Raw genomic sequence first — 72089 nt, 5'->3', positions numbered from 1 at the left:
CATGGTTGGTAATCCCTGTGTGCGTGCGTGAGTGTGTACACATTTCCATGGTTGGTAGTCACTGTGTGCGTGCGTGTGTACACATTTCCATGGTTGGTAATCCCTGTGTGCGTGCGTACACATTTCCATGATTGGTAATCCCAGTGTGCGTGCGTGTGTACACATTTCCATGGTTGGTAATCCCTGTGTGCGTGCGTGTGTACACATTTCCATGGTTGGTAATCCCTGTGTGCGTGCGTGCGTACACATTTCCATGGTTGGTAATCCCTGTGTGCGTGCGTGTCTACACATTTCCATGGTTGGTAGTCACTATGTATGGATATATAGATATAGATATATATATATATATATATATATATATATATATATATATATATACACACACACACACACACACGCGTATTCTGTATGCTGCATCTGGTAACTCCCCCCACTAGGGCTGCATAGTATATGCCTTCTGTAGCAGGAACACCGATATGTCAGGGAGATGATTGATGGTATAAAATTGGAGCTGTTGAGTAGGGAATCCAGTGAGTGGAGGGCAGCTGTCGGCCCCTCTCCAGGCTCCCGCAGAACGCTGTTAATTACCAGATAACAGGCAGAGCTTGAGCTCCTGTTGCCTTTAATTCAAGCCTCTTAATCCTTTCACTGCCACAGGGGCCAACGTGGCATTGCACACACTGCTGGCAGCGATAGGGTTAATGCAGAGGCAATGCAGGAGGTGGGATAACCCACCGAGTACCTTAATGCAGGGGTGCGCCCCCCTGGGGCGGGGCGCAGAGGTTATAGAGGTACCGAGCTCTAAATTAAATGCCGGGGGACAGCGCGAGGCCTCTATAACACACTTACCTTCCAGCGACGCATCGTCATGGTAACCCGGCGTCAAATGACGCGGGGTCACGTGACATCACATGACCTCGCGCATCACGACGCTGGGGACTACAGGGGGGGGCAGAAGCGTCGAGGAGAGCAGGCAGGGGTGCGCACGGGGAAATTTGCGCACCCCTGCCTTAATGTGTGATGCTGTGTAACATTCCTAGGTGCTGCGTACCACGCGCGCTATACTGTAATTGTGACGCGTTTTGAGTCCCCTTGGGAAAAAGCGCTATATGAAATAAAGGTATTAATATTATTATTATTATTATTATTATCAGACCCTAACACTGACTGCAAGATCAGGACTGGACAGCAGTGGAGAGTGGGGGAATGGGACGAGGGGAGGGGGTCAAAAAAGTGATTCAAGGTTTGAGAGAAAGTAAAATGAGAAAGAAAGAGCATGTGAGAGAGCAGAATCAAGGGGTGAGAGAGATACAAGGGGTGAGAGAGGAGAATCAAGGGGTGAGAGAGATACAAGGGGTGAGAGGAGACACAAGGGGTGAGAGAGGGGACACAAGGGGTGAGAGAGCAGAATCAAGGGGTGAGAGAGCAGAATCAAGGGGTGAGAGAGCAGACACAAGGGGTGAGAGAGAAGACACAAGGGGTGAGAAGACAAGGGGCGAGAGGGACAAGGGGGGAGAGGAGACGCAAGGGGTGACAGGAGTCACAAGGGGTGAGGAGTCACAAGGGGTGAGAGAGGAGTCACAAGGGGTGAGGAGTCACAAGGGGTGAGAAGACAAGGGGCGAGAGGGACAAGGGGTGAGAGAGGAGGGACAAGGGGTGAGAGAGGAGACACAAGGGGTGAGAGAGGAGACAAGGGGTGAGAGGCGACACGAGGGGTGAGAGAGGAGACACAAGGGGTGAGAGGAGACACGAGGGGTGAGAGAGGGGACACAAGGGGTGAGAGAGGAGACACGAGGGGTGAGAGAGGAGACACGAGGGGTGAGAGAGGGGACACAAGGGGTGAGAGAGGAGACACAATGGGTGAGAGAGGAGACACAAGTTGTGACAGAGACAAAAAAAAGAGGTGTCGTAATTGATGTGCCCGTTTATTGTATTTTGCCAAAACATAATTGAAATTGACATTAATTGCTCATGAGACGGCTATCAAATGATGTATGAACAATGCAGAAAGAGAAGGAGAAAGGGGATGAGAGAGAGGAGACAGATGGTGTGATAATGAGGATGAAGGAGACAGGTGGTGAGAGGAGAGGCGCTGGTGAAGGTGATGTGAGAGAGGTGAGGAGAGGCGCTGGTGAAGGTGATGTGAGAGAGGAGTGAGGAGAGGCGCTGGTGAAGGTGATGTGAGAGAGGAGTGAGGAGAGGCGCTAGTGAAGGTGATGTGAGAGAGGTGAGGAAAGGCGCTGGTGAAGGTGATGTGAGAGAGGTGAGGAGAGGCGCTGGTGAAGGTGATGTGAGAGAGGGGAGGAGCTGGTGAAGGTGATGTGAGAAAGGAGTGAGGAGAGGTGCTGGTGAAGGTGATGTGAGAGGAGTGAGGAGAGGCGCTGGTGAAGGTGATGTGAGAGAGGAGTGAGGAGAGGCGCTGGTGAAGGTGATGTGAGAGGAGTGAGGAGAGGCGCTGGTGCAGGTGATGTGAGAGAGGAGTGAGGAGAGGCGCTGGTGAAGGTGATGTGAGAGAGGAGTGAGGAGAGGCGCTGGTGAAGGTGATGTGAGAGAGGAGTGAGGAGAGGCGCTGGTGAAGGTGATGTGAGAGAGGAGTGAGGAGAGGCACTGGTGAAGGTGATGTGAGAGAGGTGAGGAGAGGCGCTGGTGAAGGTGATGTGAGAGAGGTGAGGAAAGACGCTGGTGAAGGTGATGTGAGAGAGGAGTGAGGAGAGGCACTGGTGCAGGTGATGTGAGAGAGGAGTGAGGAGAGGCGCTGGTGAAGGTGATGTGAGAGAGGGGAGGAGCTGGTGAAGGTGATGTGAGAGAGGTGAGGAGAGGAGCTGGTGAAGGTGATGTGAGAGAGGAGTGAGGAGAGGCGCTGGTGCAGGTGATGTGAGAGAGGGGAGGAGCTGGTGAAGGTGATGTGAGAGAGGTGAGGAGAGGCGCTGGTGAAGGTGATGTGAGAGAGGAGTGAGGAGAGGCGCTGGTGAAGGTGATGTGAGAGAGGGGAGGAGCTGGTGAAGGTGATGTGAGAGAGGAGTGAGGAGAGGCGCTGGTGAAGGTGATGTGAGAGAGGAGAGGCGCTGGTGAAGGTGATGTGAGAGAGGGGAGGAGCTGGTGAAGGTGATGTGAGAAAGGAGTGAGGAGAGGCGCAGGTGAAGGTGATGTGAGAGAGGAGTGAGGAGAGGCGCAGGTGAAGGTGATGAGAGAGAGGAGTGAGGAGAGGCGCTGGTGAAGGTGATGTGAGAGAGCAGTGAGGAGAGGCGCTGGTGAAGGTGATGTGAGAGAGGTGAGGAGAGGCGCTGGTGAAGGTGATGTGAGAGAGGTGAGGAGAGGCGCTGGTGAAGGTGATGTGAGAGAGGAGTGAGGAGAGGCGCTGGTGAAGGTGATGTGAGAAAGGAGTGAGGAGAGGCGCTGGTGAAGGTGATGTGAGAGAGGAGTGAGGAGAGGCGCTGGTGAAGGTGATGTGAGAGAGGTGAGGAGAGGTGCTGGTGAAGGTGATGTGAGAGAGGTGAGGAGAGGTGCTGGTGAAGGTGATGTGAGAGAGGTGAGGAGAGGCGCTGGTGAAGGTGATGTGAGAGAGGAGTGAGGAGAGGCGCTGGTGAAGGTGATGTGAGAGAGGAGTGAGGAGAGGCGCTGGTGAAGGTGATGTGAGAGAGGTGAGGAGAGGTGCTGGTGAAGGTGATGTGAGAGAGGTGAGGAGAGGTGCTGGTGAAGGTGATGTGAGAGAGGTGAGGAGAGGCGCTGGTGAAGGTGATGTGAGAGAGGAGTGAGGAGAGGCGCTGGTGATATAGATGTGAGAGGAGTGAGGAAAGGCGCTGGTGAAGGTCATGGAGATGAGAGAGATGAGGAGAGGTGCTAGTGAAGGTGATGGAGAAGTGAGGAGAGGCGCTGGTGATATAGATGTGTGAGAGGTGAGGAGAGGCGCTGGTGTAGGTGATGTGAGAGAGAGGTGAGGTGCTGGTGAAGGTTATGGAGCTGTGAGAGGTGCTGGTGATATAGATGTGAGAGAGGTGAGAAGTGGCGCTGGTGAAGGTGATGGAGCTGTGAGAGGTGAGGAGAGGCGCTGGTGAAGGTGATGGAGCTGTAATAGGTGAGAAGAGGCGCTGGTGAAGGTGATGGAGCTGTAACAGGTGAGTAGAGGCGCTGGTGAAGGTGATGGAGCTGTAATAGGTGAGAAAAGGCGATGGAGCTGTGAGAGGTGAGGAGAGGCGCTGGTGAAGGTGCTGGAGCTGTAATAGGTGAGAAGAGGCGCTGGTGAAGGCGATAGAGCTGTGAGAGGTGAGAAGAGGCGCTGGTGAAGGTGCTGGAGCTGTGAGAGGTGTGGAGAGGCGCTGGTGAAGGTGATGGAGCTGTGAGAGGTGTGGAGAGGCGCTGGTGAAGGTGATGGAGCTGTGAGAGGTGAGGTGCTGGTGAAGGTGCTGGAGCTGTAATAGGTGAGAAGAGTCGCTGGTGAAGGTGATGGAGCTGTAATAGGTGAGAAGAGGCGCTGGTGAAGGTGATGGAGCTGTAATAGGTGAGAAGAGGCGCTGGTGAAGGCGATGGAGCTGTGAGAGGTGAGGAGAGGCGCTGGTGAAGGTGCTGGAGCTGTAATAGGTGAGAAGAGGCGCTGGTGAAGGCGATGGAGCTGTGAGAGGTGAGAAGAGGCGCTGGTGAAGGTGCTGGAGCTGTGAGAGGTGTGGAGAGGTGCTGGTGAAGGTGATGGAGCTGTGAGAGGTGTGGAGAGGCGCTGGTGAAGGTGATGGAGCTGTGAGAGGTGAGGAGAGGCGCTGGTGAAGGTTATGGAGCTGTGAGGTGAGGTGCTGGTGAAGGTTATGGAGCTGTGAGAGGTGAGGTGCTGGTGAAGGTAATGGAGCTGTGAGAGGTGAGGTGCTGGTGAAGGTTATGGAGCTGTGAGAGGTGAGGTGCTGGAGAAGGTTATGGAGCTGTGAAAGGTGAGGCGCTGGTGAAGGTTATGGAGCTGTGAGAGGTGAGGTGCTGGTGAAGGTTATGGAGCTGTGAGAGGTGAGGCGCTGGTGAAGGTTATGGTGCTGTGAGAGGTGAGGTGCTGGTGAAGGTTATGGAGCTGTGAGAGGTGAGGTGCTGGTGAAGGTTATGGAGCTGTGAGAGGTGAGGTGCTGGTGAAGGTTATGGAGCTGTGAGAGGTGAGGTGCTGGTGAAGGTTATGGAGCTGTGAGAGGTGAGGAGAGGCGCTGGTGAAGGTTATGGAGCTGTGAGAGGTGAGGTGCTGGTGAAGGTTATGGAGCTGTGAGAGGTGAGGTGCTGGTGAAGGTTATGGAGCTGTGAGAGGTGTGGTGCTGGTGAAGGTTATGGAGCTGTGAGAGGTGAGGTGCTGGTGAAGGTTATGGAGCTGTGAGAGGTGAGGTGCTGGTGAAGGTTATGGAGCTGTGAGAGGTGGGGTGCTGGTGAAGGTTATGGAGCTGTGAGAGGAGAGGCACTGGTGAAGGTTATGGAGCTGTGAGAGGAGAGGCGCTAGTGAAGGTTATGGAGCTGTGAGAGGTGAGGTGCTGGTGAAGGTTATGGAGCTGTGAGAGGTGAGGAGAGGCGCTGGTGAAGGTTATGGAGCTGTGAGAGGTGAGGTGCTGGTGAAGGTTATGGAGCTGTGAGAGGAGAGGTGCTGGTGAAGGTTATGGAGCTGTGAGAGGTGAGGTGCTGGTGAAGGTTATGGAGCTGTGAGAGGTGTGGTGCTGGTGAATGTTATGGAGCTGTGAGAAGTGAGGTGCTGGTGAAGGTTATGGAGCTGTGAGAGGTGAGGTGCTGGTGAAGGTTATGGAGCTGTGAGAGGAGAGGTGCTGGTGAAGGTTATGGAGCTGTGAGAGGTGTGGAGAGGCGCTGGTGAAGGTGATGGAGCTGTGAGAGGTGAGGAGAGGCGCTGGTGAAGGTTATGGAGCTGTGAGGTGAGGTGCTGGTGAAGGTTATGGAGCTGTGAGAGGTGAGGTGCTGGTGAAGGTTATGGAGCTGTGAGAGGTGAGGTGCTGGTGAAGGTTATGGAGCTGTGAGAGGTGAGGTGCTGGAGAAGGTTATGGAGCTGTGAAAGGTGAGGCGCTGGTGAAGGTTATGGAGCTGTGAGAGGTGAGGTGCTGGTGAAGGTTATGGAGCTGTGAGAGGTGAGGCGCTGGTGAAGGTTATGGTGCTGTGAGAGGTGAGGTGCTGGTGAAGGTTATGCAGCTGTGAGAGGTGAGGTGCTGGTGAAGGTTATGGAGCTGTGAGAGGAGAGGTGCTGGTGAAGGTTATGGAGCTCGTGAGAGGTGAGGTGCTGGTGAAGGTTATGGAGCTGTGAGAGGAGAGGTGCTGGTGAAGGTTATGGAGCTGTGAGAGGAGAGGTGCTGGTGAAGGTTATGGAGCTGTGAGAGGTGTGGAGAGGCGCTGGTGAAGGTGATGGAGCTGTGAGAGGTGAGGAGAGGCGCTGGTGAAGGTTATGGAGCTGTGAGGTGAGGTGCTGGTGAAGGTTATGGAGCTGTGAGAGGTGAGGTGCTGGTGAAGGTTATGGAGCTGTGAGAGGTGAGGTGCTGGTGAAGGTTATGGAGCTGTGAGAGGTGAGGTGCTGGAGAAGGTTATGGAGCTGTGAAAGGTGAGGCGCTGGTGAAGGTTATGGAGCTGTGAGAGGTGAGGTGCTGGTGAAGGTTATGGAGCTGTGAGAGGTGAGGCGCTGGTGAAGGTTATGGTGCTGTGAGAGGTGAGGTGCTGGTGAAGGTTATGGAGCTGTGAGAGGTGAGGTGCTGGTAAAGGTTATGGAGCTGTGAGAGGTGAGGTGCTGGTGAAGGTTATGGAGCTGTGAGAGGTGAGGTGCTGGTGAAGGTTATGGAGCTGTGAGAGGTGAGGAGAGGCGCTGGTGAAGGTTATGGAGCTGTGAGAGGTGAGGTGCTGGTGAAGGTTATGGAGCTGTGAGAGGTGAGGTGCTGGTGAAGGTTATGGAGCTGTGAGAGGTGTGGTGCTGGTGAAGGTTATGGAGCTGTGAGAGGTGAGGTGCTGGTGAAGGTTATGGAGCTGTGAGAGGTGAGGTGCTGGAGAAGGTTATGGAGCTGTGAAAGGTGAGGCGCTGGTGAAGGTTATGGAGCTGTGAGAGGTGAGGTGCTGGTGAAGGTTATGGAGCTGTGAGAGGTGAGGCGCTGGTGAAGGTTATGGTGCTGTGAGAGGTGAGGTGCTGGTGAAGGTTATGCAGCTGTGAGAGGTGAGGTGCTGGTGAAGGTTATGGAGCTGTGAGAGGTGAGGTGCTGGTGAAGGTTATGGAGCTCGTGAGAGGTGAGGTGCTGGTGAAGGTTATGGAGCTGTGAGAGGAGAGGTGCTGGTGAAGGTTATGGAGCTGTGAGAGGAGAGGTGCTGGTGAAGGTTATGGAGCTGTGAGAGGTGTGGAGAGGCGCTGGTGAAGGTGATGGAGCTGTGAGAGGTGAGGAGAGGCGCTGGTGAAGGTTATGGAGCTGTGAGGTGAGGTGCTGGTGAAGGTTATGGAGCTGTGAGAGGTGAGGTGCTGGTGAAGGTTATGGAGCTGTGAGAGGTGAGGTGCTGGTGAAGGTTATGGAGCTGTGAGAGGTGAGGTGCTGGAGAAGGTTATGGAGCTGTGAAAGGTGAGGCGCTGGTGAAGGTTATGGAGCTGTGAGAGGTGAGGTGCTGGTGAAGGTTATGGAGCTGTGAGAGGTGAGGCGCTGGTGAAGGTTATGGTGCTGTGAGAGGTGAGGTGCTGGTGAAGGTTATGGAGCTGTGAGAGGTGAGGTGCTGGTAAAGGTTATGGAGCTGTGAGAGGTGAGGTGCTGGTGAAGGTTATGGAGCTGTGAGAGGTGAGGTGCTGGTGAAGGTTATGGAGCTGTGAGAGGTGAGGAGAGGCGCTGGTGAAGGTTATGGAGCTGTGAGAGGTGAGGTGCTGGTGAAGGTTATGGAGCTGTGAGAGGTGAGGTGCTGGTGAAGGTTATGGAGCTGTGAGAGGTGTGATGCTGGTGAAGGTTATGGAGCTGTGAGATGTGAGGTGCTGGTGAAGGTTATGGAGCTGTGAGAGGTGAGGCGCTGGTGAAGGTTATGGAGCTGTGAGAGGTGGGGTGCTGGTGAAGGTTATGGAGCTGTGAGAGGTGAGGTGCTGGTGAAGGTTATGGAGCTGTGAGTGGTGAGGAGAGGCGCTGGTGAAGGTTATGGAGCTGTGAGAGGTGAGGAGAGGCGCTGGTGAAGGTTATGGAGCTGTGAGAGGTGAGGTGCTGGTGAAGGTTATGGAGCTGTGAGAGGTGAGGCGCTGGTGAAGGTTATGGAGCTGTGAGAGGTGAGGTGCTGGTGAAGGTTATGGAGCTGTGAGAGGAGAGGCGCTGGTGAAGGTTATGGAGCTGTGAGAGGAGAGGCGCTGGTGAAGGTTATGGAGCTGTGAGAGGAGAGGCGCTGGTGAAGGTTATGGAGCTGTGAGAGGCGAGGTGCTGGTGAAGGTTATGGAGCTGTGAGAGGTGAGGTGCTGGTGAAGGTTATGGAGCTGTGAGAGGAGAGGTGCTGGTGAAGGTTATGGAGCTGTGAGAGGAGAGGTGCTGGTGAAGGTTATGGAGCTGTGAGTGGTGAGGTGCTGGTGAAGGTTATGGAGCTGTGAGAGGTGAGGCACTGGTGAAGGTTATGGAGCTGTGAGAGGTGAGGTGCTGGTGAAGGTTATGGAGCTGTGAGAGGTGAGGTGCTGGTGAAGGTTATGGAGCTGTGAGAGGTGAGGTGCTGGTGAAGGTTATGGAGCTGTGAGAGGTGAGGAGAGGCGCTGGTGAAGGTTATGGAGCTGTGAGAGGTGAGGTGCTGGTGAAGGTTATGGAGCTGTGAGAAGTGAGGTGCTGGTGAAGGTTATGGAGCTGTGAGAGGTGAGGTGCTGGTGAAGGTTATGGAGCTGTGAGTGGTGAGGTGCTGGTGAAGGTTATGGAGCTGTGAGAGGTGAGGTGCTGGTGAAGGTTATGGAGCTGTGAGAGGTGAGGCGCTGGTGAAGGTTATGGAGCTGGAGAGGTGAGGCGCTGGTGAAGGTTATGGAGCTGTGAGAGGAGAGGCGCTGGTGAAGGTGATGGAGCTGTGAGAGGTGAGGCGCTGGTGAAGGTTATGGAGCTGTGAGAGGTGAGGCGCTGGTGAAGGTTATGGAGCTGTGAGAGGAGAGGCGCTGGTGAAGGTTATGGAGCTGTGAGAGGTGAGGCGCTGGTGAAGGTTATGGTGCTGTGAGAGGTGAGGTGCTGGTGAAGGTTATGCAGCTGTGAGAGGTGAGGTGCTGGTGAAGGTGATGTGAGAGAGCAGTGAGGAGAGGCGCTGGTGAAGGTGATGTGAGAGAGGTGAGGAGAGGCGCTGGTGAAGGTGATGTGAGAGAGGTGAGGAGAGGCGCTGGTGAAGGTGATGTGAGAGAGGAGTGAGGAGAGGCGCTGGTGAAGGTGATGTGAGAAAGGAGTGAGGAGAGGCGCTGGTGAAGGTGATGTGAGAGAGGAGTGAGGAGAGGCGCTGGTGAAGGTGATGTGAGAGAGGTGAGGAGAGGTGCTGGTGAAGGTGATGTGAGAGAGGTGAGGAGAGGTGCTGGTGAAGGTGATGTGAGAGAGGTGAGGAGAGGCGCTGGTGAAGGTGATGTGAGAGAGGAGTGAGGAGAGGCGCTGGTGAAGGTGATGTGAGAGAGGAGTGAGGAGAGGCGCTGGTGAAGGTGATGTGAGAGAGGTGAGGAGAGGTGCTGGTGAAGGTGATGTGAGAGAGGTGAGGAGAGGTGCTGGTGAAGGTGATGTGAGAGAGGTGAGGAGAGGCGCTGGTGAAGGTGATGTGAGAGAGGAGTGAGGAGAGGCGCTGGTGATATAGATGTGAGAGGAGTGAGGAAAGGCGCTGGTGAAGGTCATGGAGATGAGAGAGATGAGGAGAGGTGCTAGTGAAGGTGATGGAGAAGTGAGGAGAGGCGCTGGTGATATAGATGTGTGAGAGGTGAGGAGAGGCGCTGGTGTAGGTGATGTGAGAGAGAGGTGAGGTGCTGGTGAAGGTTATGGAGCTGTGAGAGGTGCTGGTGATATAGATGTGAGAGAGGTGAGAAGTGGCGCTGGTGAAGGTGATGGAGCTGTGAGAGGTGAGGAGAGGCGCTGGTGAAGGTGATGGAGCTGTAATAGGTGAGAAGAGGCGCTGGTGAAGGTGATGGAGCTGTAACAGGTGAGTAGAGGCGCTGGTGAAGGTGATGGAGCTGTAATAGGTGAGAAAAGGCGATGGAGCTGTGAGAGGTGAGGAGAGGCGCTGGTGAAGGTGCTGGAGCTGTAATAGGTGAGAAGAGGCGCTGGTGAAGGCGATAGAGCTGTGAGAGGTGAGAAGAGGCGCTGGTGAAGGTGCTGGAGCTGTGAGAGGTGTGGAGAGGCGCTGGTGAAGGTGATGGAGCTGTGAGAGGTGTGGAGAGGCGCTGGTGAAGGTGATGGAGCTGTGAGAGGTGAGGTGCTGGTGAAGGTGCTGGAGCTGTAATAGGTGAGAAGAGTCGCTGGTGAAGGTGATGGAGCTGTAATAGGTGAGAAGAGGCGCTGGTGAAGGTGATGGAGCTGTAATAGGTGAGAAGAGGCGCTGGTGAAGGCGATGGAGCTGTGAGAGGTGAGGAGAGGCGCTGGTGAAGGTGCTGGAGCTGTAATAGGTGAGAAGAGGCGCTGGTGAAGGCGATGGAGCTGTGAGAGGTGAGAAGAGGCGCTGGTGAAGGTGCTGGAGCTGTGAGAGGTGTGGAGAGGTGCTGGTGAAGGTGATGGAGCTGTGAGAGGTGTGGAGAGGCGCTGGTGAAGGTGATGGAGCTGTGAGAGGTGAGGAGAGGCGCTGGTGAAGGTTATGGAGCTGTGAGGTGAGGTGCTGGTGAAGGTTATGGAGCTGTGAGAGGTGAGGTGCTGGTGAAGGTAATGGAGCTGTGAGAGGTGAGGTGCTGGTGAAGGTTATGGAGCTGTGAGAGGTGAGGTGCTGGAGAAGGTTATGGAGCTGTGAAAGGTGAGGCGCTGGTGAAGGTTATGGAGCTGTGAGAGGTGAGGTGCTGGTGAAGGTTATGGAGCTGTGAGAGGTGAGGCGCTGGTGAAGGTTATGGTGCTGTGAGAGGTGAGGTGCTGGTGAAGGTTATGGAGCTGTGAGAGGTGAGGTGCTGGTGAAGGTTATGGAGCTGTGAGAGGTGAGGTGCTGGTGAAGGTTATGGAGCTGTGAGAGGTGAGGTGCTGGTGAAGGTTATGGAGCTGTGAGAGGTGAGGAGAGGCGCTGGTGAAGGTTATGGAGCTGTGAGAGGTGAGGTGCTGGTGAAGGTTATGGAGCTGTGAGAGGTGAGGTGCTGGTGAAGGTTATGGAGCTGTGAGAGGTGTGGTGCTGGTGAAGGTTATGGAGCTGTGAGAGGTGAGGTGCTGGTGAAGGTTATGGAGCTGTGAGAGGTGAGGTGCTGGTGAAGGTTATGGAGCTGTGAGAGGTGGGGTGCTGGTGAAGGTTATGGAGCTGTGAGAGGAGAGGCACTGGTGAAGGTTATGGAGCTGTGAGAGGAGAGGCGCTAGTGAAGGTTATGGAGCTGTGAGAGGTGAGGTGCTGGTGAAGGTTATGGAGCTGTGAGAGGTGAGGAGAGGCGCTGGTGAAGGTTATGGAGCTGTGAGAGGTGAGGTGCTGGTGAAGGTTATGGAGCTGTGAGAGGAGAGGTGCTGGTGAAGGTTATGGAGCTGTGAGAGGTGAGGTGCTGGTGAAGGTTATGGAGCTGTGAGAGGTGTGGTGCTGGTGAATGTTATGGAGCTGTGAGAAGTGAGGTGCTGGTGAAGGTTATGGAGCTGTGAGAGGTGAGGTGCTGGTGAAGGTTATGGAGCTGTGAGAGGAGAGGTGCTGGTGAAGGTTATGGAGCTGTGAGAGGTGTGGAGAGGCGCTGGTGAAGGTGATGGAGCTGTGAGAGGTGAGGAGAGGCGCTGGTGAAGGTTATGGAGCTGTGAGGTGAGGTGCTGGTGAAGGTTATGGAGCTGTGAGAGGTGAGGTGCTGGTGAAGGTTATGGAGCTGTGAGAGGTGAGGTGCTGGTGAAGGTTATGGAGCTGTGAGAGGTGAGGTGCTGGAGAAGGTTATGGAGCTGTGAAAGGTGAGGCGCTGGTGAAGGTTATGGAGCTGTGAGAGGTGAGGTGCTGGTGAAGGTTATGGAGCTGTGAGAGGTGAGGCGCTGGTGAAGGTTATGGTGCTGTGAGAGGTGAGGTGCTGGTGAAGGTTATGCAGCTGTGAGAGGTGAGGTGCTGGTGAAGGTTATGGAGCTGTGAGAGGAGAGGTGCTGGTGAAGGTTATGGAGCTCGTGAGAGGTGAGGTGCTGGTGAAGGTTATGGAGCTGTGAGAGGAGAGGTGCTGGTGAAGGTTATGGAGCTGTGAGAGGAGAGGTGCTGGTGAAGGTTATGGAGCTGTGAGAGGTGTGGAGAGGCGCTGGTGAAGGTGATGGAGCTGTGAGAGGTGAGGAGAGGCGCTGGTGAAGGTTATGGAGCTGTGAGGTGAGGTGCTGGTGAAGGTTATGGAGCTGTGAGAGGTGAGGTGCTGGTGAAGGTTATGGAGCTGTGAGAGGTGAGGTGCTGGTGAAGGTTATGGAGCTGTGAGAGGTGAGGTGCTGGAGAAGGTTATGGAGCTGTGAAAGGTGAGGCGCTGGTGAAGGTTATGGAGCTGTGAGAGGTGAGGTGCTGGTGAAGGTTATGGAGCTGTGAGAGGTGAGGCGCTGGTGAAGGTTATGGTGCTGTGAGAGGTGAGGTGCTGGTGAAGGTTATGGAGCTGTGAGAGGTGAGGTGCTGGTAAAGGTTATGGAGCTGTGAGAGGTGAGGTGCTGGTGAAGGTTATGGAGCTGTGAGAGGTGAGGTGCTGGTGAAGGTTATGGAGCTGTGAGAGGTGAGGAGAGGCGCTGGTGAAGGTTATGGAGCTGTGAGAGGTGAGGTGCTGGTGAAGGTTATGGAGCTGTGAGAGGTGAGGTGCTGGTGAAGGTTATGGAGCTGTGAGAGGTGTGGTGCTGGTGAAGGTTATGGAGCTGTGAGAGGTGAGGTGCTGGTGAAGGTTATGGAGCTGTGAGAGGTGAGGTGCTGGAGAAGGTTATGGAGCTGTGAAAGGTGAGGCGCTGGTGAAGGTTATGGAGCTGTGAGAGGTGAGGTGCTGGTGAAGGTTATGGAGCTGTGAGAGGTGAGGCGCTGGTGAAGGTTATGGTGCTGTGAGAGGTGAGGTGCTGGTGAAGGTTATGCAGCTGTGAGAGGTGAGGTGCTGGTGAAGGTTATGGAGCTGTGAGAGGTGAGGTGCTGGTGAAGGTTATGGAGCTCGTGAGAGGTGAGGTGCTGGTGAAGGTTATGGAGCTGTGAGAGGAGAGGTGCTGGTGAAGGTTATGGAGCTGTGAGAGGAGAGGTGCTGGTGAAGGTTATGGAGCTGTGAGAGGTGTGGAGAGGCGCTGGTGAAGGTGATGGAGCTGTGAGAGGTGAGGAGAGGCGCTGGTGAAGGTTATGGAGCTGTGAGGTGAGGTGCTGGTGAAGGTTATGGAGCTGTGAGAGGTGAGGTGCTGGTGAAGGTTATGGAGCTGTGAGAGGTGAGGTGCTGGTGAAGGTTATGGAGCTGTGAGAGGTGAGGTGCTGGAGAAGGTTATGGAGCTGTGAAAGGTGAGGCGCTGGTGAAGGTTATGGAGCTGTGAGAGGTGAGGTGCTGGTGAAGGTTATGGAGCTGTGAGAGGTGAGGCGCTGGTGAAGGTTATGGTGCTGTGAGAGGTGAGGTGCTGGTGAAGGTTATGGAGCTGTGAGAGGTGAGGTGCTGGTAAAGGTTATGGAGCTGTGAGAGGTGAGGTGCTGGTGAAGGTTATGGAGCTGTGAGAGGTGAGGTGCTGGTGAAGGTTATGGAGCTGTGAGAGGTGAGGAGAGGCGCTGGTGAAGGTTATGGAGCTGTGAGAGGTGAGGTGCTGGTGAAGGTTATGGAGCTGTGAGAGGTGAGGTGCTGGTGAAGGTTATGGAGCTGTGAGAGGTGTGATGCTGGTGAAGGTTATGGAGCTGTGAGATGTGAGGTGCTGGTGAAGGTTATGGAGCTGTGAGAGGTGAGGCGCTGGTGAAGGTTATGGAGCTGTGAGAGGTGGGGTGCTGGTGAAGGTTATGGAGCTGTGAGAGGTGAGGTGCTGGTGAAGGTTATGGAGCTGTGAGTGGTGAGGAGAGGCGCTGGTGAAGGTTATGGAGCTGTGAGAGGTGAGGAGAGGCGCTGGTGAAGGTTATGGAGCTGTGAGAGGTGAGGTGCTGGTGAAGGTTATGGAGCTGTGAGAGGTGAGGCGCTGGTGAAGGTTATGGAGCTGTGAGAGGTGAGGTGCTGGTGAAGGTTATGGAGCTGTGAGAGGAGAGGCGCTGGTGAAGGTTATGGAGCTGTGAGAGGAGAGGCGCTGGTGAAGGTTATGGAGCTGTGAGAGGAGAGGCGCTGGTGAAGGTTATGGAGCTGTGAGAGGCGAGGTGCTGGTGAAGGTTATGGAGCTGTGAGAGGTGAGGTGCTGGTGAAGGTTATGGAGCTGTGAGAGGAGAGGTGCTGGTGAAGGTTATGGAGCTGTGAGAGGAGAGGTGCTGGTGAAGGTTATGGAGCTGTGAGTGGTGAGGTGCTGGTGAAGGTTATGGAGCTGTGAGAGGTGAGGCACTGGTGAAGGTTATGGAGCTGTGAGAGGTGAGGTGCTGGTGAAGGTTATGGAGCTGTGAGAGGTGAGGTGCTGGTGAAGGTTATGGAGCTGTGAGAGGTGAGGTGCTGGTGAAGGTTATGGAGCTGTGAGAGGTGAGGAGAGGCGCTGGTGAAGGTTATGGAGCTGTGAGAGGTGAGGTGCTGGTGAAGGTTATGGAGCTGTGAGAAGTGAGGTGCTGGTGAAGGTTATGGAGCTGTGAGAGGTGAGGTGCTGGTGAAGGTTATGGAGCTGTGAGTGGTGAGGTGCTGGTGAAGGTTATGGAGCTGTGAGAGGTGAGGTGCTGGTGAAGGTTATGGAGCTGTGAGAGGTGAGGCGCTGGTGAAGGTTATGGAGCTGGAGAGGTGAGGCGCTGGTGAAGGTTATGGAGCTGTGAGAGGAGAGGCGCTGGTGAAGGTGATGGAGCTGTGAGAGGTGAGGCGCTGGTGAAGGTTATGGAGCTGTGAGAGGTGAGGCGCTGGTGAAGGTTATGGAGCTGTGAGAGGAGAGGCGCTGGTGAAGGTTATGGAGCTGTGAGAGGTGAGGCGCTGGTGAAGGTTATGGAGCTGTGAGAGGAGAGGCGCTGGTGAAGGTTATGGAGCTGTGAGAGGAGAGGAGAGGCGCTGGTGAAGGTTATGGAGCTGTGAGAGGTGAGGTGCTGGTGAAGGTTATGGAGCTGAGAGGTGAGGTGCTGGTGAAGGTTATGGAGCTGTGAGAGGTGAGGCGCTGGAGCTGTGGGAGGAGGGGAGAAGGGGAGGGAGGAGGCTGCATTAGCTGATTATCCCATCTCTCAGTCTGATGATATAATAACTTCACTGGACTGTGAGGAAGAGACCGTGAAGGGAGCAAATTCCTGTTATGTGCTGAGAATTATAATCTGCCAACATTGCCAGTGAGCCCTGAATCATGTAACCCCTGCGGTGCCAGGTAGTCCTGGATCATATAACCCCTGCGGTGCCAGGTAGTCCTGGATCATATAACCCCTGCGGTGCCAGCGAGTCCTGGATCATATAACCCCTGTGGTGCCGGAGAGGCCTGGATCATATAACCCCTGCTGTGCCGGAGAGGCCTGGATCATATAACCCCTGCGGTGCCAGCGAGTCCTGGATCATATAACCCCTGCGGTGCCGGAGAGGCCTGGATCATATAACCCCTGCGGTGCCAGTGAGTCCTGGATCATGTAACCCCTGCGGTGCCAGGTAGTCCTGGATCATATAACCCCTGCGGTGCCAGAGAGGCCTGGATCATGTAACCCCTGCGGTGCCAGGTAGTCCTGGATCATATAACCCCTGCGGTGCCAGAGAGGCCTGGATCATATAACCCCTGCGGTGCCAGAGAGGCCTGGATCATGTAACCCCTGTGGTGCCGGAGAGGCCTGGATCATGTAACCCCTGCGGTGCCAGAGAGGCCTGGATCATTTAACCCCTGCTGTGCCACAGGGTCATGGATCACGTACCCCCTACGCTGTCACAAACTTCCACGTAACCCTTGCAGTGCCAGAGGCGTGGATCGCGTAAACCCCACAGTGCCACAGAAGCATGGACCACATAACCTCTGCGGTGCCAGAGAGGCCTGGATCATATAACCCCTGCGGTGCCAGAGAGGCCTGGATCATATAACCCCTGCGGTGCCAGAGAGGCCTGGATCATATAACCCCTGCGGTGCCGGAGAGGCCTGGATCATGTAACCCCTGCGGTGCCAGAGAGGCCTGGATCATATAACCCCTGCGGTGCCACAGGGTCATGGATCACGTAACCTCTGCGGTGCCAGCGAGTCCTGGATCATGTAACCCCTGCAGTGCCAGAGGCCTGTATCATATAACCCCTGCGGTGCCAGAGGCCTGGATCATGTAACCTCTGCGGTGCCAGCGAGTCCTGGATCATGTAACCTCTGCGGTGCCAGAGAGGCCTGGATCATATAACCCCTGCGGTGCCACAGGGTCATGGATCACGTAACCTCTGCGGTGCCAGCGAGTCCTGGATCATGTAACCCCTGCAGTGCCAGAGGCCTGTATCATTTAACCCCTGCAGTGCCAGAGGCCTGTATCATATAACCCCTGCGGTGCCAGAGAGGCCTGGATCATATAACCTCTGCGGTGCCAGAGAGGCCTGGATCACATAACACCTGCGGTGCCAGAGAGGCCTATCACACATTGCCCTATTTTAACCCCTGCAATGCCAGAGCCCAGCAACGTATCGCTGACACGTTAACACGTGCAATGCCGGAGAGGCCTGTGACCCTCATGTCAGGACACCCTTAACCCCTGCAATGTCGGAGAGGCCTGTGACCCTCATGTCGGGAAACCCTTAACCCCTGCAATGCCGGAGAGGCCTTGACACATCCTTAACATCTGCAGTGCCGGAGAGGCCTGTCACACACTGCTGGGACACTCTTAACCCCTGCAGTCCTGGAGAGGCCTGTGACACACTGCCGGGACACCCTTAACCCCTGCAGTGCCGGAGAGGCCTGTGACACACTGCGCTGACACCCTTAACCCCTGCAGTGCCTCAGTGCTCAGACGCTGCGTGCGGTTACTGCACAAACCCCGCTTGTAATGTGAGTGGGATTCGGACAAACAGTTATTTTTATTGCAAGAAGAAAAAAGAATGAAAACTAAAAAAAAAAAAAAAAAAAAACAAGACTGTGAATGAGAAAGGCAGGTAGTACAATATGGGGATAGGGGTGCCCTTATACAGAGGGACTTAATTATAGGGGAGATCCTGACCTGGGAGTTCCTTTTATACAGGGACCTCAGTGTTAATATTGGGGAATACCTGATTGGAAACAGATCAATGATAAGGAACTATATCGATCCGTCTGTTATTAGGGGAGAGTGTAGGATTTGACCAGTTGTAATAGGGCAAGTTTGGGGCGGGTGCTAGCTATATAGCATCTATATATCACCCGCCCCAACTCTTAATCTCAAACCAGCAGAGCCAGCAACCAACCTCACACTGATGATACCTATCAAGGTTGAAACATGTCTGTGAGTGGGTTTACTGGCTTTGCATCTTACCCCAGCCTTTGCTTAAAAGCTGTGTTTAAAGCAGCATGCATTGGCTTAAGGGTTGCACTGTAATAGGAGCTTGAGATAAAAGGTGGCACTGTGTGTTCATTTGCATGTCATTTCCCAGAATCCCTTGCTGCAGTGGAAGTGCTGTGCGCTGGGTGATAATGGTGAAAGACAGGATTGCAGAGCTGTCTAAGACATGCAAATGAACATACAGGAATATTTACAGTTGCTATATATATATATATATATATATATATATATATATATATATATATATATATATATATATATATACAGTGCTCGACAAACCTATACATTTGCACGCCCCGGGCGAGTGGATTTAACATTGTGGCGAGCTCCTATTGGCCCAAGCAGCACACATTTGGTACTAGGTGGCGAGTAGATTTTTTTGTTCGGCGAGTAGATTTTTTGGTGATTTGTCGACCACTGTATATATATATATATACATATATATTGTGGTGCCATCGCTGTCCTCTAGGGGCTGAATAGGGCAGCTATAGGACTTTTGCAGCACAGAGAGTTAAACCTCCTTGGAATGGCTGTTCAGTTGTTAACTAATTAAACTAATCAACCTGCTCTGAAGTCAGGAAGTGCTTTAAAAGGCTGGAAGCTGAAAGGCACAGAGAGACTGTGCGTCCTCCCCCCCCTCCCTCTCTGGGGAAAAACAGTCTCTCTGTGCCTTGCAGCTTCCAGTCTTTTAAAGCACTTCCTGACTCTTCAGAGCAGGCTGATTAGCTTCATTAGTTAACACCTGAACAGCCATTCCAAGGAGGATTAACTCTCTGTGTGCAAAAGTCCTATAGCTGCCCTATTCAGCCCCTAGAGGACAGCAATGGCACCACAAAATAAATATATATATATATATATATATATATATATATATATATATATATATATATATATATATATATATATATATATATATATATCTCAAACAAAGGCTACAATATACGAAGACGTGGAAGGAAAGAGGGGGTGGCGTACAGGTAACATTAAAACGGGTGGAAAGCGGAGGACGACTTAACCCTTTAACCGCCTTTCGCCTGGCAGCGTAAGAAGGTTACACGCGTTAGCCGAGAGCCCTTTAACCCCGCCGATGCCAGGCCCGGCAGTGAAAGGGTGCACCAACCCAAGTGTTATTGCTGACTTTTCATAAATATAGAGTTATATATCCGTATATATATTTACATATGATATATATATAGAGAGAGAGAGAGAGTTCCTTCGTGTTATAGGTTATAAAATGACAGATTGGTCACCTGACAATTTAAATGCCCATGCAGTTTCCATGCAATGCTTCCCATGCTAGATTTCAAAACAGGGGGAGTTTGGCGGCGGGCGGAGCTGGGGGGGGGGGTCCCCCTTCTTTTTCCTGCAGTCCTTGGTGAGATGGGGAGGATAACGCTCAGTCCACGGGGGGTAGGTCCACCTCCTCCTGCCGCCTCCGTCACTTCATGCCGCTCCGCAGCACCTGATTGGCTGCGATCAGCATGACGCTGATGATGAAAGCAATGGCGAAGGCGCAGATCAGGCTCTTCCGCACGCAGGTCTGGCGGATCTGTTGGTTCGAGGAACCTGGAATGGGCGGGGGGGGGGGGGGGGGGGAAAGGGGGAGAGGGAAATAAACATCTGGCTTCTGCTGCGTCTTACTGCTGCAATGTCAAACCCCCAGGAGGTGCCGGGCAGACATCAGAAGGACCAGCGAGGAATCTTATCACACCGCAGCCTTCTTGAGATCGTCAGCGCTCATTCATTAAAAAAAAAACCTCACGCTCATTACAAGTAGATTTACACAGTGTTATATTAATATTTACACGCACAGAACGTTATGGTGACTAAATAAGTGACAACACCGTACGGGGCTCAGCAAATAGAAATCCCACGTGTGCGCAGGTCTCAGACAGGTCTGCTGCCCTGCCTTTCCCCATTATCTCTGTGCATACCGTGCTTCCTCTGCAGCCGGGGATTCTGGGTAATGACATGCAAATGAGCACTCACAGTGCGTCACTGTTTTGCCACTTGTCCATTTTTAATGTGGACCCCCTATAAAATTAATATTTAGGGAAGTCAAATGACCTTACCATGCAAAGGTGTGAGAGCCAATATTGACGGCTATCTCTGGCAGCATGCGGTTAAGGGGGCCCCTCCTCCTCTCTAGTGATAGCTTAGGTTAAATGTAGGTGATTGAAGCCTAAGTATTTTTTACATTGCATTCTTGGGATCTCACCGTATTATACACCTTGTGTCTTTTGTGTTTGTCCTGGCGTCGGCAGGTAAATATTTACAGCAGCAATACAGGTTTCACTGACTGTTTATATTTTTTATTACAGGTTTGAAGTGGAGGGTTTCCCGAGCAGCACTGTGTTAATTTGAGCTCCCGGGGTCCCCCTTCTTCCAGAGATTCATACTTCCTGCAGGTGCTGCCGGTATCTCTGCAGCCAGGAAAACTTGTGTGCCTAACGAAATGGCGGCGTTTAAATGTCCGACAGGAAGCCGTGACGTCACCCGGTGCAGCTTCCTATTGGTCCGGGACTTTTAAACTCCACAGGGATACCGGCACGCCCCAGACGGAGGTTTGTATCTCTGGAAGCGGAGGGACCCCCCGGAGCTGAAACGAATGGGGTTCGGGTCCGAGGAAAGCCCCCTGCTGCAATCCAGCAAAGCCGCTTCCATGCTTGCTAACTCTCTATGTGCTTTATAGATAAGCGTTTAGCGCAACAAGAATCCGATGAGATCAGATTTACCAAGGGCCCGGGGGAAAATGAAAACACTTTCATCTTTTTTTGCAGGAAAACTAGAGGGTTTTGCTTAAAGGGAATACTGCACCCGCCTTAAAAAAAAGTGGCTTATAATAAATACGTGGTTTCCATTTTTTAAGTGGCCGACCTTCCAAAACGAATGAATTAATAACGCCAGTCTGGAGAAACGCACATATTTTTGATCCCAGTGTGCGTCACCTTTTTGGCGACATCGCAGTGTGTGGCGAGGTGACACTCACTCTCCATGTCCACGGGACAGTCTCCTCGTGTCCCCAGGTTGCCGGCCTCCTCCGTCAGGATGATGTTCTCGATGTCCCGCATGGTGAGGTGGTCGCAGAACGTGTCGTGCAGCAAACGCTTCAGTTCCTCCACGGACAGCGACTGCATGTCACACTGCGGGGACACGCAAAGGACACGGGGGGAGGGGACATCAGCATGGCTCATGTGTGTCATCGTTCTAATGACAGGCATGTCACATACAGAGCACAAGGTGTCACACGGTGGTGACACGCGAAGGACACAGGGAGGGGGGAGACATCAGCATGGCTCACGTATATCATCGTTCTAATGACAGGCATGTAACACAGAACACAAGATGTCACACGGAGGAGACACGGAGGAGACACGGGTCACAGCTTAGGGGACACAGGACAATCACCGGGCACAACTTATGTGTAGACTAATATGCCAAGATACACACGCAGTATGACAGACACCCACAGTAACACATGTACACAGAGTAAGACAGTCACACACAGTCACACAGACACACACCATCATCACACATGCACACACAGAGAAAGACACACAGTTAAACATTCACACACACACACACACACGCACACAGTAAGACAGACACAGAGAAAGACGGATACACACAGTCACACAGATACACACACAGATACACACACAGACACCCACACATGTTGACATATATGCACATGGATGTGTGTGCACACACACACGTGCACACACTACCTTCCAGAACACGGTGTCAAAGTCAGCACCGTGGAACTTGTCCGGGATTCCCGACGTGGTTATCTTTGGCCCCAATAACGTGACAAACTCCTCAAAATCCACCAGACCATCTCCTGAGGGGGAGAGAGGAGAGGGGAGAGGGGAGAGAGAGAGAGAGAGGGAGATAGGGAGATAGGAGGAGAGAGAGAGAGAAGAGAGGGGGAGAGGAAGGGAGGAAAAGGAGGGAGGGCAAGAGAAGAGAGGAAGGGCAAGGCAGAGAGGGAGGGAGAAAGGGGGGGAGACGGGAGAGAGGTGACGGAGAGAGGGGGAGAGAGAGGGAGGGAGGAAAGGGAGGATGAGAGGAGAGGGAGAGGGAGGGATAGAGAGGAGAGAGGAGGAGAGTAATGGAGAGATTAGAGGGAGGGAGGGAGGGAGGAGGGAGAGAGGAGAGGGAGGAGGAGAGGGAGGGAGAGAGGTGAGGGAAAGAGAGGAGAGAGAGGGTGCGAGGAGAGGGAGCGAGGAGGGGGAGGGCGGGGAGGAGAGGAGGGAGAGGGGGAGGGAGGAGAATAAGTAAGAGGAAAGGGAGGGAGAGAGGATGGGAAAGGGGGAAGGAGAGGAGAGAGACAGGAGAGGGGAGAGGAGAGAGAGACAGGGAGAGGGGAGAGAGAGGAGGGAGCAGAGGGGAGAGAGGAGTGAGAAAGAGAATGACTAGGATGGAGGGTGAGAGAGGAGGGAGGGATAGGGGAGAGAAAGAAACAAGGGAGTGAGAGAGAAGACAGGAGAGGAGGGAGACAGAGAGAAGAAAGAGAGGAGGGAGAGGGAGAAAGAAAGAAATAGAGAAATGAAGACAATAGAGAGAAAGAAGGAAGAGAGGAGGAAGCAGTATGAAAGAGAAGGATAGTGTGAGAGAGACAGAGAGCAAGAGAAAGTGACAGATGCAGAAGGAGTAGAGAGGGAGAGATGAATGAGAGAGTGTGAGAAACATGCAGAGATAAAGAGAGAGTGATGGAGAGACATACAGATAAACAGACGGAGACAGACAGAGGTGAGGGATAACTACTTTATCATCAGAGCGGGCATACTAACAGGCGTTAATGGCTATTGTACTTTATGTGAGAAACCCTATATTGAGCCTTTATACAGCCTGCACAGAGCAAAATTGTGCACACAGTATACAAAGAATATGCACCAAGTACACACAGAACATGCTCACAGTATACACTTACAAAACATACTGACAGTATGCACACAGTATACACAGAACATGCACACAGTATACACACAACATGCATACAGTGTACACAGAACATGCTCACAGTATACACTGAATATGCTCACAGTATACACACAAAACATACTCACAGTATGCACATAGTATACACAGAACATGCTCACAGTACACACACAAAACATACTGACAGTATGCACACAGTATACACAGAACATGCACACAGTATACACACAGTTGGCATAGCGCAAGCATATAGTATACACAGCCTGCACACTCAGCATACACAGAGGGTGCTCCCAGGACTCACCGTCCATATCCAACCTCTGTATAATGACCTCCAACTCCACCTCGTTGGGCATGTACCCCAGAGACCTCATGGCCGTGCCCAGCTCCTGCTTGGAAATGAAGCCGTTCCCGTCCCGGTCAAACACCTTGAATGCCTCTCGTATCTCTGCGCAGGGACAAGGAGTGAAGGACTCAGCCCCATCCCTGCCACACGAGCCACTAACGCACTGCTTTGTACCCCACAACTGCACCACTTCTGCAGACATGTACACACTATGCATCCATTGCCATTTGCACCCCCAACTTTGCACCCCCTTCCCACACTCTGACCCCCCCCCCCCATCCCACACATGCACACACATAGTCTCCATATGCACACACCCCATGCCAGACTCCAAACACCTCCAGTGGGGACATATTGGGCTTTTAAAGTCTCGGACAAAGGAGAAGGATAAATATCCTCATCAAACCATGTGAAGGACACACACATGCACAGCTACACACACAGACACACACAGACAGCGAGAGGTAGGGGGGGTCATTTATCAGGATGTTGTGCTGTACTAGTACAGGTATCATCCTTGAAATGAAAAGGAGGTAAGACGACTTTATAGGTCACTGGTCAGACCAATACTTGAGGTCACATCTCCAGAAGGACACAGGAAGGAGGTGTGAAACCCCTTTACAGACCACATCTAGAGTCCAGAGTTCAGTCCTAGACGTCACATCTCTAGAAGGATACAGGAAGGAGGTGTGAAACCCCTTTACAGACCACATCTAGAGTCCAGAGTTCAGTCCTAGACGTCACATCTCTAGAAGGATACAGGATGGTGTGAAACCCCTTTACAGACCACATCTAGAGTCCAGAGTTCAGTCCTAGACGTCACATCTCCAGAAGGACACAGGAAGGAGGTGTGAAACCCCTTTACAGACCACATCTAGAGTCCAGAGTTCAGTTCTAGGTGTCACATCTCCAGAAGGACACCGGAAGGAGGTGTGAAACCCCTTTACAGACCACATCTAGAGTCCAGAGTTCAGTCCTAGACGTCACATCTCTAGAAGGACACAGGAAGGAGGTGTGAAACCCCTTTACAGACCACATCTAGAGTCCAGAGTTCAGTATCTCTAGAAAGACACCGGGAGGTGTGACACCCCTTTACAGATCACACCTAGAGTCCAGAGTTCAGTCCTAGAAGTTACATCTCTAGAAGGACACAGGAAGGTGTGAAACAAATTTACAGATTACATCTAGAGTCCAAAGTTCTGTCCTAGAAGTCAAATCTCTAGAAGGACACAAGAAGGTGTGAAACCAATTCACAGATTACATCTAGAGTCCAGAGTTCAGTCCTAGACGTCACATCTCTAGAAAGACACAGGAAGGAGGTGAGGCCACTGTACAGTTAATTGGTTTGATCTTATCTAGCATCCAGTTCTGGGGTCCACAATATCCAGAAAGACAAACAAAATATAGGAGTCCAGGGAAAAGCAGCTGAAATGTCGCCTGGTTTATGTCATACAAATCTTGAAAAATCATCAAAGTTGAAATATTTCTAGAAGAACGGAGAGGAGGGACGTAGAGGGGGAGAGGAGAGACAGAGAAGCGGAGGGCAGTAGAAGAGAGGCAGAGATGGGCGGAGGAGAGGAGGAAAGGAAGTGAGGGGAGATCGGTAGGAAAAGGGGGTTAGAGGGGGAAAGAATGAGAGAAGGGTGAGAAGAAAGGGAGATGGAGTGCAAGACACACAACACACACACACACACACACACACACACACACACACACACACACACACACACATACTACAGTGCTACACACAGTGCAAGACACACAATGCACACACACATACACAGATACTTCAGTGCTACACACACACACACACAAACAGATACTGCAGTGCTACACACAGTACAAGACACACAAGCACACACACACAGATACTGCAGTGCTACACAGTGCAAGACACACAACACACATACACACAGATACTGCATTGCTACACACAGTGCAAGACACACAACACACATACACACAGATACTGCAGTGCTACACACACAATGCAAGACACACAACACACATACACACAGATACTGCAGTGCTACACAGTGCAAGACACACAACACACATACACACAGATACTGCAGTGCTACACAGTGCAAGACACACAACACACATACACACAGATACTGCAGTGCTACACACAGTGCAAGACACACAACACACATACACACAGATACTGCAGTGCTACACACAGTGCAAGACGCACAACACACATACACACAGATACTGCAGTGATACACAGAGCAAGACACACAACACACATACACACAGATACTGCAGTGCTACACAGTACAATACACACAACGCACATACACACAGATACTGCAGTGCTACACACAGTGCAAGACACACAACGCACATACACACAGATACTGCAGTGCTACACAGTGCAAGACACACAACGCACATACACACAGATACTGCATTGTTACACACAGATACTGGATTGTTACACACAGTGCAAGACACATCATTCACATACCCACACAGTGCAAGACACATAATGCACATACACACAAAGAGCAAGACACACAATCCCCATACATAGTGAATGACATACAATGAACATGCACATTGTAGTCACACAGTACATACATACACACACACTGTAGTTACACACCACACACACACACACACACACACACACACACACACACACACACACACACACACACACACACACACACACACACACACACACGCCACAAACAGTACAGATACACACACTGCAGTCACACACAGTACATGCACACATACACTAGTCACACACTACACACACACTGCAGTCACAAACAGTACAGGTACATACACTGTAGTCACACACACACACACACACACACACACACACACACACACACACACACACACACACACACACACACACACACACACACACACACACACACACACACACACACACACACACACACACACACACACACACAAACAGTACAGATACACACACTGAAGTTACACAGAATACAGATAGATACACACACTGCACACATACAAACACTGTAGTCACACACAGCATACATAAACACACACACCCTGCAGTTACACACAGTACAAATACACACACACACACACACGCACACTGCAGTCACACACCATACACATACACACACTGCAGTCACGCAGTACACACACACTGCAATCACACACAGTACACAGACACACATTACCCATACACACACTACACATACACACATATACACACTCACACCCTGCAGTTACACACAGTACAAACACACACACACACACTGCAGTCACACACTGTACACATACAAACAATACTGTCACACACTGTACACACACTGCAATCACACACAGACAAACACACACACGCACACACTGCAGTCAAACACAGTGCACACATACACACACTGCAGTCACACACACTGGCGTCACACACTGCACACATACGCACACTGGCGTCACACACTGCACAAATACGCACACTGGTGTCACACACTGCACACATACACACACAGGAGTCACACACTGTACACATACACACACTGCAGTCACAAACTGCACAAACACACTGCAGTCACACACTGCACACACTGCAGTCACAGACTGCACACACTACAAATACACACACTGGTGTAACACACTGCACACATACACCCTGCAGTTACACCTTATACACATGCACACTGCAGTTACACACTGTACAGATACACACTGCAGTCACACACTGCAGTCACACACTGCACACATACACACTGCAGTCACACAATGTACTCATACACACACTGCAGTCATACACTACACGTACACACTGCAGTCACACAATGTACTCATACACACACTGCAGTCACACAATGTACTCATACACACACTGGCGTCACACACTGCACACATACGCACACTGGCGTCACACACTGCACAAATACGCACACTGGTGTCACACACTGCACACATACACACACAGGAGTCACACACTGTACACATACACACACTGCAGTCACACACTGCAGTCACACACTGCAGTCACACACTGCACACACTGCAGTCACAGACTGCACACACTGCAGTCACACACTACAAATACACACACTGGTGTAACACACTGCACACATACACCCTGCAGTTACACCTTATACACATGCACACTGCAGTTACACACTGTACAGATACACACTGCAGTCACACACTGCACACATACACACTGCAGTCACACAATGTACTCATACACACACTGGTGTCACACACTGCACACATACACCCTGCAGTTACACCTTATACACATGCACACTGCAGTTACACACTGTACAGATACACACTGCAGTCACACACTGCAGTCACACACTGCACACATACACACTGCAGTCACACAATGTACTCATACACACACTGCAGTCACACACTACACGTACACACATACACACACTGGCGTCACACACTGCACACATACACTGCAGTCACACACTGCAGTCACACACTACAAATACACACACTGGCGTCACACACTGCTGATACACACTATACACACACACTGCACACATACACACTGCTGTTACACACTGTACACATAAACTGCAGTCACACACTGTACACATACACACACTGCAGTCACACACTGCACACATACACACTGCAGTCACACACTGTACACATACACACTGCAGTCACACACTAAACACATACACACTGTACACATACACACTGCAGTCACACACTGTACACATACACACTCCAGTTACACACTGGGTCTCACATTACAAATACACCCACTGGTGTCACACACTGCACACATATACACTGCAGTTACACACTATACACATACACACTGCAGTCACACACTGCACACATACACACACTGCAGTCACACACTGTATACATACACACACTGGCGTCATAAAACTGCACACAAACACACACTGCACACATACACACGCTGGAGTCACACATTGTACAGATACACACTGCAGTCACACACTGTACACACACACACTGCATTCACACACTACAAATACACACACTGGTATCACACACTGCAGTTACACACTGTACACATGCACACTCCAGTTACACACTGTACACATACACACTGCAGTCACACACTGTACACATACACACTGCAGTCATACACTGCACACATACACACTGCATTCACACACTGTACACATACACTCTGCAGTTACACCCTGTACACATACACACTGCAGTTACACCCTGTACACATACACACTCCAGTTACACACTGGGTCTCCCCAGCTCCTGTGTCTCGTGTTTGAACAAATTGAATTCTTCACCAAGACCTGAGAGGAATCTTAATGTGGAACAGAGACACTGACACCTGCATTACACTCACTGACGCTCTCAATGCACCCAGTGACACCCGCATTACACTCACTGACGCTCTCAATGCACCCAGTGACACCCGCATTACACTCACTGACGCTCTCAATGCACCCAGTGACACCCGTATTACACTCACTGACGCTCTCAATGCACCCAGTGACACCCGCATTACACTCACTGACGCTCTCAATGCACCCAGTGACACCCGCATTACACTCACTGACGCTCTCAATGCACCCAGTGACACCCGCATTACACTCACTGACGCTCTCAATGCACCCAGTGACACCCGCATTACACTCACTGACTCTCTCAATGCACCCAGTGACACCCGCATTACACTCACTGACGCTCTCAATGCACCCAGTGACACCCGCATTACACTCACTGACGCTCTAAATGCACCCAGTCACACCCGCATTACACTCACTGACGCTCTCAATGCACCCAGTGTGTCATGGAACAAGAACTACATTTTTGGTTCACCCCCCCTCTTTCCCTTGCAGCTTCTGCCTGTCAGTTCTTATTTCAGCTGCATGGAGTTTGCACACACATACTGTGCCTGTGTGACATGTAACAATGTTGCATTTCTTGCCTCTGGGCATGAAATCAGTGAGCTGCTACTGCAGCCTCTGAGATCCTCACCAGAATGGGCTAGTCTGCCCCCCCCCCTCCTGTTTGTTCAAAGATAGTCTGTCCCAAGACTATTCCCATTACCCACACTGCCCCTCACTTCCTTTTCCACCCTGGAGACAGCACCCTTCTCTGTTAATCTCCCATGGTGAGGCCATCTTTTTTTACCTGTTTCCAACTATAAATCACCACTACATACCATCCACAAGTATCTGTATTCTGCTGCTTTTTCCAATAAAGTGGAGGAAATATTATAGGACTTGGAGTGATTAAAAGGGAGCTGAGTTAATGCTATCTGGGGCCATTCACACATCACACGTGACCCTGGCTTCAGAAAAGTAAAAAAAGGACCATGTGCCTTGGGGACACACACAGAGGAGCTGCTACCCACAGCCTTTATGCTAAAGAAACAAGCAAGCAGCTTACACAGCAAATAAACAGCAGTCTCTCACCACCACAGTACAAGCATACTGCTCCACATTGCTACACAGAGCCACCAGCCTTTACACAGCAAACAACTACAGCTTTATGCAAAGACAAGTGAGCAGCCTTACTTTGCTAATAAGAACACAGAGCAGTCTCTGCAGACTGAAAAGCAGCAAGCAGCTTACACTGCACAAGCAGCCTTTCAAACAGCAGCAGCTTTACCCTGCCAGACAGGGCAGCAAGCTTTATACAGCAAACTGCACACAGCCTGCAGCCTTACAAATAAGCAAGCAGATTCACACTGGACACAGCCAGCTGCAACCTTGCACACAAGGCAGCAGCTTTGCAGACAAACAGTGCTTCTTACACAAAACCTAATTGCCTTTCTCTGTCTGAGTTCACCCTCTGCACAGCTACATAGTGAGGAGCCACCATCTCACCTACCCCTGCGCACGTCCCCACGGCTAACGCCACCGGACACCCGCCAGGACACGGGTCAGAGCCACCGGACACCTGTGAGTACAGCTACCCCTACGCAGAACGCTGCAGGACACCGCTCGGCATCATCTGAGACAGACGCCCATCGCTGAGACAGGTAAAAGACCGCACGCCACACGCACCGGCTAAAGGCCTACACACAGAGCTCAGAGCCTCACCAGACATCACGCAGGAGAGCGATCACTCAGACACAGAGACTGCTGCGCAACTGCAACAGGCGCAGGCAGACCCAAGGCCCAAACGGACAGTCACACTGACACAAAAGGCCCGCGAAAAATATGAGACTGACATTGAAGCGCACCGCGCTAAATTAGAGTTGGCCTGGGAAACCATCACACTTGGGATATGCAATGTCGCCGGCGCTGGTAACTATGTACAACAGCTCGAGCAGGCAATAACTCAATTGAAGATAGACCACTCGCGCTACCAAGCACTGTCACAGGCATATTTCACCTATCTAACAAGAGCTAACACGGAAGACAGCATACGAGAGCGCGACCTTTAAAAGGCGATTGACCTAGAACGTGATGGCATCGTGCAAACCGTGCATCACGGAAGCTGAGAATAAGAGAAAGGACCTTTTGCAGGAGACCGCATCGCAGCGCTCATGCACATCCAGGCACTCATCAAGGTCAGCAAGATCAGCGCAATCTCACGTGTCTAGCGCAAGCGCAAACGCCACCAAGGCGCGAGCTACCGCAGAGGCCGCACGTGCCAGGGCCGCATACGCTCAGAAAGAGGCAGCCATGAAACTAGAAAGGGCCCGCTTAGAAGAGGAGGAGCAGGCAGCCACTGCCACCGCCGCTGCAGCCGCTGCACGGAAAAAGACAGAGGTGGACGTTAACCTAGAGGCCCTAAACCAAGAGAAGGAAGCCGCCGCCGCCATAGCCCAAGCTGAGGTCCTAGAAGCAGCCGCGAGACAGGCGGGGAGCAACCGTACAGACAGATAGCCTCAGAGGATCCAGCCCAACGCACTGAAGACTACGTAAGGAGCCTCTTCAGTGTAAACACCAGCGCACCATCTCAACACGGAGGGAGTGACTCCACAGACACCGAAGACTTGCTAGGTCCACGAGGAGAAGACGCTGTTCCTTCAATGGCACATGCTGCCTGGGATAGCCACAGCCGCAACAGTGATCCACACGCCAGCGCGCACACGGATGCACCACAACAGGCTCGCAATCCAGGTACACCCACACGGGAGAGAACAGCCCCTCACACTGGCCAGCAGCCATCACGCGTCCATGCCAAGGAAGAGGCGACCGCACGGACCCTCCCAGCAACTACCTCAGAACGGGACAAACACGCCGATGCCTCAGGCCTGACAGACATAGCCAAGTACATGATCCGGCGTGACCTGGTGCAAGCAGGGCTCATCAGCTTCGACGACCGCCCTGAGAACTACCGGACGTGGAAGTTCACGTTCAAAGACGCAATCAAAACCTTGGACTTCTCAGCAAGGGAAGAGCTCAACCTGCTATTCAAGTTCCTGGGGAACGAATCCAGGGAGCACGCAAAGAGACTTCGGGCGGCAAACGCGCACCAACCCCAAGTAGGTCTTGACCTAGTGTGGGAAAGGCTAGAAGAGTCCTACGGTAGCCCCGAAGCAGTCGAGGACTCGCTCTTCAAAAGACTCGACAGCTTTCCCAAGATCACAACTAAAGACTACTCGAAGTTACGAGAGCTCGGGGACCTGCTGCAAGAACTGGAGTTCGCAAGGAAAGACCATTCCTTAATAGGTCTCAACGTCCTAGACCCATCCTGGAGAAGCTACCCTACAACCTCCAAGAAAAATGGATTTCACAAGGCTCCAAATACAAAAGGGAGAAGCAAGTCGCCTTCCCCCCATTCTCATTCTTCGTCAGCTTCATCCGCGAACGGCAAGGACAAGGAACGATCCCAGTTTCATCTTAGGTGCGCAAACCACACACAGTGCAAGCAGCCTGAGGAATGAAAGACCAGTGGCGAGATACGGTAACACTCAAACACCCATCTCGGTCCACAGGACGGACGTGCCTCCCACGACCCAAACTACTCCCGATCAGTCGGCCGCCGGAGACGAGGAACCGAGGGACCCAAACAGGGAATGTCCCATACACAAGAAGCCCCACCCGCTTAACAAGTGCTTTGGGTTCAGGATGAAGTCCCTAGAGGAATGCAAGAGGTTACTTGGAGAAATCAGAGTTTGCTTCAGGTGCTGCGGTTCCACGACTCACCTAGCCAGAGACTGTAAAGAAGAAATCAAATGTACAGTGTGCGAAAGTGACAAGCACGTGACATCGTTACACCCAGAGGCGCTGACACTCCACCAACTCAACAACCCATCCTCCGTAGCGGAGCATGGCGGGGAGAAAGAAGAAGGAGAGTCAACATCTGTCACATCCCAGTGCACTGAGGTTTGCTGAAAAGAAGGTGACAAAATGTCCTGCTCCAAAATATGCCTTGTCGCAGTGCACCCCCAGGGACAACCTGAGAAGGCTATTCGGATGTACGCAATCCTCGATGACCAGAGCAATCGATCGCTGGTCAGGTCAGAGTTCTTCGACATGTTTAACATACAAGACGGTGCTTCTCCTTACATTCTCAGAACGTGCGCAGGGCGAATGGAGACCACAGGGAGAAGAGTGAATGGCTACACCATATGCTCAATAGACGGCAAAGTGAACATGCCCCTTCCCACACTCATCGAGTGCAGCCACATGGCCACAAACAGGGACGAGATTCCCACACCAGACATGGCACGCCATTACCCGCACCTCAAAGGAATAGCCAACTGCATCCTGCCGGTAGAACAAGGCACCAAGATTTTGCTGCTGCTCGGCAGGGACATCATGAGGGTACATAAAGTCTGTAAACAGCATAACGGACCCCACAAAGCGAGATACGCCCAAAGACTTGACCTAGGATGGGTGATAGTGGGCAACGCATGCACTGACAAAGAGCACGGACAAGACTATGTTGATGCTCGCAGAACGGTGGTAACAGAATGTGGACACACATCTCTCTCTGAACCATGTCTCGGCCATCTCCAAGTGACCGAAGGGCCAAGTGAAGAGAAAAGACAAGGTCATACCCCTGAGATCAACAAAAACATCCTCACATCGGGGGGATGTGACAATGGCCTAGGATGCTGAGCCGTTCAGACAGCTAGGGATGATGAGTCGATTCCACCGAAGGAAGAAAGTAACCTCCCAAAGGTGACCGACAAAGGGATCGTCCAAAAGGCAATAAACAATCAAACAGTCCTCTCGCGAGCAATGGCATGACTAAGACGTTCAGTTGTTCCTCTCCACAGAGTATCAAGTGACAAAGCAGCCAGCTGCCACGGCTGGCATAGCCGCAAAAGATCGCACCCTACAGGTGAAGCCACAGTGTCAAAAAGACGGTCTTCTCACACGTCTAAAAGGAGACAGCCACAGAGACATTTCATAAAGGGATTTACTAGGGCAAAAGAGACTGTTCTTCGTTATGTCCAGGGAGAAAATAACCTCCTGATGGCAGTTAACAAAGAAACACAAAAGCGTTTCACCAAATTACGGGGAGATGTTCTCGTGCAAGAGGAATGCACCAATGACCTACGGTGTACAGCGTTCCAGACAACAAGGAACGACGACAAGCAAACACCATCGAAAGAAGATAGAGGATTCCCGAGGTTAACAGTCAAGGAGCTCTCTAAAGACGGACTAGGCAGTTGGGTGACTCCGCTACCATTCCATTCACCAAAAGGACGCCTCCCGAACAATAGAGAACCTGCCATCCCTAGGCTCACTTCGCTCGGCCGCAACCCACAAAGGGAGCCGAAGACCAAGAATCAAATTGTGGTCTTCACGCGGAAGAGATTCCTTAGCGGGCACGAAGAACCAGCGCCTTCACTGAAGGAAGGTAAAAAATGCCGGCACCTCCCATCATCTGGTGTCCACCACCATCAGAAACCCAGCCAGATCTGGATAACGTTCAACTCCAATGCTCGGCACCAGGAAGCTTCTCCAAACGGGGCACTACTCACTGGACTAGATCTGACAACCAGTCTTCCGGGGCGTTGATCCGCTTCCGCAAGGAGCCAAAGGCCATCTCCTTCAGCCAAACGCCAGGTGATAGGATGACAACTGGCATATCCATGAGGCGATGCACTCTGTAGAGAAAACTACAGAGTCAAAGGGACTGTTTTCTCACAAAGTTGAAAGAAAACAGTGAAAGGGACCTTTACACAAAGACATTGTGGTGCATCAAGCTAACCTAGAGCTGTGCATCCGCCTACTTCCCTTACCGAGATGGCGAAGGATTTCTAGCTGGGGGTACCGGCCGGTATCCCATCGTTATGTGGACATCATCTTTGCATTGTTATGTTGTTATATTGCACATATGTTCCACATATACTTAGAATATAGTGGTATCTCCAGATACCAGACGGGGAGTGTCATGGAACAAGAACTACATTTTTGGTTCACCCCCCCTCTTTCCCTTGCAGCTTCTGCCTGTCAGTTCTTATTTCAGCTGCATGGAGTTTGCATACACATACTGTGCCTGTGTGACATGTAACAATGTTGCATTTCTTGCCTCTGGGCATGAAATCAGTGAGCTGTTACTGCAGCCTCTGAGATCCTCACCAGAATGGGCTAGTCTGCCCCCCCTGTTTGTTCAAAGATAGTCTGTCCCAAGACTATTCCCTTTACCCACACTGCCCCTCACTTCCTTTTCCACCCTGGAGACAGTGAGTACAGCACCCTTCTCTGTTAATCTCCCATGGTGAGGCCATCTCTTTTTACCGGTTTCTAACTAATAATCACCACTACACACCATCCACAAGTATCTGTATTCTGCTGCTTTTTCCAATAAAGTGGAGGAAATATTATAGGACTTGGAGTGATTAAAAGGGAACTGTGTTAATGCTATCGGGAGCCATTCACACCAAACGTGACCCTGGCTTCAGAAAACAGTGACACCCGCATTACACTCAATGACGCTCTCAATACACCCAGTGACACCCGCATTACACTCACTGACGCTCTCAATACACCCAGTGACACCCGCATTACACTCACTGACGCTCTCAATGCACCCAGTGACACCCGCATTACACTCACTGACGCTCTCAATGCACCCATTGACACCCGCATTACACTCACTGACGCTCTCAATGCACCCAGTGACACCCTGTAAGAGATGTGCGCAGAGGTTCATATAATGGAGACTGATTTGGGTGAAATTATATCTTGGCTTTATTGAGCCTGTTCTTTTATCCAGGCAAAACATACAAAAACAACAAAATAACAAACCCCTATCCCTTTGTAAGGGCTAACTTACTTCCCCAGACTCTATCTGCAGCACTGGAGGGATATTCCCATTACCAGCCTATTACCCAAAAGTCTCAGGAGGTACCTTAAGCAGGTGGCCCTCCGTGTCAGTCTCTGGCAGGTTCCTGGGTCCTCTGTGTCCAGGAAATATAGGTCTCTGGGTGTCTTGATCTCAGCACAGCCTTTATGCTCAAGACAGTGTCTGTGTACAGGCTTCTCTGCTCTCCTTCTGTCAGCCCAAATGTGAGCAAAGGAAAAATCTCTCACCTGTTTCCAACAGGAGGCGTTTCTTAGAACTGTAATGTAGCCAGGTGAAGTCTAGTTAATTGCCTATCTGCAATTAACCATCTCCCTGCTGGATTTAGAGGCAGTTTCTCTCAAACAGTGATAAGTCCCTGTTACACACCTGCATTACACCCACTGACGTTCTCAATAAACTCAGTGACACCCGCATTACACCCACTGACGCTCTCAATAAACTCAGTGACATCCGTATTACACCCACTGACGTTCTCAATAAACTCAGTGACACCCACATTACATCCTGTAATACCCCCAGGGACCCACTGTGACACCTATATTACATCCTGTGACACATCCAGGGACCCACTGTCACACCTATACATCCTGTGACCTCCACAGACCCACTGTAACACCTATATTACATCCTTTGACACCTCCAGGAACCCACTGTGACACCTATACATCCTGTAATACCCCCAGGGACCCACTGTGACACCTATATTACATCCTGTGACACCTCCAGGGACCCACTGTCACACCTATACATCCTGTGACACCTCCACAGACCCACTGTGACACCAATATTACATCCTGTGACACCTCCAGGTACACACTGTGACACTTATATCACATTCTGTGACACCTCCAGGGACCCACTGTGACACCTATATCACATCCTGTAATACCCCCAGGGACTCACTGTGACACCTATATTAAATCCTGTAATACCCCCGGGGGACTTTGACATCCTGTGAAACACACACCCTACCTCTGAAACATTACACACAGACCTCGGGGGTACACCCTGACACCCCACTCCTCAGCCTATGATACCCTCATAGGGGCAATCCCCAAACACCAGCTAACACCACAACGTCATGTGCCTGAGGGGCACTGTAACAGGGGAGTTATCCCTGTTCAGGTAATGTGCCTCTAATCCAGCAGTGTGGTGGTTAACTGCTGGTAGTCAATTAACAAACACCACCTGCCTGATTAGATTGCTTAGAAAAGCCTGTCTTTTGAGACAGGAAGTGAGACTCCTTAGCTTACACCTGAGCTGAACTTGGAGACAGAGCAGAGATTCCTTAGTCCACAACTGGGCTGAACCAAGGAAGGACAGATTTCTTGAGCGACAAGCTGACCACAAGACAAAGGGGACAAGATTCTAACCTGGAGCCTGACATTTCTTGTGCACACAAGGGTGCGGTTCCAAGAGAGCAGAGAAGCTTCCCCTACAGCAGCCCAGCTAACAGATAAGACTTTCATTTATAAGACTTTTTATATCTGTTCATTTCATGCTATATGTTTGGGGCTGGGAGACATGCTTATCTAAAGGGAGTTGTGGAGTGCATAGTATTTCACTAGAAATACTCCCAAGTGAATAGAAGCTTTGTTTACCCCTTGTTTGGATGGTTTCCTGATGTTAAGGAAACAGGCGCAATAAAAGCCTTATTTAATTTCACCATAACCAGTCTCCCTTGCATACCTCTGTGAGCTTCCGCCTACATATGGTGTCAGCAGTGGGATGAGAGGTGGTCTTTGAAGTTAGAAGGGACCGGAGTTGGCTGTGAAATTTTTTTTTGGTGCTTTTTTGTCTACAAACAGTCTGAGCAACATAAACAAAAAAAATCTCATGCAGCAGAGACCAGAATTAAAGTGATACACACCCAGGCAGGAAATCTAACCTGCACTGAAACTTACAAAAGCACAGATGGACTCTTTTTCCCAATCCCAAGAGGAGAGAGAGTGAGACTGCTGAAGCAGGTAAACCTTATTTGCCTATCACAATAAAGTGTAATATGGTCATTGAAATAGGGGGTTTGCCTTCCAGTCATAGTCAGGGTTCAAGAAGTGAGTTAGCCCTTAAAGGGATAGGCGTTTGTTGTTTTTAAATGTTTAGCTGAAGCAGTGAATACAGATGGTGACCCCGAGCGGTACTGATTCTGCAAGTAAAGGCTGCCACACCGCATAGGACTACCAGTTGTGAATGGAGTATATGCAGAAAATTTTGAAAATTGATTCAAGACTGTGCTGAAGCAGGGGAATTTTCAGTAAACAAGTGCTGAGGGTAAAATTGCCTACTAAAAAAAAAAGGGAATTGCTGAGCTGTGTAAAAGGTATCCCAAAATGTGAAGAGTGAATGTCATAATACCCAAAGTAGAGACTGAACTCAAGCAGAAAATCACATTATTTGGCTGAAGCAGAGAGATTGCACCTAGCAAGTAAATGGTGTAAAGCAAACAGAAATTTTTACCTAGCAACTGCACATTCATCATACCTAATGAGATTAAACCTAGCAAGTAAATGGTGTAAAGCAAATAGACTTTTTTACCTAGCAACTACACATCCTGTATACCTGATGAGAGAAAATGTGTGCACAGTACTGCTGATATTGTAAACTTACCCAAGAGAGAAAAAAAAGTCTACAGAGATACCTGTGAGAGCTACGACCTCTACAAGCAAAATAGGCCCACCTGTAGGACTACCACAATTGGGGGTTCTAGCAAATACAGTGGTAACAGCTGCAATAGCGCCTCCTTAGGTCAGGAAGAAAATTACACCTGATAGCCCCAAAATGGAGGACAAGATGCAGCGTTCCTGTAATGAACCCTACCCCACGGAAGAGTGGCCCTTCCAGTCCGATGAGGAGGAAGACATCTCTTATGAGGAACCCAAACCGAGTCACACCCACAAAACACCCCAAGAATGGTGGGGGTGCCTGAACTCGGTACGAACCGAAAAGACCGCTCCCTATGATGACAAATATGATCGGCAGGAGAAAGAGCGGGAGCAGTGGATAACCGAATATTTCCGTCAGCTGTTACAGTTGCAAGAAAAGCCAGGTGGATCCAGTGACGCTGCTAAAATTTCGAATGAAGATGAAGACCCCAGTATCCCTGAGGGAACGGTGTCATCCAAAACAAAAAGGCGAAAAAAGAAAAAGAAAAGCGGTTCTTCACTTACCATGGAAGGAACAGACACGTCCGCAGATCCTGTGGAGAAAAAGGGGGACCGAGATGCCCTGCAGCCTAGAGAAAAAGGAGAATTCGTCCCGCGGTTAACCGAATATCCAGAGGGCCCAAGGCAGAAGTCGTGTACCCCAAAGAAGTGTCTGTCCGGTGCCACTAGTGAGGAACCCCCAACCAACCATCCCAGGGAAGCGGAGCCGGAACCAGTGAGTGTCGATCCCTTGACCAGCCCTGAGGATGTCCTGAAAAATGCCAGGCGTGACTGTGATCGGCTCCTGGAAAATAACGTGAAGCTACAGAAAGATGTGCTCACAATGTACTCTTTGGCCAGGACAGAATTGGACGATCTCAAGACTGAGCTAGATACTGCAAACGCTACTATTTCCGCCATGGATGAAAAGCAGAGCCAATCTGATATAATGATGGCTAAGCTGAAGTGGAAATATGAGGAGGCACTGAAGCAGATGACAGTCTTCCAGCAAGAGGTTCACACTCTTTGCATAGAGCTGAATGCCTCACAACAGGAGGTCAACAGTGTCCGGACAGACGTAGACGTATCTCAGAAAGAGGTTCATACACTCTGCAGAACACTGGATGTCTCACATCATGAGACCAACAGCTGTCGCACAGACCTGGAAGTTTCCAGAAAGGAACTACACAGTCTCACTGAGGAGCTGGACATTTCTAAAGAAACGATGGTCAATCTTAATACAGATCTCCAAGTCTCTCAGAGGGAGCTTCAGACCCTCAACCTAGAGAAGGAAGTCTCACGCCAGGAGACTGTCATTCTCAAAGCAGATGTGCGTAAATGGAAGGAGGACTGCAAGGAGGCCCCGAATAGTACAGAGACTGAAAAAGGAAAAAATTTAAGATTAAAAAGAAAAAACTTAAAACTCAAAGAAGAAAATTTTCATTTGACAAACGACGTCAAGGAAAAGAATGAAAAGCTGCACAAGCTTAAAGAAATAAATAGACTTTTGGAAGGTGAGAAGTTTGAAGCAGAGCACCGACTGCAGAACCAACTGCAAGGTCTGCGTACGCACCTCGAGAAGGCCAAGGAGAAGCAGCGAACTCTGCAGGAAGAAAATCTGCAGGCTGTTAAAGAAATTCAAGTGTTGCAGGAACGTCTGATTACCCAGTATGTCCCCGCAAAGCAGCATGAGAAACTGAAGGCTACCCTGAGCATCACCAAAGCATCGCTAGAGGCCAAGCTTAGAACCCAGGTGACCAGGCACATATGGGAGCACAAGAAGGTCCAGAAACTAAAACAAGTAATTGCGGCCCAAGCAAAGAAATTCATAGTGCTTCACAATGCAATAAAAATGTGGAAGCAAGCTCAGAGAAAGCAAAACGTGCTGAATCAAAACCAGAAGAATCCTTAGCTGATGAAGCTGAAAAGATGGGACATTCTCTGGAAGTGGGTGTGGAATTACAACTTAATCCCAAAGAGGCTGAACTAGCAACCCCATTGAGTGGGAAAAGGGCAGAGAGACAGCTTCAAGAGCAGAAAACTCAAAGGGCTGTTTTTAAACGCTCTGCAACTACTCCCATACAGTCTGCCTACAATAAGACGAGCATCCGACGCGAGGGAAATCTCATGACCGCGCACATAGCAAAAAGACTATACTTAGAAAAAGTCCTCCTCGAGCGACTGAGGAGTTCTGATCTCAAGCACCTTCGGGAGGAGACACGAATAAACTGGAGAAAGGGCTCCAACCCCAGCGGGACTGAGGGTTCTCTTCCTCCATCTACTCTCATTCAAGTCACAGAGATATCTAGAATGAGAGTGGAAGGATGGGCTTTGGCCGTGGCATAGCCCGAGCTTCCCACAAACAGGGGAGGTATGTAACAGGGGCGTTATCCCTGTTTAGGTAATGTGCCTCTAATCCAGCAGTGTGGTAGTTAACTGCTGGTAGTCAATTAACAAACACCACCTGCCTGATTAGATTGCTTAGAAAAGCCTGTCTTTTGAGACAGGAAGTGAGACTCCTTAGCTCACACCTGAGCTGAACTTGGAGACAGAGCAGAGATTCCTTAGTTCACAACTGGGCTGAACCAAGGAAGGACAGATGTCTTGAGCGACAAGCTGACCACAAGACAAAGGGGACAAGATTCTAACCTGGAGCCTGACATTTCCTGTGCACACAAGGGTGCGGTTCCAAGAGAGCAGAGAAGCTTCCCCTACAGCAGCCCAGCTAACAGATAAGACTTTCATTTATAAGACTTTTTATATCTGTTCATTTCATGCTATATGTTTGGGGCTGGGAGACATGCTTATCTAAAGGGAGTTGTGGAGTGCATAGTATTTTACTAGACATACTCCCAAGTGAATAGAAGCTTTGTTTACCCCTTGTTTGGATGGTTTCCTGATGTTAAGGAAACAGGTGCAATAAAAGCCTTATTTAATTTCACCATAACCAGTCTCCCTTGCATACCTCTGTGAGCGTCCGCCTACAGGCACCATGTGGACTGAGACAAGCCAGACGGTCATTCACACTTTATATCCCTGCCCCCTTCTCACTCACACTATATGCCCCCTACCCATGTCACTCACCCTTCATAACTCCTCCCTGTTGTCATTCACGCTATACACCCCCTGCCACAGGTCACTCACCCTATGTGCCTACTTCCCCTGGTCATTCACACTATATACCCCATCTGTCATATTACTCACACTATATACCCCATCTGTCATATTACTCACACTATATACCCCCTCCCCCATGTTACTCACACTATATACCCCTTCCTCCATGTCACTCACCCTATACACCCCCTCCCCCATGTCACTCACGCTTTATACCCCCTCCACCAGGTCATTCGCCATTTACACTCCTATCTCATATCCCCCACAGTATATACAACCTCCCACAGGTCACTCACACTATATACCCCTCCCCATGTCCCCCACAATATACACCCTCTCCCCCAAGTCACTCACTATATACCCCTCCCCTACATCACTCACACTATATACCCTCCCCAAGTCACTCACACTATATACCCCTCCCCCACATCACTCACACTATATGCCCCTTCTCCCATGTCCCCGGCACTATATACCTCCTCCCCGATGTTACTCCCCCTATAATAGTACACCCTCCCCAATGTCACTCACACTATATACCCCCTACCCCTGGTCACTCATACTACATAACCTTTCCCCCTTCTCACTCACACTATAAACAGTACCCGCTCTGCTATATCACTCACCCTATATACCCCCCATGTCATTCACACTATATAACCCTCCCCCTGGTCATTCACATTATATACCCCCTCTGTCCTATCACTCATTCTATATATCCATCCCCCATGTACCCCAAACTATATACCCACTCCCCCACTCCCCCAGGTCACTCACACTATATACCCCTCCCCCAGGTCATTCACTCTCTATACCTCCTCCCCCAGGTCACTTACACTATATATCCCGCCCCCAAGTCACTCACATTATATACCAGTCCCCCAGGTCACTCACCCTCTATACCCCCTCCCCCAGGTCACTCACATTGTATACCCCTCCCCCAGGTCACTCACCCTCTATACCCCCTCCCCCAGGTCACTCACTCTCTATACTTCCTCCCCCAGGTCACTCACTCTCTATACCTCCTCCCCCAGGTCACTCACACTGTATATCCCTCCCCAAAGTCACTCACACTATATACCCCTCCCCAGGTCATTCACTCTCTATACCCCTTCCCCCAGGTCACTCACACTCTACAACTCCTCCCCCAGGTCACTCACTCTCTATACCTCCTCCCACAGGTTACTCACCCTCTATACCTCTTCCCCCCCCCCCCCGGTCACTCACATTATATCCCCCCCCACCCTCCCCCCCAGGTCACTCACCCGCTATTCCTCCTACCCCAGGTCACTCACACTATATACCCCTCCCCCAGGGCACTCACTCTCTATACCCTCTTCCCCAAGTCACACACAATATACCCCCTCCCCCAGGTTACACACTATATACCCCCTCCCCCAAGTCACTCACACAATATACCCCTCCCCCAGGTCTCTCACTCTCTATACCTCCTCCCTCATGTCACTATACCCCCCACTCCCCGGGTCACTCACCCTCTATCTCGTCCTCAGGTAGTTGTGCCGGTGAGTGCTCTCTCAGTAGCTCGGGGATGGTGTACACCCCCCGGTACATTAACGCCGCAGTTACCGGGTGGAAAGGCATCTCTGCGGGAGAGAGGACACCCGGGGGGAGAGACAGTCCGGGGGGGCAGCATGCGGAGAGACTTTCACCAAAAGACTGTCACCAAGAGACAGCCCGGGAGGGCAGCATGCAGGGGGCTGTCACCAAGAGACAGCCTGGGAGGACAGCATGCAGGGGGCTGTCACCAACAGACAGCCCATGAGGGCAGCATGCAAAAGGGACTATCACCAGGAGACAGCCCGGGAGGGAAGCATGCAGGGGGACTGTCACCAAGAGACAGCCCGGGAGGGCAGCATGCAAGCGGGACTGTCACAAAGAGACAGCCCGGGAGGGAAGCATGCAGGGGGACTGTCACCAAGAGACTGCCCAGGAGGGCAGCATGCAGAGGGGCTGTCACCAAGAGAGTGTCACAGGTAAGCAGCATGCAGAGTGACTGTTATTAAGAGACTGACACAAAGAGACATCCATAGAGAGACTGTCACATGGTGAGACAGCATGCAGAGACAGTGACTGTCACATGGTGAGACAGCATGCAGAAAGACTGCAACCCAGTGACAGACCCTCAGGTACAGCGAGAGGGAGAGGAGAGGGAGGGGGTAGGGAAAAAAAAGACAGATGAAAAGGAAGAATGTAGACTGAGTGACAGAGAAAGAGAGAGACTGTGACAGTGACAGAGGGAGGGATGGAAGAAGAGAGACAGAGAAGGAGAGAGACAGACGCTGGAAGATACAATGGGAGAGAGGGAAGGAGAAAGGCAGAGAGAGAGAGGAGGGGGAGGGAGAGAAGTGGAGAGTAACTGAGGGAGAAAGGGAAGGAAAGAGAAAGGGGGGAGAATGGGAGAGACTGTGAGACGAATAGAGAGACTCTAATCTGCCCATAACAATCCCTCTGTATAAAGATCAGAACCCCACCACCATATAACACTGGGGGACTGCTACAGTCCCTCTGTATACAGACCAGGAGAACCCCTCCATATAACACTGGCAGATTGCTGCAGTCCCCCAGTATAAAGATCTGGACAACCCCTCCATATAACACTGGGGGGTTGCTACAGTCTCTCCATATAAAGGAGCCTCTGATCAAAACCGGGGATTAAGTGTGATTAACACCTTCCCTACCGGAGGGGCTGCAGTCCATTGCTTTACATAATAATATTTTGCAGGCACCAGTCTAGAGGGTTAATTACCCCCCCCCCCCCCTTCCGAGTATGAATCCACTCTCAGCCTCCTGATTCACTTATAAGTGAGATAACTTTAAACATGGTGATACTACTGCGGTACTATCTATATCTATCAATTACAGTATCTATCATGTGTCTGTTATCTATCGATCTATCTATTATCTATCCAACTATTATCTAATTATCATCTATTATAATATATCCGTTACCTTTCTATCTATCGATCATTTATCTATTATCTATTTATCTTGTCTATCATTTACATCTATCTATATCTATCTATCATCTATATATGAATCTATATATCTATCTCACACATACACATACTGCGCCCACAGATACTGTACTCATGGGCGCACACATACACATATACTACATACACTCATACTGTACACCAGGCCTGCACAACTCGTAGAAGGGCCGAACTGCTCCAAGGAAAAAAAATTTGGGCCGCACAGGTAAAATCATAATCATCATCATCATCATCATCATCATCATCATCATCATCATCATCATCATCATCATCATCATCATCATCATCATCTCTCCTCCTGCACCTCTCATCATCATTATCCTCATATATCTCCCCCAGCATCTCACATCCTCATCCTTATATCTCCACCAGCACCCTTCATCATCATCCTCATATCTCCCCCAGAACCCCTCACTATCAACCTTTGCGATACTCCCCATCTATCTCTCATACCCCCATCTCTCCCCCTCACCCACACACATAATACTCCCCATCCACATCAAACACACAATAACCCCCTGCACACCACACACATCCCACCCCCCCTGCACCTCACATCCCTCTCCCCCATGCACCTCACATCATTCTCCCCCATGCACCTCAAATCACCCCCCTTGCACCTCACATCACTCTTCCCCCCCTGCACCTCACATCACTCTCCCCCCATGCACCTCAAATCACCCCCATGCACCTCAAATCACCCCATGCACCTCCAATCACCCCCATGCACCTCCAATCACCCCCCTGCACCTCCAATCACCCCCCTGCACCTCCAATCACCCCCATGCACCCCCAATCACCTCCCTGCACCTCCAATCACACCCCCCTGCACCTCAAATCACCCCCCTTGCACCTCAAATCACACGCCCTGCACCTCCAATCACCCCCCCTGCACCTCCAATCACCCCCTGCGCCTCCGATCACCCCCCTTGCACCTCCAATGACCCTCCCCTGCACCTCCAATGACCCTCCCCTGCACCTCCAATGACCCTCCCCTGCACCTCCAATGACCCTCCCCTGCACCTCCAATGACCCTCCCCTGCACCTCCAATGACCCTCCCCTGCACCTCCAATGACCCCCCCTGCACCTCCAATGACCCCCCCCTGCACCTCCAATGACCCCCCTTGCACCTCCAATGACCCCCCTGCACCTCCAATGACACCCCCTGCGCATCCAAAGACCCCCCCTGCACCTCACCTTGACCCCCCCAGCACCTCAACTTCCCCGCCCCCCTCCCCAGCGCCTCACCTCCCCCCCCCTCCCCAGCACCTCACTTCCCCCCTCCCCCTCCCCAGCACCTCACTTCCCCCCACCCTCTCCAGCACTTCACCTTACGGCGGCAGAGCAGGCAGGACAGCACGCTCGCGGGCACAGGAAGTGCCACACACATAGAGTGTGCAGTCCTGAGAGCAGGAGCAGGCTCGAGGGGGAGCAGGAGCAGGCTCAAGGGGGAGGAGGGGGGGAGAGCGGGCTCACGGGCGTGGTGAAAGCGGGCTCGTGGGGGGGAAAGCGCACTCGGGAGGGAGGAGGACGGGGAAAGCCGCCTCGGGCCGCACAATGAGTGCAGGCGGGCCGCATGCGGCCCATGGGCCGCATGTTGTGCAAGCCTGCTGTACACACACATACACATATACTACATACACTCATACTGTACACACACATACACATATACTACATACACTCATACACTACATACACTCATACTGTACACACACACTGTATACTACATACACACATACTGTACACACACATACACATATACTACATACACACATACACATATACTACATACACTCATACTGTACACACACATACACATATACTACATACATTCATACTGTACACACACATACACACAATACATACACTCATAATGTACACACACATACACTACATACACTACATACACTCATACTGTACACACACATACACATATACTACATACAGTACACACACATACACATATACTACATACACTCATACTGTACACACACATACACATATACTACATACAGTACACACACATACACATATACTACTTACAGTCATACTGTACACACACATACATACAATACATACAATACATACACTCATAATGTACACACACATACACTACATACACTCATACTGTACACACACATACACATATACTACATACAGTACACACACATACACATATACTACATACATTCATAATGTACACACTGACACCCACACATACACATATACTACATACATTCATACTTTACACATGGGCGCACACATACACATATACTACATACATTTATACTGTACACACTGACACATACACATATACTACATACACACATACTGTACTGTACACACTGACACATACACATATACTACATACACACATACTGTACACACAGACACACACACATACTACATACATTCATACTGTAGACTCAGACACACATACTGGATATACTCATATTGTACTATACATACACATATACTACATACACTCATACTGTACATACACATATACTACATACACTCATACTGTACACACAGACTATATACACTCATACTATACACATATACTATGTACACTCATACTGTACACACACATATACATTTACTATATCCAGTCATACTGTTGTAACCCCCTGTGTCTGCTATCAGCACAGTACGTGGCCCCTTTAAGAATTACATTCCACTGGACCATGTGACTGTGCTTAGCCAGTGGAATGACATTTGGTGACAGTTGGAAAGGGTTTGCTGAGGGGACTGGGGTGGCAGTTTGTTTTGATATGGTGAGGCTGCTGCAGAGCACTCTGCAAGAGCCTGACCGATCCATGGAGTCAGGAGACTGGTGGATTTTGCTGGCCAGTACAAAGTACAGTGACACCTCAGGGAGCTCTGCAACAGCTAAGGGGAGAAATATCAGGATGTAACAGCCAGAGGAAATAAAGAGACACCCCTGCATTGGAGCTCCAACGAAAGGTTATTGTACAAATACCCTGTCTGATCAACAGGGCATGTGAACTAATATGCAGTGACTGTAAAATATATAAAGACAGAGGCTCAGCGTTAGTGGTTTGTTTTAGTAGGATTGCAGAAATACTGTGTGGTTATGTGGTAGCCCTGTGTATGTATCCCTGTTCAAAATGATAGATAAAGTAATATAAAGTTTGTTCTAATTCCTTACAGTTTTGTTGTGTCTAATTACTCCTGCTTCCCACTCTGTGTACCACCCACTATAATAAGAGTTAAACCCCAAGTTACAGGACGCGGGCCCCCACCTAAGTGACAGGTTCTATAGTATGAGGTAAAGTCAAGAGGGGTTACAGTGGAGGCACTGCTGAGGTTTTCACAATAAGGGTGACACAAGCGCAGGGATATCTACTGATACTGTCCATTAAAAAACGTGGCGGTGGCCATTTTGTGTAGTGCACAAGGTTTTTCTGTCGCCATGAGTGCCACCATCTTAACTCACTGGTGCTCCAGGGCGGGATTAGACCGTTATAAGGCCTTTTTAGTAACAGGAATCCCTGACACTGTGGATGATGTAGCTATTAATGGGGTGCTTGAAACAGTGCAAGTGTGGGGAGAATCCAGATAAAAGAAAAAGTGTTACATTATGATGATTTTTAAAAAATTATATTCAGTGTGTGCTCTGAAGTTATTGACCCACAGACAGTACCCACAAGTGTAGATGCCACAACTGTGTGGAATATTATTACTCGATATAGTCCCGCTGTTGCAGTTCATGACCTGCCCCCTAACCGACTGGTAGATAGAGTCAAATAATTATTACTGAAGGAAGGGAAGACTCTAGATGAACTTCTGAGTGAGATGAGTGCAGCCACCCCAAAACCCTTGAACGTAATTTCTGCCCCTTCCTCCGAGGCCCTATTAAAAACAGTGGGACAAGCACTAGACAGAGTCATGAAACCCATCAGTGCAAATAGCCCCTATCAACGACTAAGGACATTCTCTGGGGTGAAGCCTATCCCTATAGGGGAGGATGATTTTGAAATGTGGATGGACACTGCTACCCAAATGGTACATGACTGGCTGTGTTCTGATGGAGAGAAGCGAAAAAGGATTCCAGAGAGTCTGACAGGCCCAGCATTAGACGCCATAAAGCCGTTACGCGTGCGATCCTCAGTGGTGACAGTAACCAATTACCTAGATGTACTGGAAAGTGCTTATGGGACCACGGAGAGGGCTGACGATCTGTACTATAAGTTTAGGAATTCTCCACAACAGGATGGGGAAAAGTTCTCTGAGTACTTACATAGAATAGAGAAGCTACTATACCGCATGGTATTAAGGGGAAGAGTTGAAGCTGGTCAGGTCGACAAGGAGAGACTAGAACAAGTAGATCGGGGCGCATCATTGGTCGATTTAACCTTGATACGACTACGGATTAGAGATAGAAAAGAGGATCCTTCCACGTTGAACAGCTTATCCGGGAAGTGCGTGCGGAAGAGGACAAGAAAGAGACCCGAGCAGCACTTAGAACTACAACTACCCAAACCAGGGTAGCTGTCGCCAGCGCAGGAGGCTGTGAGGAGAACGGTGCTAGCAACGCAGAGTTTAGAAAACCAATTCAAGAGCTAACGGCGCAAACGAATACATTGATGATGGCTGCGGCACCCAAAAAGAAGGCCTCAGCGGGTACTCTTCCAGATACGTCCCGGACCTATGACCGGGACCGGTTCACTAGAAATTGAGGTATGGGTTGTTTCCAATGTGGGGAACATGGACATCGGGCTGCGTACTGCAAGGCACCAAAGGCAAGAGACGCCTTCAAGAAGCAAGGAAACGACAGAGGGACCTGGTAAGGGAGCATGCCGGGCCCCACACGAAGAGAAGCTCCATGACTAACACACCCGCGAGCATCTGCCGGTACTCCAATCTGCCAATTGGGATTCTTGGCTCTTCTGCCCGAGTGATGGCGTCTATTGAAGGAAAACCTTGCAAGGTTCTTCTGGACAGTGGATCGCAAGTGTCTATAATCTAATCATGGTATAACCGATATCTGTGACACCTGCCACTGCAGCTGCTTAATTAACTTGTTGTGTGGGGCCTCAGTGAGGCTAGCAATCCATACTTGGGTTATGTGGTCGTGATGTTGGAATTTCCCAAGGAAATTGCTGGGGTAGCCGAACCCCTTGAAGTAGTGGCACTAATATGTCCTGAAGCCAGTGAAGGAGGAGAAGCTGGAGCCATAATAGGAACAAATGTGAACATCTTCAGCAGACTAGCGAATTGGTTTCAGACTGTTGGTGGACATGATTACGATCGGACATTGACCATTCACCCTATGTATTTGAAGGCCTACCGACAAGCCGTGAATGAAGCCACTAACAAGTCTTATAACCCCATGGGAGAAGTCCGTTGGTCTTCGGTCGAAAAAAGTGCCTCCCCACCATGTATGTCGAATTGAAGGGAAGGTGACCCTCCATCAAGAAGTAAAAGGTTCCACCATAATTATAGAAGACCCTGCCCCCGGACAATTTCCTGGGGGACTATAAAGGCTGGAGTGCTGTCCATGCAGAAAGAAAAAACAGATACTATAGGAATGGAGATGAGAAATGAGACTTCCCATGACGTGTGGATACTAAGAGGCACTGTGATAGCTCACCTATACAGTGCTGAAGTGATGGGCCCAGCCGGGATGAAGAAGAATCATAACAGAAGACTGACGCCAGACATTTTCAATTTTTTGAGAGTCCTATTCCAGAACACTGGAAGAAACGGCTATAAGAAAAAATGGCTCGTAGGCCAGAGGTTTTCTCCACTCAAGAATGGGATGTAGGAAAAGCTCATGGAGTGGAACACTAGATTCATCTTCATGATGCTCGCCCTTTTAGAGAAAGGTCACGGAGATTGGCCCGGCTGATGTGGAGGATGTGAGGACACACCACCAGGAACTAATGAGAGCTGGCATAATTTCTAAATCCAGAAGCCCGTATGCATCACCCATAGTGGTAGCCCGGAAAAGAAATGGAGCCGTGGGGATGTGTATTGACTATCGCACATTGAACAAAAGGACCACCCCAGATCAGTACACGATGCCACGTATAGAAGACGCATTGGATTGCCTCACTGGGAGCAGGTGGTTTTCAGTTTTGGATCTTCGCCGTGGATATTATCAGATCCCAATGAGCCAACACGACAAAGAGAAGACTGCCTTTATATGCCTGTTGGGGTTCTACCAGTTTGAGCGTATGCCTCAGGGAGTGTCAGGGTCCCCAGCTACATTCCAAAAGGCTAATGGAACGAGTAGTGGGAGATATGAACCTACTTAAAGTGCTGGTATACCTGGACGATATAATAGTATTTGGGAAAACCCTGGAGGAACACAAAACTCGGTTGATGAAGGTGTTAGATCGATTAAGTGACAGTGGACTAAAATTATCAGTGGACAAGTGTCAGTTCTGTTGGACGTCTGTCACATACGTAGTGCACATCGTATCTGAGAAAGGAGTGGCCACCGATCCTTCTAAATTAGAGGCTATTGCATCATGGCCAAAGCCTACCCAGCTAACAGAACTGCGGTCTTTCTTGGGATTCTGCAGGTATTACAGACGGTTCATGAACAACTTCTCAGCTTTATATATACATAGGGGCCCCAGCACACAAATAGATACAATAGACAATTGTCAATTTGAATAAGTCAATAAAGGTGTATTTGGCAAAATTTGTAGCAGCTGTTCAATATACCCAAATGCAAGGTCTGGAGATCACATCTCGTGAAACAGCAACTACAATAATGTGGAGGGAAGGGAGTGGTTGGGGGTGAAAAAAAGGGGGATGGAGGATAACAACAATATGACGACAAAAGGAGGGAAAAAAACAGGAAAAATACACGTTTTGTATATATATATATATATGATTCTTTCGGGGGATCAGAGGTCCCCCCTGCCTCTGTGCACCAATTTATCTACAGTTTATATTTATATATTTAGTTATTTGTGGAGTGCTACCTTACAAACATACTTTTTGTATAACTTCTCAGCTGTAGTCAACTGTAATCAAACCCTTGACACAGCTGACAAAGGGTTACCCGCCACCAAAAGTGAGTAACATGGCCGCGGGGGCCCACCGGTCAAAATTATTTCAAAATGAATGAACCATTTGGGAAAAGATGGACTCCTAAGTACGAGGAGGCTTTCCAAGCCATAAAAGACAGCCTGATGAAGACGCAAGTACTCACATTGGCAGATTCACAAAAGCCCTATGTGCTGCAAGTAGATGCCAGTTTGGATGGACTGGGGGCAGTGTTGTACCAAGAGCACCAAGAGGGACTGAGACCCGTAGCGTTTGTGAGCCGGGGGTTGATGCCATCCAAGAAAAACTACCCAGTACACAAACTGGGGTTTTTGGCTTTGAAATGGGCGGTAGTGGACAAACTACCTGACTATATGGAGCAGTATATTCTAACATCAGTGAAACTGGATGCCACTGGACACAGGTGGTTGGCAGCATTGACCACTTACAATTTCAGTCTAAAGTACAGACCTGGGAAACAGAATATTGATGCGGACGCATTGTCACGAATTCACTGGGACGCTCAAGCCCAGGATGGACTTTGGAAAAACATTACCGCCGCAGGAGTGCACGCAATGTGCAAGCAAGTAGAAATGCAGAGACAAAATACCACAAAGAATCCAAATAGAGTGGGTGATAGTCTGGGGATCTCTCCCACTGGAGTTCCTTTAGTGTACTCTCACCCGCAAAGTTGACCATGAAGGTCTATCCCGATCACAGCTGACAGACCCAGGAGTGAGAGAAGTGTGGTCAGCTCTGAGGGACTGGAAGTCGCCTCGGGCAGTCATCAGGGAGCACCCTGAGAGTCGACTACTTGTGAGGCAATGGGATAACCTGGTGCTTAAGAATGGAGTAATGTTCAGAGTTGCTAAGAAAAATGCAGCACCTGGTGACTAAGCAACTGGTACTTCCGTACTGATATAGGCAAGTGGTTCTACGTTCACTACATGATGATCGTGGGCATTTGGGCACAGACAAAACAATGGGATTAGTGAAAGATCGATTCTATTGGCCCAGAATGGCACAGGATGTTGAGGAATATTGTAAGAACTGCAGAAGGTGTGTGACCAGAAAGACTTTGCCTACCCGGGCCGCACCCTTGACCAATATCACCAGCAGTGGACCAATGGACTTAGTCTGCATGGACTTCCTGTCATTACAGTCAGATAGCAAGAACACCAGTAATATCTTTGTAGTCACAGATCACTTCACCCGGTATGTGCAAGCATTCCCCACAAGGACCAACGAGCCGCTACAGTCGCCAACGTGTTATTGGACAAGTATTTTGGCCGTTATGGATTGGCAGCCAGGATACACTCTGACCAAGGACAGGACTTTGAAAGCTAACTTATCAAGGAATTACTGCGCATCTGTGGGATAAAAAAAATCCAGAACCACGCCTTACCACCCAAAAGGAGATCCACAACCAGAGAGATTCAATAGGACCCTATTAAATTTGATGGGTACCCTAAATAATCAAGGAAAGGAAAGATGGAGTCAGCATGTATACCACTTAGTCCATGCTTATAACTGCACCAAGAAGGAATCCACTGGGTATTCACCCTATTCGCCCTATTCACCCTATTCACCTGGAGAAGGAGTAACTCAGTGAGTAAAAGACACTGACTGGCACTGAGTTTGAAGCAGGAGAACCTGGTTCAATTCCCTGCGTTGGCTCCTTGAGACCTTGGGCAAGTCACTTTATCTCCCTGTGCCTCAGGCACCAAAAATATAGATTGTAAGCTCCACGGGGCAGGGACCTTTGCCTGCAAAATGTCTCTGTAAAGCGCTGCGTAAAACTAGCAGCGCTATACAAGAACATGCTTATTATTATTATTACCTAATGTTTGGATGGATTGCCCATTGACCTGTGTTTTGGAGTGTCGGCAGATGGCACATCGCCAACCACGTGCATGCAATCTGTACAGAAACTCAGAGACCTGTTACAAGAAGCGTACAAGCTGGCTACTTCTGCAGCTGACACAAATAATCATGGAAACAAAAGCCGTTACGATAAAAGAGTACACGGGCAAGCGCTACAACTGCGGGACAGAGTCCTTATTCGGAATCTGGGGATACCAGGAAAACACAAAATAGCAAATCACTGGAAAACCAAGACTTATGTGGTAGTAGAGAAGCTAGAAGGACTCCCCGTCTTTCGAGTGAAGCCTGCAAAGGGAAATGGGCCCACAAAGAATCTACATAGAAACCACCTCCTGCCAATAGGTCAGTTAGTGCGCTGCCCTGAGAGAGAAAACATCCCAAGAGAATCCCATAAGCCCAGGAGAAGTGATTGATTGAACAGAGGACAGGGTTCTGGTACAAATCCAGTTAGCCAAGGGTAGGCAAGACAGTGATGAGGAGTCCGAACAAGAGGAGGGGTACCCCGGGGAAGGAATGTTAGGGCACTTGGCAAATATTTTGAACAGGGAAGAACTGCCTGCCCCTCAACCGGGTCCCCAAATACAATCAGTACGGTCTCAGGATTTAGAAAAAACTGTTATTCTTGAACTGGATCCCAGAGCAGAAGAATTTACCCCCATAGGTCCTGATTAATCTGTGATAGATGACTGTGAGTCTTCCCCTAGTGTAGGGCCTGCAATATCTGAGTCACCGGTACCATATAAGACCCCTAAGGTGGAAAGGGAAGTAGACGTCATACCTCCAGCATTAACCTCAGAGGGAGACTAGACCCCCATGAGACTAACCTATGACTTCCCGGGAGTTTTGACTGAGGTCCCTATGGTTAGTACTGTTCGATGGGTAGCACCCATGACTCTGGAAATAGGAGATGTTGGGGAATGTAGAACATTCTGGGGTAACAAGAATGCTAACTGTCAAAACTGTTTGTGTCGGATCTACTGTACCTATGATGTTATGTACCTAGAGAGGAGTTAATTGTTAGATTAGATAAATGTATTGTTGGTTTATCCTGGTTGATGGGGACATCAACATTTCAGCAGGGGGAGGATGTAACCCCCTGTGTCTGCTATCAGCACAGGACATGGCCCCTTTAAGAATTACATTCCACTGGACCATGTGACTGTGCTTAGCCAGTTGAATGACAGTTGAGTGACAGTTGGAAGGGGATTGCTGAGGGGACTGGTGGGGCAGTTTGTTTTGATATGGTGAGGCTGCTGCAGAACACTCTGCAAGAGCCTGACCGATCCATGGAGTCAGGAGACTGGTGGATTTTGCTGACCAGTACAAAGTACAGTGACACCTCAGGGAGCTCTGCAACAGCTAAGGGGAGAAATATCAGGATGTAACAGAGGAAAGAAAGAGACACCCCTGCATTGTAACACAGGTTATGTTTTCAAATAAACTGTAAGAAGCAGCAGCCTGCATCTATTTGAATCCAGAGCTACAACGAAAGATTATTGTGCAAATACCCTGTCTGATCAACAGGGCATGTGAACTAATATGCAGTGACTGCAAAATATATAAAGACAGAGGCTCAGCGTTAGTGGTTTGTTTTAGTAGGATTGCAGAAATACTGTGTGGTTATGTGGTAGCCCTGTGTATGTATCCCTGTTCAAAATGTTAGATAAAGTAATATAAGGTTTGTTCTAATTCCTTACAGTTTTGTTGTGTCTAATTACTCCTGCTTCCCACTCTGTGTACCACCCACTATAATAAGAGTTAAACCCCAAGTTACAGGACTCGGGCCCCCACCTCAGTGACAGGTTCTATAGTCTGAGGTAAAGGAAAGAGGGGTTACACTGTAGACACAGACACACACATACACACACTGCACTCACACATACTGTACACACAGGCGCACACATACACACACTGCACTCACACATACTGTACACACAGGCGCACACATACACACACTGCACTCACACATACTGTACACACAGGCGCACACATACACACACTGCACTCACACATACTGTACACACAGGCGCACACATACACACACTGCGCTCACACATACTGTACACACAGGCACACACATACACACACTGAGCTCACACATACTGTACACACAGGCGCACACATACACACACTGCACTCACACATACTGTACACACAGGCGCACACATATACACACTGCGCTCACACATACTGTACACACTGGCGCACACATACACACACTGCGCTCACACATACTGTACACACAGGCGCACACATACACACACTGCGCTCACACATACTGTACACACAGGCGCACACATACACACACTGCACTCACACATACTGTACACACAGGCGCACACATACACACACTGCACTCACACATACTGTACACACAGGCGCACACATACACACACTGCGCTCACACATACTGTACACACTGGCGCACACATACACACACTGCGCTCACACATACTGTACACACAGGCGCACACATACACACACTGCACTCACACATACTGTACACACAGGCGCACACATACACACACTGCGCTCACACATACTGTACACACAGGCGCACACATACACACACTGCACTCACACATACTGTACACACAGGCGCACACATACACACACTGCACTCACACATACTGTACACACAGGCGCACACATACACACTGCACCCACACATACTGTACACACAGGCGCACACATACACACTGCACCACACATACTGTACACACAGGCGCACACATACACACTGCACCCACACATACTGTACACACAGGCGCACACATACACACACTGCACCCACACATACTGTACATACAGGCGCACACATACACACACTGCGCTCACACATACTGTACATACAGGCGCACACATACACACACTGCACCCACACATACTGTACATACAGGCGCACACATACACACACTGCGCTCACACATACTGTACATACAGGCGCACACATACACACTGCGCTCACACATACTGTACATACAGGCGCACACATACACACACTGCACCCACACATACTGTACATACAGGCGCACACATACACACACTGCACTCACACATACTGTACACACAGGCGCACACATACACACACTGAGCTCACACATACTGTACATACAGGCGCACACATACACACTGCGCTCACACATACTGTACATACAGGCGCACACATACACACACTGCACCCACACATACTGTACACACAGGCGCACACACATACACACCCTGCGCTCACACATACTGTACACACAGGCGCACACATACACACTGCACCCACACATACTGTACACACAGGCGCAGACATCCACACTGCGCTCACACATACTGTACATACAGGCGCACAGTACACGCACATATTTATAAAATGTTTTACCAGGAACTAATACATTGAGCGTTACCTATCGTTTTCAAGTATATCATATACTGTACACACAGGCGCACACATAGACACATACTACAGCCGCACAGACACACACACACATACACACACTCAGGTAGAGAGAGGATTGTGGATCCAAGTAAATTGGACTGAAGCATTTAATAAGAGAGGGACTTACAGTGTGGGGGGGAGAGGGACTGACAGCGGAGGGGGAGAGGGACTGACAGCGGAGGGGGGAGAGGGACTGACAGCGGATGGGGGAGAGGGACTTACAGCGGAGGGGGGAGTGGGACTTACAGTGGAGGGGGAGAGGGACTTACAGCGGAGGGGGAGTGAGACTTACAGTGTGGGGGGGAGAGGGACTGACATGGAGGGGGGAGAGGGACTGACAGCGGAGGGGGGAGAGGGACTTACAGGGGAGGGGGACTTACAGGGGAGGGGGAGGGGGACTTACAGTGGAGGGGGAGAGGGACTTACAGCGGAGGGGGAGAGGGACTTATAGCGGAGGGGGGAGAGGGACTTGCAGCGGAGGGGGGAGAGGGGCTTACAGCGGAGGGGGAGAGGGACTTACAGTGGAGGGGGAGAGGGACTTACAGCGGAGGGGGGAGAGGGACTTATAGCGGAGGGGGGAGAGAGGACTTACAGAGGAGGGGGAGAGGGACTTACAGCGGAGGGGGAGAGGGACTTACAGCGGAGGGGGAGTGGGACTTACAGCGGAGGGGGGAGAGGGACTTACAGCGGAGGGGGGAGAGGGACTTACAGCGGAGGGGGGAGAGGGACTTACAGCGGAGGGGGAGAGGGACTTACAGCGGAGGGGGGAGAGGGGCTTACAGCGGAGGGGGAGAGGGCTTACAGCGTAGGGGGGAGAGGGACTTACAGTGGAGGGGAAGCGGGACTTACAGCGGAGGGGGGAAAGGGGCTTACAGCGGAGGGGGGAGAGGGGCTTACAGCGGAGGGGGGAAAGGGGCTTACATCGGAGAGGGGAGAGGGGCTTACAGCGGAAGGGGGAGAGGGGCTTACAGCGGAGGGGGAGAGGGGCTTACAGCGGAGGGGGAGAGGGGCTTACAGCAGAGGGGGAGAGGGGCTTACAGCGCAGCGGGATCGGGGCTTACAGCGCAGCGGGATCGGGGCTTAAAGCGCAGCAGGATCGGGGCTTACAGCACAGCGGGATCGGGGCTTACAGCGCAGCGGGATCGGGGCTTACAGCGGAGGGGGGAGAGGGACTTACAGCGGAGGGGGAGAGGGGCTTACAGCGGAGGGGGATCGGGGCTTACAGCGGAGGGGGAGAGGGACTTATAGGGCCTGATTGAGAGGGAATGTTACAGGAGGGTCTGGAGATCCAATTCTACAAGGAGATGAACAGGAAGCCTCCCCCCCAGCTGGAGATCCGTCTGTATCTGTGCTCTGAACCAAGATACTCCCCCTCCATATGGACACTGGCAGACCTGACATACAGGACTGTGTGAGGCCTGCAGAGCATTGCACCATGCAATCACTCCTTGATATAGGCCTGCAGAGCATCCCGATGTGTAATAACTCCCTGACAGAGTCTCAGAGCATTGCACCGTTTAATCCTCCCAGACAGATTTCTGCAGAGCATCGCACCGCGTAATCCCTCCCTGATAGCTTCCTGCAGAGCATTGTCCTATCAGACTGTCCGTACAAGAGACCTGCAGAGCATCGCACCGTGTAATCCCTCCCTGATAGCTTCCTGCAGAGCATTGTCCTACCATACGAGAGACCTGCAGAGCATTGTCCTATCATACGAGAGACCTGCAGAGCATTGTCCTATCATACGAGAGACCTGCAGAGCATTGTCCTATCATACGAGAGACCTGCAGAGCATTGTCCTATCATACGAGAGACCTGCAGAGCATTGTCCTACCATACGAGAGACCTGCAGAGCATTGTCCTATCATACGAGAGACCTGCAGAGCATTGTCCTACCATACGAGAGACCTGCAGAGCATTGTCCTATCAAACGAGAGACCTGCAGAGCATTGTCCTATCATACGAGAGACCTGCAGAGCATTGTCCTATCATACGAGAGACCTGCAGAGCATTGTCCTATCATACGAGAGACCTGCAGAGCATTGTCCTATCATACGAGAGACCTGCAGAGCATTGTCCTACCATACGAGAGACCTGCAGAGCATTGTCCTATCATACGAGAGACCTGCAGAGCATTGTCCTACCATACGAGAGACCTGCAGAGCATTGTCCTATCATACGAGAGACCTGCAGAGCATTGTCCTATCATACGAGAGACCTGCAGAGCATTGTCCTACCATACGAGAGACCTGCAGAGCATTGCACCGTTATACCCTTTATTATTGCAAAGTGCTAACCCAGGTCTGTCCTTAGCTACGTGATAAATTAGTGCAAACAAAAAAGCGCTAATATCAATGAAATCGCCCATGTGATAGTGACATCAATTAATAAACAACTTATTACTGACAATAATAAGCAACTTGAAGTCCTGTGAAAATGTCCAACTAGCCACCTAAAAAGTCCCCCTGGGTGTCTTGCAGCCAGTTAGAACAGGCCTGTCCTTCACTTGCTTTCTCTTTTCACCATTTCTATCCGTCTCGCTCACTTGCGGTCTTCTTTCTCACCTCTGTCTCATTCCTCTGCTCTCTCTTGTTCTCTCTCTGGTCATTATCGCAACCTTCGCTCTCTCTCTCTTTCTTTCACCTGCTCTCTTTCTTTTTCTCCCTCTCTCATCCTTTCTCTCCTGCTATCTCTACTCTTTTCTCCCTTGCTTTCTCTCTTTTGCTATTTCTACTCTCGCTCTTCCTTTCTCCCTTCCTCTCTCTCCCTTCCTCTCTCTCTCTCTTCCTCTCTCTTCCTCTTCCTCTCTCCTCTTCCTCTCTCTCTCTTCCTCTCCCTCTGTCTTCCTCTCTCTCTCTTCCTCTCTCATCCTCTCTCTCCCCCTCCCCCCCCCTTCTGCTCTCTCTCTCTCCCCCTCTCCCCCCCCTTCTGCTACCTCTACCCTTCTCTCTCTGTCATTCTCTTTTCCTCTCTCTCCCTTCCTCTCTCTCCCTTCCTCTCTCTCTCTTCCTCTCTCTCTTCCTCTCCCTTCCTCTCTCTCTCTCTTCCCCTCTCTTCCTCTCCCTCTCTCTCTTCCTCTCTCTCTCTCTTCCTCTCTCTCTCTCTCTCTCTCTCTCTCTCTCTCTCTCTCTCTCTCTCTCTCTCTCTCTCTCTCTCTCTCTCTCTCTCTCTCTCTCTCTCTCTCTCTCTCTCTCTCTCTCTCTCTCTCTCTCTCTCTCTCTCTCTCCCCCCCTTCCGCTCTCTCTACCCTTCTCTCTCTGTCATTCTCTCCCCCCCCCCCCCCTGTGCCCCTCATTTCTTAACCCCATCCAACGCTGGCCCTTCCCGCACAGACAGGGGTGTTCCGTAGCTGTACCACTGGGTTCTTTATGACGAAGCCGCGAATTCCCAGCGCAGCTGTCAAAGTGTCGGATGCAGCGGGACGCTTTTTGTGAGCTTCACCTTTAGAATCCAAGAGCAGACAGAAAGTGATGGCTGTATTTTCCCCTGGTCCACTATCAAGTCTAATCAAATAAGCTCTATTGGCATGACAGAAAAACATTTCAGTATTCCTGGTGTGACCATATTTTTCCCGGGACAAACACTTGTTTTCCATATTATACAGCATGTCATATTATATCCAGTCATACATAATACACATCATTTGCTACAAAAGCGCCCCTGTTTTTGTTTGTCCTGTTGCTATCTCTATCACAGGCTTGGTTATCCTGCACTTTGGGGCAGCTTTTCAAAGCAGAGTATTTATTTTGGATTGGACAGACTATACAACAGTACATGAGAAAGTACTACGATACTGGACACATTGGGGCATAAAAACAACCCCTGTTTTATCTATTGATTTTCATTTTTATTTGTAATAATTTTTTTATCATTTATTTTTTTCCTTTTTTATATATCTCTTATATTAGATTATCTGTGCACGGTATACTGTATATGGTTCATGTCACATAACCATTATTGTATTAAGACAGAGCACTAAAAACATACGGTCAACAATAGGAATTGTTACCCCGCACAAAGGCGCTGATACAGTGTGTAGCCAGTCCTGTTGGGGTCTCGTCTTCTCTCTCACTCTGTTTTGATTTTATGCTGATCCTTTGCTACACTGCTTTTAAATATTTATAGTCTTAAGATCAGCTACAATTTTATATATTTGACCTATATTGTTCATGTGTGTGTGTGTGTGTGTGTGTATATATATATATATATATATATATATATATATATATATATATATATATATATATACATGAGGTTCTGTTATTTCAGTAAGATCAATGTGAACTAGTTGCTAATGTTGAAATCAATGCGGTGTCATATCAATATATACATTTAAGCAATCCGATTTACCCTATGTACAAATTTTAAGTGCATAGTGCTTGATTTGACATTGAGATATGCATAGGCTGTATATGCACTAGTATTTGAGATCGACGGTGACGCAATGATACAGACAATAAATGGCGAATCACAAGAATCACTTGGATTGAATTAACAACGAGCGAGCAGGGAGCTACTTAAACATCTACAGTAGTACTCATACAGAGCTAGAGAGCCTGACAAAGCTGGTCAATCCAGCGAAACGCGTTGCTCCGTTCTGCGTGGAAGGTTGGAAGTTTTATCCTTGGCGGCCACCGTACTTCATCCGGCAGAGCTGTGTCTCAGCTGCGCTCCAGCGAGTGATACCGGACGCGGTAGCCGGGGCAAGACGGTTCATCAGTAAACCGGAGGGGCACTGTTGCTGTCTTAAATAAGCATTATATGTGAGTTCTTTTATGTCTTTTGCAATAAATATTTGCTTTTAAACTACTTGTCTTATGGTGGTGTCTGGTTTGCTGTGGGAGTCCTCGTGAGTGAGGGTCCGACGTCGGGAGAAACTAAAGGCATCAACTGAGATCTGGAAAGAGACCCCGGGACGGGAAAAGTGCAAAGAAACCAGTTTCTACGCATGCGCTCACACATGGCCGTGCGACTATTACTATATGTGTCTATTTTCAATTCAGTCCCTCCTAGGACCGAGGAGACAGGACGGCAGTGACATTTCATTACAGTCCCTCCTTGGAACGAGGTGACAGGATGGCAGTGACTTATTTCAATGCAGTCCCTCCAAGGACCGAGGAGACAGGACAGAACTCGGCTTATTTCAATAGGTTAAAAATAGGCGATCGCTATTTCTTTGTTAAAAACATGTATAGATACCCTTCATTATTTCGGAAACCGACAATTAAACTGGTAATTTGTTTCATTATTTTATTTTTTGGCCCGGTATTGAAGACTTCTCATTTTCAAATAAGCTCGCCTTTTGCACAGGGCATATTGAATTATTAGGCATGGGTAATGCTAGATGCCTCCTCCCAGAATCCCTCAGTGCAGACATCTGCTTAGCATTCTTACCAGGGAAGTAATTGCGCAGCAGCTTTTTACAGTAATTGCAGGAGTTTCATTAATTAGGTTTCCTGCAGGCTCCTCTTATCCCCAGCTCAATGTTTCTCGGAATATCCATCAGCCTAACTGCGTTTCGCTGCATGCTCGCCTTACCTTACACAGGTAGGACATTGGATTTAGGATGTGTTAGGTTCACTTCAAACTCCCTCTCCCCGCCCCACAACTAGATCTTAGTTCCTTCTAGTGTAGAAAGCAGGGGATCTCAAGGAGCTGAACCCTTCAATGGTGCTCCCCGGGATAGTCTCCTCCAGCGGAAACAAAATGGAGGTTGCCTCTAGTTCTTCCTGCAGGTTAATGCCTTCGGCCAACAGGAAGTTGAAAAAAATCATGCAACGCGGCTTCCTATTGGCCCGGCCATGTAGGATTACCTCCATGTAGGATTTAAACAAACATGGATGTAAGTATCTCGGGACGCACGAAATGTGGTTCAGCTCCCAAGACCTATTTACATGGGGGGGAGGGGGGGAATGAGGGGAGCTCCCCCTTCAAACTCTCCTGTCCACCTCCTCTTTGCCCATACATAAGCAGTGCAGAAGGGGTTACAGGTCACTCTAACACCAAGCAAAAGAACAATCCATTCTCAGATAATTGTTATCTGCGGAAGATTTATTGACGTTACTAGAAGTGCAAGTATAAATTTGTTTGACACAATTTGTTACCCAGAAAAGTTCGCGCCACCCAAGATGGATTTTTGGACACAAATATAAGATAAAAAAAGTGACGCCAGGGTTGGAGACATCTCATTATAATCTGTGCGTCATGTAACTCACCCCTAACGCCTCCTATAGTGACTCCCCCAAGCGCAAGGTGATGCACACGGAGCAAAGAACTTGATACCCTGACACAAAGAGACGCAAGAGGAAAATGACGCAATTTGTGCCAATTTTGCGTTGATACGTAGGGTTGCCAGGTGTCCAATATTGAGCCAGATTGTCCTGTATTTGGACACAGTCATGTACAGTACAGTACAGTAAGTGACCGGTATTACCGCTCTGGACATAATGAGCTGACCGGCTTGGGGGGGGCCGTGGGATTCCCCTGAGCAGGGAGAGAGCAGGGCTGTGGCTAGGGGGCGGGCATCTTCCTCCATCCTGATTGGCTGCATTACCCAGCAGCAGCCAATCAGGAGGTGGTGCTAGGAGCCTGGGGGTGGGGCCAAGGAGAGGAGGAAACAGTATGGATTGGAGAGAGGTGTGTGTATGTGTTGAGGGATATCCTCAAACACAAATAGCAGGGATATCCTGAAAACCTGACCTGTTGGTGGCCCTTGAGGACTGGAGTTGGCCACTCCTGATGCAGACTGTGCCTTAGTTATTCTAACATAATGGAGGTTTGCGTCGTCATTTATACACCGCTAACGGTTCAGCCTCACATACGGGGTTAAAAAAATAAATGACTTCAAATAACCTTGTAATTGGCTTCTTTAGAAAGATTCAGTCACACTTCAAGCAGCAGTCTGTGCTGATCGGGCTGTGAGGGGAGAGAAGGGGGGAGGAGGGGAGGGGGGGAGGAGGGGAGGGGGGGAAGGGGGGGGAAGGGCAGAGGAGGGGGAGGAGCCGGGTGTCCTTTTTTTGCCCTTTTTTTTTTTACTGTTTTTATTTTTAACATTTGTAAGTGGTTAAGTGGTAAGGAGGTTAAAATGGAGCTCGCCCCAGAGCCCAATGCAGGCTAAAGGTTTCCATGGCAACCTCAGATGCTAGAGATTAGGCAAATCATGTTTTTAACACTAAAAAGAGAAGAACGTGCTCAAGGGGCAATTTACTTATGTTAAACCTCTTATAGGGTTTTGGGGAACGATGAATGTACACTAGTGTGTCATTTTATTGATATAGCGCTATCCATGTACGCAGCGCGTTGCAACGTTACAATAGGAGGGAAATCAGGTGCATTCAAAACAGTGGGGATAAGTGCAGCAGATAAATGATAAGGCTAAAGGAGACTGCCCCAAAGAGCTCACAATCTAAGGCGTAGCTGGGGCGGCTGCCTCCTTGTGGCACTGGCACTTACTGGGGCGGCCGCCCCGTGGCACTGACACTTACTGGGGCGGCTGCCTCCTTGTGGCACTGACACTTACTGGGGCGGCCTCCTCGTGGCACTGACACTTACTGGGGCGGCCTCCTCGTGGCACTGGCACTTACTGGGGCGGCTGCCTCCTTGTGGCACTGACACTTACTGGGGCGGCCTCCTCGTGGCACTGACACTTACTGGGACGGCCGCCTCGTGGCACTGGCACTTACTGGGGCGGCCGCCTTGTGGCACTGGCACTTACTGGGACGGCCGCTTCGTGGCACTGGTACTTACTGGGACGGCCGCCTCGTGGCACTGACACTTACTGGGACGGCCGCCTCGTGGCACTGGCACTTACTGGGGCGGCCGCCTTGTGGCACTGGCACTTACTGGGACGGCCGCTTCGTGGCACTGGTACTTACTGGGACGGCCGCCTCGTGGCACTGGCACTTACTGGGGCGGCCGCCTCGTGGCACTGGCACTTACTTGGGCGGCCGCCTCCTTTTGGCACTTAGCTGTGACGGCCGCCTCGTGCCACTGTCACTTAGCTGTGGCGGCCGCCTCGTGGCACTGTCACTTAGCTGGGGCGGCCGCCTCCTTGTGGCACTGTCACTTAGCTGTGGTGGCCGCCTCCTTGTGGCACTGCCACTTAGCTGTGGTGGCCGCCTCGTGGCACTGTCACTTAGCTGGGGCGGCCGCCTCCTTGTGGCACTGCCACTTAGCTGTGGCGGCCGCCTCCTTGTGGCACTGCCACTTAGCTGTGGTGGCCGCCTCCTTGTGGCACTGCCACTTAGCTGTGGTGGCCGCCTCCTTGTGGCACTGTCACTTAGCTGTGGTGGCCGCCTCCTTGTGGCACTGCCACTTAGCTGTGGTGGCCGCCTCCTTGTGGCACTGCCACTTAGCTGTGGTGGCCGCCTCCTGGTGGCACTGCCACTTAGCTGTGGTGGCTGCCTCCTTGTGGCACTGCCACTTAGCTGTGGCGGCCGCCTCCTTGTGGCACTGCCACTTAGCTGTGGTGGCTGCCTCCTTGTGGCACTGCCACTTAGCTGTGGTGGCTGCCTCCTTGTGGCACTGCCACTTAGCTGTGGTGGCCGCCTCCTTGTGGCACTGCCACTTAGCTGTGGTGGCTGCCTCCTTGTGGCACTGCCACTTAGCTGTGGTGGCCGCCTCCTTGTGGCACTGCCACTTAGCTGTGGCGGCCGCCTCCTTGTGGCACTGTCACTTAGCTGTGGCGGCCGCCTCCTTGTGGCACTGTCACTTAGCTGTGGTGGCCGCCTCCTTGTGGCACTGCCACTTAGCTGTGGTGGCCGCCTCCTTGTGGCACTGCCACTTAGCTGTGGTGGCCGCCTCCTTGTGGCACTGCCACTTAGCTGTGGTGGCTGCCTCCTTGTGGCACTGCCACTTAGCTGTGGTGGCCGCCTCCTTGTGGCACTGTCACTTAGCTGTGGCGGCCGCCTCCTTGTGGCACTGTCACTTAGCTGTGGTGGCTGCCTCCTTGTGGCACTGCCACTTAGCTGTGGCGGCCGCCTCCTTGTGGCACTGCCACTTAGCTGTGGTGGCCGCCTCCTTGTGGCACTGCCACTTAGCTGTGGCGGCCGCCTCGTGGCACTGTCACTTAGCTGGGGCGGCTGCCTCCTTGTGGCACTGCCACTTAGCTGTGGTGGCTGCCTCCTTGTGGCACTGCCACTTAGCTGTGGTGGCTGCCTCCTTGTGGCACTGTCACTTAGCTGTGGCGGCCGCCTCCTTGTGGCACTGCCACTTAGCTGTGGTGGCCGCCTCCTTGTGGCACTGCCACTTAGCTGTGGTGGCCGCCTCCTTGTGGCACTGCCACTTAGCTGTGGTGGCCGCCTCCTTGTGGCACTGCCACTTAGCTGTGGTGGCCGCCTCCTTGTGGCACTGCCACTTAGCTGTGGTGGCCGCCTCCTTGTGGCACTGCCACTTAGCTGTGGCGGCCGCCTCCTTGTGGCACTGCCACTTAGCTGTGGTGGCTGCCTCCTTGTGGCACTGCCACTTAGCTGTGGCGGCCGCCTCCTCGTGGCAGTGCCACTTAGCTGTGGCGGCCGCCTCCTCGTGGCACTGCCACTTAGCTGTGGCCGCCTCCTTGCTGTTGGCATAAGAGACACTGAAGGAACGGAGAGAGTGGTGGGAGGAAAACCAGGAGAGGGCAGTGCCACGGATGCCAAGAGAGTGAAGTATGTGTAGGAGAAGAGGGGGGGTCAACAGTATCTAAAGCTGAGAGGTCAAGAAGAATGGAGTAGGATCCTTGAGGTTTGGCAATATGGAGGTCATTAGCTACTTTGGCGTGTGCGGTTTCTGTCGAGTATGCTGTGCGGAAGCCTGATTGGAGAAGGTCAAATAGGTTATGGGAAATAAGTAAGTGAAGTATACGTAAAGAGGCAAATATGTTCCAGAAGTTTAGAAGCACAAGGCAAGAGGGAGATAGGGCGATAGTTAGATGGGGGGCGGTGGGGTCAAGAGATTGTTATTCTTCAGAATAGGTCTAACAATAGCTTGTTTAAAAAGAGATGGAAATGTACCAGGGCACAGGGACGAGTTAGAGATGGTACGGAGGGTGGGGACCGTGGTTAGCTGCTAACGGAGGGTGGGGACAGTGGTTTGCTGCTAATGGAGGGTGGGGACCGTGGTTTGCTGCTAACGGAGTGTGGGGACCGTGGTTTTCTGCTTACGGAGGGTGGGGACCGTGGTTAGCTGCTAACGGAGGGTGGGGAACGTGATTTGCTGCTAACGGAGGGTGGAGACCGTGGTTTGCTGCTAACGGAGGGTGGGGACCGTGGTTAGCTGCTAACGGAGGGTGGGGACCGTGGTTTGCTGCTAACGGAGGGTGGGGACCGTGGTTTGCTGCTAACGGAGGATGGGGACCGTGGTTTGCTGCTTACGGAGGGTGGGGACCGTGGTTTGCTGCTTACGGAGGGTGGGGACCGTGGTTTGCTGCTTACGGAGGGTGGGGACCGTGGTTTCCTCCTAACGGAGGGTGGGGACCGTGGTTTGCTGCGAACGGAGGGTGGGGACCGTGGTTTTCTGCTTACGGAGGATGGGGACCGTGGTTTGCTGCTAACGGAGGGTGGGGACCGTGGTTTGCTGCTAACGGAGGGTGGGGACCGTGGTTTTCTGCTTACGGAGGATGGGGACCGTGGTTTGCTGCTAACGGAGGGTGGGGACCGTGGTTTGCTGCTAACGGAGGGTGGGGACCGTGGTTTGCTGCTAACGGAGGGTGGGGACCGTGGTTTGCTGCTAACGGAGGATGGGGACCGTGGTTAGCTGCTAACGGAGGGTGGGGACCGTGGTTTTCTGCTTACGGAGGGTGGGGACCGTGGTTTGCTGCTAATGGAGGGTGGGGACCGTGGTTAGCTGCTAACGGAGGGTGGGGACCGTGGTTTGCTGCTAACGGAGGGTGGGGACCGTGGTTTGCTGCTAACGGAGGGTGGGGACCGTGGTTTTCTGCTTACGGAGGGTGGGGACCGTGGTTTTCTGCTTACTGAGGGTGGGGACCGTGATTTGCTGCTAACGGAGGGTGGGGACCGTGATTTGCTGCTTACGGAGGATGGGGACCGTGGTTTTCTGCTAACGGAGGGTGGGGACCGTGGTTTGCTGCTAACGGAGGGTGGGGACCGTGGTTAGCTGCTAACGGAGGGTGGGGACCGTGGTTTTCTGCTTACGGAGGGTGGGGACCGTGGTTAGCTGCTAACGGAGGGTGGGGACCGTGGTTTTCTGCTTACGGAGGGTGGGGACCGTGGTTTGCTGCTAACGGAGTGTGGGGACCGTGGTTTGCTGCTAACGGAGGGTGGGGACCGTGGTTTGCTGCTTACGGAGGATGGGGACCGTGGTTTTCTGCTTACGGAGGGTGGGGACCGTGGTTTTCTGCTTACGGAGGGTGGGGACCGTGGTTTTCTGCTAACGGAGTATGGGGACCGTGGTTTTCTGCTAACGGAGGATGGGGACCGTGGTTTTCTGCTTACGGAGGGTGGGGACCGTGGTTAGCTGCTAACGGAGGGTGGGGACCGTGGTTTTCTGCTTACGGAGGGTGGGGACCGTGGTTTGCTGCTAACGGAGTGTGGGGACCGTGGTTTGCTGCTAACGGAGGGTGGGGACCGTGGTTTGCTGCTTACGGAGGATGGGGACCGTGGTTTTCTGCTAACGGAGGGTGGGGACCGTGGTTTGCTGCTTACGGAGGGTGGGGACCGTGGTTTGCTGCTAACGGAGGGTGGGGACCGTGGTTAGCTGCTAACGGAGGGTGGGTACCGTGGTTAACTGCTAACGGAGGGTGGGGACCGTGGTTTTCTGCTAACGGAGGGTGGGGACCGTGGTTTTCTGCTTACGGAGGGTGGGGACCGTGGTTTGCTGCTTACGGAGGGTGGGGACCGTGGTTAGCTGCTAACGGAGGGTGGGGACCGTGGTTTTCTGCTAACGGAGGGTGGGGACCGTGGTTTGCTGCTAACGGAGGGTGGGGACAGTGGTTTTCTGCTAACGGAGGGTGGGGACCGTGGTTTTCTGCTTACGGAGGGTGGGGACCGTGGTTTGCTGCTAACGGAGGGTGGGGACCGTGGTTTGCTGCTTACGGAGGGTGGGGACCGTGGTTTGCTGCTAACGGAGGATGGGGACCGTGGTTTTCTGCTTACGGAGGGTGGGGACCGTGGTTTTCTGCTTACGGAGGGTGGGGACCGTGGTTTTCTGCTTACGGAGGATGGGGACCGTGGTTTTCTGCTTACGGAGGGTGGGGACCGTGGTTTTCTGCTTACGGAGGATGGGGACCGTGGTTTTCTGCTAACGGAGTATGGGGACCGTGGTTTTCTGCTAACGGAGGGTGGGGACCGTGGTTTGCTGCTTACGGAGGGTGGGGACCGTGGTTTGCTGCTTACGGAGGGTGGGGACCGTGGTTTTCTGCTAACGGAGGGTGGGGACCGTGGTTTGCTGCTTACGGAGGGTGGGGACCGTGGTTTTCTGCTTACGGAGGGTGGGGACCGTGGTTTGCTGCTTACGGAGGGTGGGGACCGTGGTTTGCTGCTTACGGAGGGTGGGGACCGTGGTTTTCTGCTTACGGAGGGTGGGGACCGTGGTTTGCTGCTAACGGAGTGTGGGGACCGTGGTTTGCTGCTAACGGAGGGTGGGGACTGTGGTTTGCTGCTTACGGAGGATGGGGACCGTGGTTTTCTGCTTACGGAGGGTGGGGACCGTGGTTTTCTGCTTACGGAGGGTGGGGACCGTGGTTTTCTGCTAACGGAGTATGGGGACCGTGGTTTTCTGCTAACGGAGGGTGGGGACCGTGGTTTGCTGCTTACGGAGGGTGGGGACCGTGGTTAGCTGCTAACGGAGGGTGGGGACCGTGGTTTTCTGCTTACGGAGGGTGGGGACCGTGGTTTGCTGCTAACGGAGGGTGGGGACCGTGGTTTGCTGCTAACGGAGGATGGGGACCGTGGTTTTCTGCTTACGGAGGGTGGGGACCGTGGTTTTCTGCTTACGGAGGATGGGGACCGTGGTTTTCTGCTTACGGAGGATGGGGACCGTGGTTTTCTGCTTACGGAGGGTGGGGACCGTGGTTTGCTGCTAACGGAGGGTGGGGACCGTGGTTTGCTGCTTACGGAGGGTGGGGACCGTGGTTTTCTGCTAACGGAGGGTGGGGACCGTGGTTTGCTGCTTACGGAGGGTGGGGACCGTGGTTTTCTGCTAACGGAGGGTGGGGACCGTGGTTTGCTGCTTACGGAGGGTGGGGACCGTGGTTTGCTGCTTACGGAGGGTGGGGACCGTGGTTTGCTGCTTACGGAGGGTGGGGACCGTGGTTTTCTGCTAACGGAGGGTGGGGACCGTGGTTTGCTGCTAACGCAGGGTGGGGACCGTGGTTAGCTGCTAACGGAGGGTGGGGACCGTGGTTTGCTGCTTGAAAGTAACTGCCCTACTTATTTGTATTTTGTGTGAGGTTTTTTTACGCCCGGGAACACTGGATTTAAGCAGATCAGCAACCTATGACCGCGATTATAGTGGGCGTGACGGAGCGAGCAGACAACAGACCTCTTCTCTATGAGACCGCCCATAGTGCGCGCGACTGACGCAGAGCGACCGTGCGGCAGATGATTGAAAAGACAAATGATTTTTGCCTTTTTCGTGAAACGGCCGCGTCACGGGAGCGGTTCAGCCAATGAGGGCGAAACCAGCCTTGTGACGCGTCCGCCGCGCCTCCCCGTCGCCTCAGACCTCCGTGCAGGGATCGCTCGAGCGATATGCGCGCGCGACGCCCCTACTATAACCGCAGCCTATATTTATCAGACGAGCGATGGCGTTAGAATTACTTTGCGAACAAAGAACAGAGTAAAACAAACAACGCACCTGTGCCATGAAGATGGCAAACAGTCTTATCGCCAATAGACATTAGATAGATAAAAAAAAATCTTCAAAGCTTTTGATGACTATAGCAATGATTATTTCAAAATACTTATTTCCCTCTGGCAGGGTAAGGGTTAAAAGACCGCGTTGGTGTGTAGAGTAAGAAAAACGTAATCTTTTAAACTTGGCGTGCCTACAACATTTGCATTCGTGTCTTCATACTGCAAATGTGTGATCCATGTTATAGATAAAATGTCTAAGGAGGTAGACTATATGCGTGTATACTAGGGTGACCAGACTTCCCGTTTCTTCCAGGATCGTCCCGGTTTTTGGCGGTGTCCCGGTGTGCCCACGACTTTTTAAAAAGTGCCAAAAGTCCGGGGTTTTTTTTTGCGCCGATCGCGCATGCGCGGCCGGTAAGAGTTTATCCTGCGCATGCGGGATTGGCTCTTGTCTTCCGCGCATGCGAGAATGGCCCACGGGGATCGCTGCCACCAAGAGCTCTTGTCTGCCGCGCATGCGCAATCGGTGTGGGTCGTTCACGCATGCGCGGTCGACTCTGGCCGTTCGCGTCAGTTTCTCACTGGGGAAAAAATGGTCACCCTAGTGTATATACACACACACACACACACACACAATATGATAGTCCAGGTGGGGGACTGAAACGTCGATGCTGTATTTTGAATAAACACAACTGATTATTTACGGAAAACCTGTGATTCATCACGTGTGTGTGTGTGTGTGTGTGTGTGTGTGTGTATAATTGTTCCCAAAGGATTTTGATCACAGTACAGCTGCTTTTACTCAAATGCTGCAAAGACATTTCCAGCTCATTAAGGATTCCGCAGCCTCACCGTTTCCAGCGAGAGAGGATCTCAAAAATCTATTTGTAGGAAACAAAAGCAGACAGTAGATTTTACATTCCAGCGAGGCCCGAGGGAATTGTTCCGGGACGTAAACTGGATTAAATACGGGCTATTTATATGGTGATGAGAAGACCCCTTTTTACAAATGAAGGATTATAAAACAGTAGGCAGAGTTGGTTCAGTTTCTCTCCTTCACATCTCCTCTCTCTCCGCTGCTGTAACTACACGTTCAGCCTGCAGATTAAATAATGCAGAGACGTCCCCATTAGGGCATTCGAAAGTTAAACATAAAATACCCTTACGTTAGCAAAGAGGCCTGCACTGGGATTTCTGGCTGTCTCGCATAGCACCGCAAAAAGACTCCCTTTGGGACGCAGTCCTATTTAACGGATATAAGAAAAAAAATTGCTTTAAAACGTGTCACTCTGTGACACCGATTATAGAGATTTTATTGTTAAAAATACATGGTTTTTGTTGTTGTTTTTTTAACGCTTTCAAAATTAAGATTGTAATCTCTCTGGTGCAGGAAATCACAGCGAAATGTCACTAGTGAGGCAGAGCTGCTTTGAAAGTTGTGATATCTTTATGGGCCAAAATGAGAATAATTATAGCATACAGTACATAGCTTTGCAAACCTTGCATGTCTTTTCACATGTGCATAGCTTTGCAAACCTCACAGGTCTCTTCTCTGTCAGTCCTTAATGTTTTTATATCTTACACACAGACAGAGACACACACATTCCAAACCATAAAGAAATGCAGATGACACTTTTTGTTTTTAATTAAAACCAGCAATTTAACAGTATTTAACAGAATACTGACAGCGCTTCCCCTCCCCCCCTCAGTCCTGCAACCTTGGGACTGGAAGGAGAGAAGGTATATATAAAATACATATATCAAAAAAAAAATACTGCAGTTTATTTTTAAAACCTCAGCTCAAAGGGAATTAGGTCAGTGCGATTTCATGGCAGGCTCCTCTCTCCCTCCCCTCCCACTCCTCACAACCCCCCTCCTCATCCCTCTCCCCAACCCCCCTCACCTCACAACCCCCTCCTCCCTCCCTCTTCACAACCCCCCCTCACCTCACAACCCCCCCCTCTCCTCCTCTCTCCCTCCTCACAACCCCCCATCTCCTCTCCACAACCCCCCCATCCTCCACATTGTGAAAACGTTACGCATGTCATCAGGGTGTGTGACGTTTGCGGAGAAACTCCCCGTTGAGGCGTTAAAGGCGCAGTGCAGAATGTTTCATGGATTAA

At 50.9% G+C, this 72089-nt stretch overlaps 2 protein-coding genes across 5 annotated transcripts in view; both read right to left on the bottom strand.

The window, feature by feature from the left end:
* Positions 1–18469: 18469 nt before the first annotated feature.
* On the bottom strand, positions 18470–43253 carry CABP7 (calcium binding protein 7). Of its 2 annotated transcripts, none has more exons than XM_075568870.1 (5): positions 42318–43253; positions 22829–22972; positions 21312–21424; positions 20532–20726; positions 18470–19149 (listed from the first exon to the last, which is right to left on the bottom strand). In XM_075568870.1, exons 1-5 carry the CDS (start codon positions 42424–42426, stop codon positions 19102–19104), a joined length of 609 nt encoding a protein of 202 aa, XP_075424985.1. In that variant the 5' UTR covers positions 42427–43253; the 3' UTR covers positions 18470–19101. The 2 variants fall into 2 exon arrangements, with proteins under 2 accessions (XP_075424985.1, XP_075424983.1); XM_075568868.1 differs by having other exon boundaries at positions 18475–19149; positions 20573–20726; positions 42318–43242.
* A 28698-nt stretch (positions 43254–71951) lies between these two features.
* Positions 71952–72089, bottom strand: part of NF2 (NF2, moesin-ezrin-radixin like (MERLIN) tumor suppressor) — a 20558-nt gene continuing 20420 nt past the window's right edge. For all 3 annotated transcript variants that reach the window (XM_075568867.1, XM_075568866.1, XM_075568865.1), the window contains one exon: positions 71952–72089. This exon is cut by the window's right edge and continues 672 nt beyond it. The gene's annotated coding sequence lies outside the window, so the exon portion shown is untranslated.

Source organism: Ascaphus truei, chromosome 13 (genome assembly GCF_040206685.1).
Source record: "Ascaphus truei isolate aAscTru1 chromosome 13, aAscTru1.hap1, whole genome shotgun sequence".
In the NCBI taxonomy this organism is placed as follows: domain Eukaryota; kingdom Metazoa; phylum Chordata; class Amphibia; order Anura; family Ascaphidae; genus Ascaphus; species Ascaphus truei.
This window is presented reverse-complemented; position numbering and strand designations above follow the sequence as displayed.

Excerpts from the sequence above, each read along its gene's own strand:
- CABP7 (XM_075568868.1), bottom strand. The coding sequence starts at position 42,426 with ATGCCTTTCCACCCGGTAACTGCGGCGTTAATGTACCGGGGGGTGTAC. Across the intron at positions 21,425-22,828 it reads ACAGAGGTTGGATATGGACG|GAGATGGTCTGGTGGATTTT; the intron begins GTGAGTCCTGGG and ends TCTCCCCCTCAG. Across the intron at positions 20,727-21,311 it reads TTGACACCGTGTTCTGGAAG|TGTGACATGCAGTCGCTGTC; the intron begins GTAGTGTGTGCA and ends GTGTCCCCGCAG.